The sequence below is a fragment of the Pseudochaenichthys georgianus genome, chromosome 6 (genome assembly GCF_902827115.2).
Source record: "Pseudochaenichthys georgianus chromosome 6, fPseGeo1.2, whole genome shotgun sequence".
Classification (NCBI taxonomy): Eukaryota; Metazoa; Chordata; class Actinopteri; order Perciformes; family Channichthyidae; genus Pseudochaenichthys; species Pseudochaenichthys georgianus.
Genome location: NC_047508.1, coordinates 43,608,634 through 43,680,722, shown reverse-complemented (window position 1 = coordinate 43,680,722; position 72,089 = coordinate 43,608,634). Strand labels below are relative to the sequence as shown.

The 72,089-nt window shown below is 41.5% G+C and overlaps 2 protein-coding genes, 3 non-coding genes and 1 pseudogene across 6 annotated transcripts in view; 2 read left to right on the top strand and 4 right to left on the bottom strand.

Annotated features, from left to right (window-relative positions):
- LOC117448354 (E3 ubiquitin-protein ligase TRIM39-like) overlaps positions 1 to 3,498 on the bottom strand; it is a 7,378-nt gene extending 3,880 nt beyond the window's left edge. Inside the window, exons 1-2 of one of the 2 annotated variants that reach the window (XM_034085630.2) lie at positions 3,069 to 3,498; positions 1,634 to 1,981 (exon numbers count right to left, since the gene is read on the bottom strand). The gene's annotated coding sequence lies outside the window, so the exon portion shown is untranslated. The remainder of the gene's footprint in view (positions 1 to 1,633; positions 1,982 to 3,068) is intronic. The other variant, XM_034085632.2, reaches the window with a different exon arrangement.
- Positions 3,499 to 13,661: 10,163 nt separating this feature from the next.
- Positions 13,662 to 13,732, bottom strand: trnag-ccc (transfer RNA glycine (anticodon CCC)). The gene has a single exon. It is a non-coding gene; the product is annotated as a tRNA-Gly (tRNA).
- Positions 13,733 to 17,604: 3,872 nt separating this feature from the next.
- Positions 17,605 to 17,673, bottom strand: trnag-ccc (transfer RNA glycine (anticodon CCC)). The gene has a single exon. It is a non-coding gene; the product is annotated as a tRNA-Gly (tRNA).
- A 959-nt stretch (positions 17,674 to 18,632) lies between these two features.
- Positions 18,633 to 22,996, top strand: LOC139432844 (E3 ubiquitin-protein ligase TRIM21-like). Its single transcript, XM_034085614.2, has 2 exons — positions 18,633 to 18,725; positions 21,337 to 22,996. Exon 2 carries the CDS (start codon positions 21,344 to 21,346, stop codon positions 22,985 to 22,987), a length of 1,644 nt encoding a protein of 547 aa, XP_033941505.1. The 5' UTR covers positions 18,633 to 18,725; positions 21,337 to 21,343; the 3' UTR covers positions 22,988 to 22,996.
- Positions 22,997 to 39,338: 16,342 nt separating this feature from the next.
- Positions 39,339 to 39,409, bottom strand: trnag-ccc (transfer RNA glycine (anticodon CCC)). Its single transcript has one exon. It is a non-coding gene; the product is annotated as a tRNA-Gly (tRNA).
- A 662-nt stretch (positions 39,410 to 40,071) lies between these two features.
- Positions 40,072 to 45,904, top strand: LOC117448535 (E3 ubiquitin-protein ligase TRIM21-like; annotated as a pseudogene).
- The last annotated feature ends 26,185 nt before the right edge of the window (positions 45,905 to 72,089 follow it).

Genomic DNA, 72,089 nt, shown 5'->3' with positions numbered 1-72,089 from the left:
CATGAACAAAGTAGGCCCACGTTGAAATATCCGTTTCATTAATGAACCACTAAAGAGAGTTTCAGACACATACACATACCAACACATGTCAAGTTTCTCCAAGGCTGAGAACACACTATGCAGCCTGTACTATTTTTAATAAAAACAGATTTGTTTTAAACAGATGTTATGTATTTGTGATCATACTGTGGGACCTGCTTGTATGTTCTTACACAATAGGTGTACTGCTCTCTCTATGTGTTGTACTGTCTCAGTGTGAACATAGATTAAACAGCCAGCCAAACTCTTTGAGAGCCAGGGAATGAGCAGCCATGCTCCTTTATTGGGTTATTTGCAGTCCACTGACATTCAAACAGAGTGAAACTATAAAAAAATAATTTACAAGGCACTTAATGATCTCATACATAGTTGAGGGAGAGTAAAAAGGTGCATGTATTCAGGTACTGTACTTGAGTTTTCTTTTATATGTTTTATTTATACCTCTCCAAAAACACAGCTGGACCAAATTCACTTGTCAATCCAATACATTCATTGTTGATAGTTAGTTTGTTACTTTGCAGATATTACAAAAATAAAATAAAACAACAAAATTATGATTTAAAAAACCTCAGGGTAATTTACCAAGCAGTACAATAACATTTTCAACACATTGATCCATCACTAATTATAATCCAATTATATAATATATTTTACTTTTTAAAAAGGATGTATTTTTAATTGTTGCTGGACATTTCCACATTGTTGTATTTTACTTCAATACATGATCAGAGTACTTCTTACCCTGCTAGTAAATACTGAAGTCTGAGGTATTGATGTATATGTATCTTCATAGTTATCACTATTTCCATCCTCCATACATTGTTGTACTTTAATTTGTAAATAACTTTGATCAAATTCAGTTTATCATCAGTTTGGTGTGCGTCTCTTTTGTTGGAGCCAACGAGCCGTTTGTCACTATGGTAACCAGCATTTAACTGCATCGCCCTATAAAAACATGTTGGGGAACAAGTCCGACTGTTTTGCAGTGTGGCGTGTTAAGGTCTGAAAACGTTTCATTTAGTTCAGCTGGAGACTGGGGCGGATACGGAGAGTCAAGCAGTTCACAAACTTGACTTAGATTATTTTTGGGGTATTTAAGGGTTTTATTGTATTTACATAATTTATCGAGGCTGCCTCTCACTGCCTGCTGCATAATAATACATGAAAACAATGATAAACTAATATGTTATATTGTTGCAGTCTTAAATCTGAAGCCCTGCCTGTGTTCCCTGTCTATATCAGCACTTTAATATGTAAAATCATAATAAAGTAAAATGGAAAACCATTAAAAACCCAACGATCCCTCCATGACTGTCACATTACACATTAATCAATATTATAATACGGCTACCCTGCTCATATGACATAGCTGCTTATATTGCGTGGGAAAACGGTATTTAAAGCAGCCTGAGTACTTTTAATATTGAACTTAAGACATGTATTACTATATAATGTAATGTATTTTGGTTTTAAATTGTCTGAGGGAGGAATATATTCGGTATATGTCTGAATAGACGTACCAGCCTCAGATTCTGATTAAACTAAACCGTGTTCAAATATTTAGTTAGTGAATTTGTCTCTGTAGTTTACTCACCAGTTTTTGGAAGAGATTCTGCTGTGTTGTTGAGAAAAGCTGCTGGATTCAGTCGAGTGTTTCTTTAGAGAGAAGCAGAGACACGTGCAGCTGTTGTGTCGCTCAGACAAGCTTTCACTTTCAATTCTGGGAAGTTGAAGCTCTTCTCTTTCAGTGTAGCTCCACCTCTCAGTGGCCCGTCACCAAGAGGGAGTGGAGGAGGAACTCCAAGAGCAACAAGGCCTTTCTTTCTTCAATGGTTGAGACCCCACCAACACTACAACTCCCATAATCCTTTCTGCTGCAAACACTACAAAGACCATCAATCTTAGAGGGTTTAAATTACTTGTGTGTTTTGGAGCTGAAATACTACAGTTGACAGAAAAAGAGAAAAGCAAACATTATTAACTTGATTTAGATTTTTATTTCAGATATTTTAGGGGCAACAATTTCCTATTCTACTTCCTTCACTTCAACTTCAATTATGTTTCCTATTAAACCAAACAGCAATTCCTTTTCAAGGTAAACTATTTTCTGATTTTATATTTAATTTAATATTCCATTCCCTACACACTTAATGTAAATAATATCCTGCTTTATATTATGTATAAAGCCCTTCAATAGTGTTTTTTTGTCAGAGTTTATAGATGTTTTTATCTTCACAGTCTACTGTATGTTTTCTACTTCTAAATGCTGTTTTAATTTAATTTTGAGATAATTTAGTAGAATTGTTTATTTCTGCTCTTTAATTTCAACTTATGTTTTGTTTTATGCTTCTGCAATGCAAACATTTCCCAAATTGGGATCAATAAAGTACCTCTAGTATCTTATCTTATCTAATTGTTTAGAAAAATCTGGTTTGGCTTTTAATAATCACATTATATAATAAGTTATGGCTGTATGGAAAAGACAACACAGCTTTTGGTTTCCATGGACTGATTAGAAACATTTGTGATGTCAAAAACAAAAAAATATGTTTCCCTCAAATCGTAATTAAACAATGCAGTTTAGGCCATACATTAGTGACATACATAAAAACAACAACATGCTTTTTCACCCCAGTAAACAGAAACAAATGTAACAATAATAATACTTTTTTTTCTTTTTTTTTCATCTTCAAAGGCAAATAATACAAATGTAACTACAGAAAAATCTATAAGGGCAAGAGAGCCTTTGCCCAATTCACAAACCCCCCACCCAACACCGTCTTGCAGTTTCAAATTAGTATAGGGTTTGTTTTACATCATATGTTCATGTGTCACAGACATTTAATCATAACATTTTATAATTTTGCACTAATTTGGCAAAGAATCCCTCCTACTCGTCCTTCCACATATCAAGGTTTTTATATATCGACATTAATATATTACATAAAGGATATCACCAGATCACCAGGTTTGATGTTTCTACATGAGTGTTTTTTACAGATGCACTTAACAGTTGACTTTATACTTACAATGATCATTGATCATCACACAATCCAAGATGGCAGCACGTCTGTACCTGTCCGCTGTGCTCTCATGTCTGTTCTAGTGTTGTCTACGTGATATATGTTATCGTTGTAAAACACCGGTCAATATCTGTGAGCTGTTTTGGACAGTACAACCGGGGCGAGCGTTGTTGATGCCATTACTGCTCCGTTCCTGGGACCACTCTATCCGCTTGGACTGCGGAGCCTGTGCTCACTTCCCGGAGCTAAAACGCCACCTGTGTTGCGCTTGATTTTGGACTTTGGTGGACTGGGATCGTTCATGGATGTATAATAAGAACGGGTTCGTTGAGCTCAAGCATAGCATGACTGGGCTTGTGTTCCTGTTTACATGAGACGTCAAACAACGTCATCTTCGTTCTCGGGAGGACTGAAAGTCCGGACCGGATTCTCACCTCGCTGACCTGGCATTTCTCAACTTCGGCAGGACGGAAAACGCGGACCGTATTCCTGTGCTTATTTCTGGATTTCTTCAGCAGGCCCTCTCTATCTCCTGACACATGTCACCCAGCATGTTTCTCCTAATACCTATTGTTCTCCTACTGACTATTCTCCATCCATATGAGGTGCGTGTAGTGTATGAAGTCCAAAATGTGCCTCATCTTGTCTTCCCTAGTAAAGACACAAACTGGGATTCTACTTTGTTTAAGAGCTCTGTAAATTGGAGCACTCTAATCTCCAAGGATCTCATGTCTCTACCTTGTCTTATTCATCTTTTTAGTCCTTATAACTGGTTGTTTTCGATGAGCTCGTGTTCCTATGGTGGAAAGAGAGTAATAGGCCTATATAATGAATCTATGCAAACAACAACTTGGGTGAAAAGGAAATGTTTCATTGTTATCCTGCTCCTCTTATCAGGAAACGTTCATCCAAACCCTGGACCAGATTTGAATTGTCTGAGTACCCCTGATGATTTTAAAGCAAGGTCGGGTCTTGGTATCATCCACATAAATGTCAGAAGTCTACTTCCTAAAATGGACCACATGAAAATCTGGGCAAAATCCTCTGATTCTGATGTTCTTGTTTTATCTGAAACTTGGCTAAAGAAATCTATCACGGACAAAGACATTGCAATTAAGGGTTACAATGTGTTTCGTTGTGACCGTCCCAGAAAAGGTGGTGGTGTTGCAATTTATGTAAAAACAAAATGTCATGCTACCATCCAATCATCTGTGTCTCTTAGCAGACAATTTGAACTACTTGCGCTGAAATTGGAACTTCTTAAGGGTCAGTTCATCACTGTTGTAGGGTGCTATAGACCCCCTTCAGAAAGCATTGAGGCTTTATCATCATTGAGTCATCAGTTATCTTGCTTGGAATTTAATGAGATTTGAATGGCTGGAGAATTTAATTGGGACTGGTTGTCCTCTGTCTCCGATAGTTTTAAATCAACCTGTGACTCTTTTAATCTTACGCAACTTATCAATAGCCCAACTCGTCCTAATATTAAACACCAAGATAAATCGTCTCTTATCGACTTATTTTTAACAAATGCGCCTCATAAGTTTTTGGATATTGGTATTTTTGTAAATGATATGAGTGACCATTGCGCTATAGCTACAATCAGGCAAGCTAAGCTTCCAAAAACAAGACCACAAATAGTTTTTAAACGTGTTTTTAAACGTGATTTTAAACATTTTTGCGAGCAAGCATTTTTTCATGACCTGTGGGATTTTGATTGGAACAAGATCTCTCTCATTAGTGATGTTGAACTGGCATGGGATTATTTTCATGAGGCTTTTACTAGAATTATAAACAAACATGCTCCTTTCCGCAAATTTAGGGTGAAAGGGCTAACAAATCCCTGGTTTAGTGCTCAACTGGCCAGCATTCTAAAAGAAAGGGATATTGCCTGGTCAAGGGCCAGAAAATCGAAATCCCAAGTGGACTGGATTGTTTTTAGACAGTTCCGAAATCAATTCACCTTCCTAGTTAAAAAGGCTAAATCTGAGTACTACATTTCTAATACTACTAGTAACTTAAATTATCCAAGGAAATGTTGGAAGGTAATAAAAAACTCATTTGGAACAGAAACTAAAAATGAATTACCAGCCTGCATTGTTAAAGACTCGCAAACCCTCACTGACAAATCGGCCATTCTCAACTGCTTTAATGAACATTTTATTTCATCTGGTTCTTTGTTTGAGTCCCAACATTCGGGCCCTGGACAGAACATTGATTCCTCACCACCTTCATCCCATCACATGGCTCAGCCATTCAATTTTACTTTTATCGAGGTGATAGAGGTCCATAAAGCATTGCAGAATCTGGATCCACACAAATCGGCAGGTCCGGACAAACTTCCTCCTCATATTCTTAAATTAGCAGCCGACTTTATAGCTTTACTTATCTTTTTAATTTAACTCTTTCCAAAAATGAGATTCCTAACATATGGAAATCTGCATATGTTCTTCCTTTACTGAAAGGAGGGGATCCCTCATCTGTTAATAATTATAGGCCAATTTCAAAATGATGTGTTGTAGCGAAGGTCCTCGGAAAGCTTCTCAGTGAACAACTTAAATTATACTTGGACACAAATGATATTTTGTCAGAACACCAATCCGGTTTTAGAAAACAAAACAGCACAACAACTGCTGCTATTAAAGTGGTGAACAACATAATTGAGGCATTGGACTGTAAAAAGTATTGTGCAGCTCTATTTATTGATTTGTCAAAGGCATTTGACACAGTTGATCATATCATCCTGACGGAAAGACTTCACAGTATCGGCTTATCTAGGCATACTGTAGGTTGGTTTTTAAATTATTTATCAGCGAGAACCCAATGCGTCCAATTTTCTGGGTCCTTTTCTTCCTTCCTCCCGATAGCAAAGGGTGTGCCACAGGGTTCCATATTAGGACCCATTCTTTTTACCATATATGTAAATAATCTATGTAATAATTTAGCAAATGCTTCTTACCATTTGTATGCAGATGACACTGTTATTTATTGTTCCTCCGCTTCTATAGAGCAAAGTCTAGATTTCCTCCAGTCTGCCTTTGATGTCATACAAACCCATTTATATCAACTAAAGTTGGTATTAAATGCTGAAAAATCCAAAGTAATGATATTTTCGAATGGCAAAAAGTTACCATCTGTTCTACCCAATATTTGTACTGCACAAGGGACTGACATTGAGAGGGTCACTACTTACAAATATCTGGGATTTCATATTGAACAGAACTTGTCTTTCAAGTTACACACGGAAAATGTTGTTTCAAAGCTAAAAATAAAATTAGGTTTCTTTTACAGGAATACATCCTGTTTCTCTTTTCAGACAAGGAAACATCTGATATCTGCAACGTTTTTACCTGTATTAGATTATGGTGACCTGCTATACATGAATGCCTCTGACCAATGCCTAAAGAGCTTGGATACTGTGTACCATTGTGCCTTACGATTTATCACTGGATGTGGATATCGAGTACACCATTGCACTTTATATGCTGCTGCTAATTGGCCATCTTTGTCTGCTCACAGACTTTCCCATTGGTTGGGTTTTATTTATAAATCTCTGCTTGGGTTGGTTCCCTCCTACATTTGCACATATATGTGTCAAAGAGAAAGTCCATATGGCCTGCGCTCCCAAGATTTTATTCAGATGCTGGTTCCTACAGTGAGAACAAAACTGGGAAAAACAGCTTTTAGATATGCTGCCCCCACAGCTTGGAACAATGTACAGAAGGAGCTGAAACTCTCAGATTTAGTCACTATGGGGGAATTCAGGTCCATCTTAAAGGACAGAGAACACGACACCATTGGTCGATGTGAGTGCTTGTATATCCTGAAATCGTTTTAAATGTTGCCAGTTTTTGAATGATTTTAATAGTTTGTTTTACTTCGCATATTGACTGGCTAATGTACCATTTTATTTGTGTTTTACAGCTGTATTTGTCTGCCTTTCATGTCTGTGTTTTATATGTTGTAACTTTGTACATGCTGCCCTTCTTGGCCAGGTCACTCTTGGAAAAGAGATTTTAATCTCAATGAGTTTTTTACCTGGTTAAATAAAGGATATATAAAGGGAAGATATCCTTAGATACAGAGAAGTCATGTTGGAGATGGGTTTATTCTCATCTGTGTTCTCAGTGTGTGCTCGGGCTAAATACAACTTATGCATTTTTAAGACTAGGATTGAGACTCAGCTTTTTGATTAAGCTCAAAGTTGGGCTGCCTAGAATCAGCCCTCAGTTTAGCTGCTACTCAGATATCAAAACTTAGATGCATTGCAAGCAGTGCCCAGGAATCGAACCCGGGTCACAAGAATGGGAATCTTGTATGATATCACTACACTAGCAGCGTTTGTGTTGTGCTTGTGTATATATAATATAACTATCAATATATTGACTATTACAGTGTTTTTGGTTTCCCTAGATGTTGGAGTGCCCTGTGTATCCTTAATATTGTGGCATCACAAATCTGTAGTCATCGTCTTCAAAATTGGAACAATGTCGAAAATGTCTTCCATTGGTAAGATTGAATAGGTGCTAGAACATTAGTGCAAGTTGCCCAGCATATGCTTCGAGAACCATGGCACTGATGTGGAAAGCCATACACTTTTTATTATTTGGCATGTTCGAACTGCTTGGATAGAAATGCAGGGTTTTTCTGCTAACAACTTGCCCATTGATCTTTTTTTTCCAGATCTGAACACATTGTACCAGGCAAGGCATAGAATTGGTCAAATTGTTTTCCAATCACTAATATCTTCCATCCAGATCAAATTGGGCTCGTCCAGGATTTGAACCCTGGACATCTCGCAACCTAAGTGAGAATCATAAACCTACACCAAATAAATACTTATTTGTTTGAAATTGGATTAACACATGCACCCCCCAGGAATTGAACCCAAGTCACAAGAATGGGAATCTTGTATGAGACCACTAGACTAGCGGCACTAATACTCTGTTTGCTTATAGATTATTACTGCTGGGCAACGATTAACTTTTTAAATGTTCTGGGTTATCCGCATTGTTATGCACAACGTTCAATAATTAATCCAAAAGTATTGTATTGCGCACTTTTATTTGAAAAGTACTGCTATATGAACAAAAGGGCATAAACAAACTAGAGAATGCAATTCCTGAAGAAATTGCTAGTGGGAATGCTTTATGCTGAAAATCTGACGCTAAACTGCTATGCTGAAATGTAATGTAAGAATAAAGTGAAGAATTTAGATCGAAAATGATACATGAATACTGGGGGCTTGAATGTGTGATGAGAGAAGAAAATAAAGTAAAAAGGCTTGGAAAAGCAGCAGAATATTCGAACTGCAAACTTCTGAACTAACTTCATGGCGAATGATCTGTCGCCATGGCAACGGCATTTGATGACACCCCATAATACGCTTACATGCGTTGATGGCTGCATCGTTACCAAACCTGTGAAGTTTTGGGGCGTTTGGAGCAGTTTCACTGAAGTTATGAGAAAACCGTGTTTAATGGCGAGCATTGTGTTGCCATGGCAACGGAATTTGAAGAAATCTCAAAACTGTCCCGTAGATGTCTTCACGGCTGGACTGTTGGCACACTGCTATCTGAAGTCTGCTGCTCTGAGCATGTCAGTTGGAGTGATGACATCATCGTGTTCCATGACACAGGTGTGTATATTTGAGCTAACGAGGTGTGCAGAGATCAAAGGTTTCCATTGTTCTGAATGAGAGATAAACCTCTTAAATGTGAACGTTTTGTGGAAGAACCGTAACAGATATCTGTGAAACTTCAAAACGTGAAGCATGTCAAGGAAGTTGAGTATCTGAAGTGTAATTTTTGTGTAGTTTCAGGTTAACAATGTGGCCTTTTTGGCAGTTTAACTAAAGGTGTGTGGCTGCTACCGTGAGGAAATATCAGCCTGAAATTACAATGGGGTTTAATGGAGGAATGTTGAATGTTTTTGTCACTTCATGCCCTCAAGAGGCATTTTGTTTAATTATTTTGCTGAATTATTTGTCATTGTTCAAGCTACGAGATGTTTTCCTACGTTTGTCATGATAAATAATGTCTCAGGAATGTAGGGTTTGGGAATTATGGCAGTTTTAAAAATATATATGAAGGTACATTTCAAGATGTTCTACCCTCTAGCTGTGACATCACGCACTCTCGTTAATGTTAAAATCTGAAGAAAACCTCTAAAACAAGGTCTGAACAATGTTTAATATCTCTAAAAGTAAGAATCAGATTTTACACAAATAATGTCAGAAAGATGTGTAACATTTTAAAGTTGGAATGAGGTTTCTGAGTGAAAGTATGAATGAACAGTTAGCAGTTGAATCGCATGAAGATTTGTTGAAGTGTGAAGAATTTCTCCATTGACTTCAATGTTAAACATTTGATGAATTATGGGATTTATCTCTGGAATTATGAAAGTTATGAATGAGAAAAGTAATAGCCATCGATTCCCGACCGAGCTGAATGTTTTGATGCTCGAACGGAGTTTCTGCGAAGTTCAATGCGGGAGAAGAAGTGCGGCAAAATACCGGCAGAATAATAATAATACACTTTTCGTGTGTAGAATAAAGGCCCTGACACACCAAGCAGACACCAGAGAACTCGCCAAAGCCGACGCCGACTGTTGCGTCGCCGTGTCCTCCTGCGTCTTGGCCATGTGTCGCACGGGAACACACCGCAAAGACTTCAGTGCATGAGTGGCAATAACTCTCCTTACCAGCAGGCGGCGGTAGTGTGTATTCGTCATTCAACAACCGGAAGACAGAGAAGAAGAACAGACTGGATGATATAAACAAACAACAAATAGCGTGTGTACTGTGCGTTCCATTTACCTCTCGTCCATCGAAAACATGTTTTGTGCGGCAATGGAGCTATCATCCATAAGAGGGGTTAGCGATAAGAAACAATAACAATGCCTACATAACTGTCAGTTGCAGCCCTTGCATTAGTATTGGTTATAGTAACAGCTACAACATTAAAATACTTCTAGGCAGATTGAGGAGGATAATGGGAGAATGAACAGAGGGGCAGAAATATCCATCTGAATAATAATAATAACTTTATTTGTATCGCACCTTTCATACAGGGGATTGCAGTTCAAAGTGCTTTACATCAGTAAGAAATAAGATATAAAATCAGTGTAAAATAAGCAGCAAGAGTAAAGCATAAAGTGGGATAAAATAATGCATATATATTAGGGCTGTCAAACGATTACAATTTTTAATCAGATTAATTACAGCTTAAAAATTAATTAATCATGATTAATCACCATTCGAACTATGTCCAAAATATGCCATTTATTTATGTAATTGTTGTGGGAATGGAAAGATAAATGAAAGAAGGCGGATATATCCATTTAACATACAGTATCTATGTTTATTATAACATTTGTCTGCATGTCAAAATGAAAGACAACCCACACACCTATCAATCATCAAACCGTGGGGTCTTAATTCATTACGTGTTGATTTCTATCAACGGGGGAGTACTTCAGGAAAGTCGACAGAGGGGGGGGGGCTAGTGGAGTACTTCGTGACCACAGAGTGTGAACGTTGTGATCAGCTGTTTTAGCGCAGTTCTCCAGTGAAGGGGGGAGTCTCCCTCCGCAGCCGGTTGGCGTAGTTTTGGCACAGTTCCGTTGTACAGACCGACGTTAACAGCAGCCCTGTCTGTGCACACGGAGACCGACTCTGTCGTCTGGTGATCTAACCGCCTTCTGGAAAAGCTTCACAAGTACGTCGGTACGCAAATGCGCTTTGTGACACAAGTGACGGTACGCATTTCAGATTACGCACATAACCTGCGTACCAGTTATGTGCACCCCTGTACCAGAGCCATATTATTACTATTATATGGCTCTGCCCTGTACTACAGCAAAAGTATTCTCCGTCGGGACTTCCTGCAACAACACCACGCCGTTATCAAATATGTTCTATTGAGAAGACGATCACTACGTGACAAATGTTTTCAAAACCGTGGCTACTGAAATCAATCTTACTAACTGCTGTCTGTGCAATTTACTCCGCGCGAGTTGGCAGACTTTATTTTGCTTACTTTAACATCATTTTTCATGGTGGGGCTAAGCCATTTCTTGGTATGGGTGTAGCCTACCCCAGCCATACCCTGGCGCTGCCACTGGTGGCACGTATGGGGCGGGCCATTCTGCACATGCGTTAAATGCGTTAAATATTTTAACGCAATTAATTCAAAAAATTAATTACCGCCGTTAACGCGATCATTTTGACAGCACTAATATATATATATATATATTAATCCCAACAGGCCACCTTGTTTATGGTTTGATTCAGTTTTACATTACATTTATTTGATAACTTCAGTTAACTTTGAAGATTCCTAACACTACAAAATATAATCAAGACATATTGTATCATGTATTATAGTAGAAAGTAGAAATTGTTTGAGTAGTTTTTAGTAGAAATATCCCTTACAATAAAGGCAGTATAGTATGCCCGTGTGTCATCTCCAATAGATGGCTTCAACCATCCTTTAAACTCAGGGTTTGATTCCCACTCCTTTCTGTACTTTTGTGAATACAGTTTAGACTGTGACATGATGACCTACGTGGATGTTTAGCTTGTCACAGAGAGGCAGACACACAGTGGACGAGGTGATTAAGTGACTGAAGCTGTCTCGACGCGGGAGAGTGTGGCTGTGTCCTCTCTGCTCTGACTGCAGCTGAGCTGCTGCGGGAGGCAACTGTGAGTCTGCGCGCCTGTCAGTACTATGGGAGGGCTGAGGGGCTCACGGCAGCTCGTTAACTGCAGAACAATACGTGAGTCTCCAAACACCAGAAAAGTCCCTAATAACACCATTACAAGTCATTAGATCAGTCGTTAGTCGCTTTTGACAAAAATAAGTAGCCGGAGGGTTGGGAAAGCCGCCGAATTTAACGACAAAGTCGTCAAGTTGGCAACACTGGTCTGTGTGTGACTTCTTAAATCGTTTGTTTACGTCCCTCACTTCCGTTTCGCTTCTGATTCGCTAGCTGAACAGCCAATCAGAGTGATTGCTTGGTGAATCGGCCATGCATCGGGACAGGCAGTGCAAATAAGGCGTGTCACGGCAGACGGTGCGGGACACACCAACCTGACTACGGCGCCGCGAATGCCCGACAGCCTCTGACGGCCTCTGACGGCCTCTGACTCCCAAAATCGGGTTGGTGTGTCAGGGCCTTAACAGCTAAGTTAAGGCCCTGACACACCAACCCGATTTTGGGAGTCAGAGGCCGTCAGAGGCTGTCGGGCATTCGCGGCGCCGTAGTCAGGTTGGTGTGTCCCGCACCGTCGACCGTGACACGCCTTATTTGGACTGCCAGACCCGATGCATGGCCGATTCAACATGTTGAATCGGCCATGCATCGGGTCTGGCAGTCGGACCAAATAATCACTCTGATTGGCTGTTCAGCTAGCAAATCAGTGCATGAGAAGCGAAGCGGAAGTGAGGGACGTAAACAAACGATTTAAGAAGGCACACACAGACTGCTATTCATTTTCATCTCATCATGGCGATCTGGAATGATGCAAACGAAGACCTGCTCATCACCTTGATCCAGGAGAGGCCAGATCTGTATGATATTACGGAGAAAAGATACTCTTCTTCTTCTCTGTCTTCCGGTTGTTGCCTCTTTTGAATGACGAATACACACTACCGCCACCTGCTGGTAAGGAGAGTTATTGCCACTCATGCACTGAAGTCGGTGCGGTGTGTTCCCGTGCGACACATGGCCAAAACGCAGGAGAACACGGCCAGGCAACAGCCGACTTCAGCGTCGGCTAGTCCTCTGGTGACTGCTTGGTGTGTCAGGGCCTTTAACAGCATTCCCACTAAATAAGGTGATTTTTAACAGAAGTATTCCCTTTACACGGTAGCAGTTAAAATATTTCTTGTACATTTCAACTTAGACATTAATTCATGTGATTAAATCCAACATAAAACCAAAGCTATTTGCCACTGCTAGGGCATTAGCTTTATTTCATATAGTTAGCTATAGAAGAACAAGTTACCCTTAGAGTCCAGTGATAAGAAAATTCAATGTTGCAGTGGTTACAAATAACTCTGGCTCTCTCAACTCTGCCGCCTGGAAGAGATTTAAAATGTCCATTTCAGAGTTCTGTACCTTTCTCTATTATTCCATTCCCTACTCAACCCATATTCACACCATCTTGCATGCACTGCCCGGGAATCGAACCCGGGTGACAAGAATGGGAATATTGTATGACACCACTATACTAGCAGCGCTTGTATTGTGCTTGTTTATAAATAATATAACTATCAATATATTGACTATTACAGTGTTTTTTGGTTTTCCTAGATGTTGGAGTGCCCTGTGTATCCTTAATATTGTGGCCTCACAAGTCTGTAGTCATCGTCTTCAAAATTGCTAGTGAATTAGCTTTTGGTCATATAGTTAGCTATAGAAGAACAAGTTACCCTTAGAGTCCAGTGATAAGAAAATTCAATGTTGCAGTGGTTACAAATAACTCTGGCTCTCTCAACTCCGCCGACGGAAGAGATTTCAAACATCTATTTCAGAGTTCTGTACCTTTCTCTATTATTCCGTCCCCTACTCAACCCATATTCAGAACGTCTTGCATGCACCGCCCGGGAATTGAACCCGGGTCACAAGAATGGGAATCTTGTATGATACCACTACACTAGCGGCACTTGTATCGTTTTGTATTGATTTGGACCCTGGAACTCTCGCAACCTAAGTGAGAACCATACATCTACACCAAATAAACACTTCTTTGTTTGAAGTTGGATTAATACAAACACTGCACGGGAATCAAACCCGGGTCACAAGAATGGGAATCTTGTATGATACCACTACACTAGCGGCGCTTGTATTATGCTTGTTTATAAATAATATAACTATCAATATATTGACTATTACAGTGTTTTTGGTTTTCCTAGATGTTTGAGTGCCCTGTGTATCCTTAATATTGTGGCCTCACAAATCTTTAGTCATGGTCTTCAAAATTGCTAGGGCATTAGCTTTTTTTCATCTATTAAGCTATAGAAGGTGTGAAGAAGAAGCCTTCATCACAGTTGGCATAGGGGCATGGTAAAAGGCACACTGAGGGTAACACACATTTGATCAAATAAAACCCAAGTCATTGTTTGTTCAAACCTAATTTATTAGAAGTCTTTTTGCAAGTAACCTGCTTACCCTCTCCTTCAAGGTTGTGAAGGCCAAACAGGGCCACAGAAAGAAGCAGCCTTAAGTAGAGGCTCAATCAGTGGGAACACCTGTGCGCAATTGGAGCATACCATGTAGTGCATGGGCGCGGGTGGCACTTTTCTTGCAAGTATAAAAATGTTATTGTTTGGGGCTTCTGTGGTCAAAGAGATAATATGTTGACCTATTTTGATGTGGTGTGTTTGGGTAATTTGTCTTCCATTGTGAATGTGTTTGTAGATTGGAATGACATTGGTTAGGGGTATAAATAGTGGATTATGCTATGGGGAGGGGCTTAACATGTATAAAACTCTGGCCACAAGTGTTTTGGGGGAGTCTGACTGTGGCGGTAGAGCAGAGAGGTACCAGTTATATGTCCTCGACCTGTATGTATATAGGAGGGTTTTGATTTCTTCCTGTACAATCCTTGTTACTTTGTGTTTTTTCAGCACGTTGGTGTTAATAAAAGCACCTAAGGATACATTTTTGTTGACTCTAGCCATCTTATTTAATTCCTAGTTTTTTCATCGAACCTTTTTGTAACATATGGTGGCAGTGGTGGGATGGCCAGTCGCAAAAAGGGACGTGTTGTTAAAACACGAACTGGACTACGCTCTGAGCGAAAACCTTTTTTGAAGAAGGATGAGGAATGGGACACAGCTGTGACATCAGAGGAAGAAGGACTATCAATTAGTGTTGAAACCCAAGGGGCAACACCGAAAATCTAGCAGCGGCAACCTGGGCCATCTCCAGGAGCGGGTCCCTCAACCGGTGACATTGTAAATATTGTCAGGGACTTCATAGCGGCTCAGCAGAGGAGAGATGATATCCTACAGGAGGAGCTCAGGGGCCTGCGGGTCTCAGTTGAGGCCTCCCAGCAGCCTGTACATCGCTACCGGGGGGGTCCACACGTTGACGTTGGGCCTTCATTGATGTCTTCTCCTGACAGATTTGGTAATCCTTCTGGGGGTGTAGCGGCAGTTCATCGTAAGGAGCCAAAGATGCCAGTATATCAAAATGGTGAAGACATTGAAAATTACCTTCTACGCTTCGAACACATGGCAAAGACATGGCAGTGGCCAAGGGAGGAATGGGCCTGTCGACTTGTCCCTTTGCTAACTGGCAAAGCCCTGGAAGCCTACACTGCGATGGATGAAGACATATCCAACTGCTACCCAGATCTGAGGGAGGCGCTGTTGGTCAAATTTGACATCTCTCCAGAGACCTATCGTCAGCGGTTCCGGGCCACCTCATCGCCACCGGGGGAGACACCGACAGAATCATACCACCGGTTGAAAGGGCTCTATCGTCGCTGGATGCGACCGGAGCAGAAGAGTAAAGAACAGATGGGGGAGACTATCATCCTGGAGCAGTTGCTGCAGGTGCTTCCTCCAGATACTCGTACGTGGGTAAAAGAACATGAACCGGAGGATTGGTCGAGCCAACTACATCACTACCTTGGACCTCTGCAAGGGGTATTGGCAGGTCCCCTTGGAAAGCCAGTCCCGGCACCTCACCGCGTTCAGAAGCCCACTAGGCCTCTTCCAGTTTACTGTGATGCCGTTTGGTCTACATGGTGCCCCAGCAACCTTCCAGAGGTTAATGGACAAAGTTCTTCTGGGGTGTGAGGACTGCAGTGCTGCCTACCTGGATGACGTGGTCATTTACAGCAGGACCTGGGAGGAACATCTCGATCACCTTCGTCGGGTCCTAGGTGCAATCCATGCCGCAGGACTCACACTCAATCTACAGAAATGTGAGTGGGCTAAGCAGGAGACTCGTTACCTTGGGTATCAGCTGGGGAACGGTGAAGTCAGGCCACAGGTGGACAAAGTTGAGGCCGTCCTGAACAGTCCGAGACCTCGTACCAAGAAACAAGTACGGTCCTTTCTTGGCCTGGTTGGATGGTATCGACGTTTCATTCCTCAGTTTGCCACTATAGCAGTTCCATTGACCAACCTCACGTGCAAGGCTGCTCGGAATCCTGTGGAATGGAATGAAGAGTGTGAAAGGGCTTTCCAGGAGTTGAAGAAAAAACTGTGCTCGTCTCCGGTACTGCAGAGTCCTGACTTCAAAAGACGCTTCCTGGTTCAGGTGGATGCCTCTGGAGTGGGCATCGGTGCAGTGCTGGCTCAGGGAGAACCAGGAGAGGAACGTCCAGTGTTGTATCTCAGCAGGAAACTTCTGCCCCGTGAAACCCGGTACTCCACCATCGAGAAGGAGTGTCTGGCAATCAAGTGGGCATTGGACAGCCTAAGGTACTACCTACTCGGGAGGGAATTCGACCTACAGACGGACCATAGAGCCTTGACGTGGATTCAGACCATGAAGGACCGGAACGCCAGGGTGACTAGATGGTATCTTGAACTACAACCATTCAAGTTCTGTGTGTGGCACAAAGCAGGCAAGGAAAACGTCACCGCAGACTACCTGTCAAGGCTGCCAAACATCGTTGATGTAGGAGAGGAGGGTGGTAATGTGAAGAAGAAGCCTTCATCACAGTTGGCATAGGGGCATGGTAAAAGGCACACTGAGGGTAACACACATTTGATCAAATAAAACCCAAGTCATTGTTTGTTCAAACCTAATTTATTGGAAGTCTTTTTGCAAGTAACCTGCTTACCCTCTCCTTCAAGGTTGTGAAGGCCAAACAGGGCCACAGAAAGAAGCAGCCTTAAGTAGAGGCTCAATCAGTGGGAACACCTGTGCGCAATTGGAGCATACCATGTAGTGCATGGGCGCGGGTGGCACTTTTCTTGCAAGTATAAAAATGTTATTGTTTGGGGCTTCTGTGGTCAAAGAGATAATATGTTGACCTATTTTGATGTGGTGTGTTTGGGTAATTTGTCTTCCATTGTGAATGTGTTTGTAGATTAGAATGACATTGGTTAGGGGTATAAATAGTGGATTATGCTATGGGGAGGGGCTTAACATGTATAAAACCCTGGCCACAAGTGTTTTGAGGAGGGTCTGACTGTGGCTGTAGAGGAGAGAGGTACCAGTTATATGTCCTCGACCTGTATGTATATAGCAGGGTTTTGATTTCTTCCTGTACAATCCTTGTTACTTTGTGTTTTTTCAGCACGTTGGTGTTAATAAAAGCACCTAAGGATACATTTTTGTTGACTCTAGCCATCTTATTTAATGCCTAGTTTTTTTCATCGAACCTTTTTGTAACAGAAGGACAAGTTATCCTTAGAGTCCAGTGATAAGAAAATTCAATGTTGCAGTGGTTACAAATAACTCTGGCTCTCTCAACTCTGCCGCCTGGAAGAGATTTCAAAGGTCTATTTCAGAGTTCTGTACCTTTCACTATGTATTCCTTCCCCTACTCAACCAATATGCAGACTATCTTGCATGCATCTCCCGGGAATCGAACCCGGGTCACAAGAATGGGAATCTTGTATGATACCACTACACTAGCGGCACTTGTATTATGCTTGTTTATAAATAATATAACTATCAATATATTGACTATTACAGTGTTTTTTGGTTTTCCTAGATGTTGGAGTGCCCTGTGTATCCTTAATATTGTGGCATCACAAGTCTGTAGTCATCGTATTCAAAATTGCTAGTGCATTAGAAATGTTTCATCTAGTTAGCTATAGAAGAACAAGTTACCCTTAGAGTCCAGTGATAAGAAAATTAAATGTTGCAGTTGTTACAAATAACTCTGGCTCTCTCAACTCCGCCACTTGGAAGAGATTTAAAATGTCCTTTTCAGAGTTCTGTACCTTTCTCTATTCTTTTGTCCTCTACTCAACCCATATTCAGACCGTCTTGCATGCACCGCCCGGGAATCGAACCCGGGTCACAAGAATGGGAATCTTGTATGATACAATTACACTAGTGGCACTTGCATTGCACATTCAGTTGAGTCGTTATGCACCCTCATTTCGGTTCAAGTAAGTCAGATACCACAACTGTACCAGAGTACCAACCGCTGTCTCCTGGTACTCATCTGAGTAACTCACTCACTAACAATGAAATACTATATGACATTAAAACAAGAATACAGTTTAAAAGGGGAGTGATTTGTAAAATATCCCTAAAGAAAAAGTAAATTTGTTTACAGTTCTGTTTCATATGGGTGTTGAGATGTATCCATAGATCTCTTCATTTTGCTCTCAAAGTGCACCAGATTGATGCTTTTAACTTCAATATTTGAAAGAATATTCCCTGGGGAGCATGCCCCCGGACCCCCCTATAGGAGGTGAGGTGTTAGGTCCACTCCCCACTTATAAAAATATCACTTTACCCCTGCACCCTCTCTAATCTCAGATGCACCCTGAGTCATTTTGTTCTGGAACCGGGCCTAAGCTACACTGAAATAGAAGAGCTTCAACTTCCCAGAATTAAAAGTGAAAGCTTGTCTGAGCGACACAACAGCTGCACGTCTCTCTGCTTCTCTCTGAAGAGACACTCGACTGAATCCAGCAGCTTTTCTCAACAACACAGCAGAATCTCTGCAAAACACTGGTGAGTAAACTACAGAGACAATCACTAACTACATATTTGAACAAGATTGAGTTTAATAGGAATCTGAGGCTGGTACGTCTGTTCAGACATATACCGAATATATTCCTCCCTCAGACAATTTAAAACCAAAATACATTACATTATATAGTAATTCATGTCTTAAGTTCAATATTAAAAGTACTCAGGCTGCTTTAAATACCGTTTTCCCACGCAATATAAGCAGCTATGTCGAGCAGGGTAGCCGTATTATAATATTGATTCATGTGTAATGTGACAGTCATGGAGGGATCGTTGGGTTTTTAATGGTTTTCCATTTAACTTTATGATTTTACATATTAAAGTGCTGATATAAACAAGGAACACATGCAGGGCTTCAGATTTAAGACTGCAACAATATAAAATATTAGTTTATCATTGTTTTCATGTATTATTATGCAGCAGGCAGTGAGAGGCAGCCTCAATAAATGATGTAATGTACTGTAGTGCTGAGAGATATGGAGTCAGAGGTGGTGCAAGGAAGGTGCAAGAATAGTAATTTATTCACAAACTGCAAAGGACATGTTGTCGGGTCGCAGCCCGGGTCGACAAGAGAGAGAGCCAAGAGGGCACACACTATTTATAGGTAACCCATAACATGTCCGTGTGGGAACAATAACCGCAACTGTAGTTCCAAGTTTGAATTATGTCCCAGTGGTTAAATAGGTGGTCACCACAGTAAATACAATAAAACCCTTAAATACCCCAAAAATAATCTAAGTAAAGTTTGCGAACTCCTTGACTCTCCATATCCGCCCCAGTCTCCAGCTGAACTAAATTAAACGTTTTCAGACCTTAACACGCTACACTGCAGACCAGTCGGGCTTGTTCCCAACATGTTTTCATAGGGCGATGCAGTTAAATGCTGGTTACCATAGTGACAAACGGCATTGGCTCCAACAAAAGAGATGCACACCAAACTGATGATAAACTGAATTTGATTAAAGTTAGTTACAAATTAAAAGTACAACGATGTATGGAGGATGGAAATAGTGATAACTATGAAGATACATGTACATCAATACCTCAGACTTCAGTATTTACTAGCAGGGTAAGAAGTACTCTGATCATGTATTGAAGTAAAATACAACAATGTGGAAATTTACAGCAACAATTAAAAATATATCCTTTTTAAAAAGTAAAATATATTATAAAATTGGATTATAATTAGTGATGGATCAATGTGTTGAACATGTTATTGTACTGCTTGGTAAATTACCCTGAGGTTTATTAAATCATAATTGTGTTGTTTTATTTTATTTTTGTAATATCTGCAAAGTAACAAACTAACTATCAACAATGAATGTATTGGATTGACAAGTGAATTCGGTCCAGCTGTGTTTTTGGAGAAGTATATGTTTTCATATAAAAGAAAACTCAAGTACAGTACCTGAATACATGCACATTTTTATTCTCCCTCAACTATGTATGAGATCATTAAGTGCCTTGTAAATTATTTGTTTATAGTTTCACTCTGTTTGAATGTCAGTGGACTGCAAATAAGTCAATAAAGGAGCATGGCTGCTCATTCCCTGGCTCTCAACGAGTTTGGCTGGCTGTTTAATCTATGTTCACACTGAGACAGTACAACACATAGAGAGAACAGTACACCTATTGTGTAAGAACATACAGGCAGGTCACACAGTATGATCAGAAATACATAAAATCTGTTAAAAACAAATCTGTTTTTATTAAAAATAGTACAGGCTGCATAGTGTGTTCTCAGCCTTGGAGAAACTTGACATATGTTGGTATGTGTATGTGTCTGAACCTCTCTTTAGTGGTTCATTAATGAAACAGATATTTCAACGTGGGCCTACTTTGTTCATGTGCTGTTGAGGTTAATTTCAGTAGTTGTGTGTTATAATGTATTTACAACGTGTGAAGAGGAGGCAACTTTAGAATATGGAACATGTTCAGGTCAATTAGAGTCAAACTAATAGCTTATTGGTAATGAACAATACTTCACTTTAAAATAGGGAACATATTCTTACATAGAAATACCTAATTTTGAGTTATTTAGACACAATTAACACTCATGTCTTGTTACATAAGAAGAGATCATATTTGTTAAGTGTTATTATGGGAGAATTACTATTCTTGTGGTACTACTGCCTTATTAGGCCCATATTGAGCATATTAAGACCACAACGTCCTTACTTGCAATAAATAAGCACTAATCAGAGGATTATTGAGGAAAAACTCTCAACTAATGGCTTATTACTTGTGGAATATGGTCATGCAGAATAAGGCATTAATAAGTGTTTTATAATGACTAATAAAGAGACAATATACTGCTGATATGCATGTTAATTAAGAACTAGTTGATGGTTAATTTGTGTACCTTAATATAAAGTGTTACCATAATTACATTTAGGCTCAACAATATAATATCATATTTTTTCATTTATTATTGTTTTGAAAAAGATCTCTATGTTATCACTTATTTTCTTGGCTGGGTGATTTCCAATAAATAACACTGAACTGCATATCTGGGGTCTTCTTTGCTCAGTTACTATTTGTACGGAATTCAGGACGATTCATATTAAAACTATATTTAATCTTTTGTCTACAGAGTAAACATGTCTGCTGCCAGCTGTCTGCTGACTGAAGATCAGTTTCTGTGCTCCATCTGTCTGGATGTGTTCACTGATCCAGTCACCATACCATGTGGACACAACTTCTGCAAAGCCTGCATCTCTGAATACTGGGATAGAAATGTCCCGAGTCAGTGTCCCAACTGTAAAAGGGTTTTCAACACAAAGCCTGAGCTGCAGGTCAACACTTTCATCTCTGAGATGGCTGCTCAGTTCAGACAGTCAGCTCAACAGAAAGCCAGCAGCAGCAGCTCAGAGCAACACGTTGTCAAACCAGGAGAAGTTCCCTGTGACGTCTGCACTGGAACCAGACTGAAGGCCCTGAAGTCCTGCCTGGTGTGTCTGGAGTCCTACTGTGAGACTCACCTGGAGCCTCACCTGACAAGAGCAGGCCTGAAGAAACATCAGCTGATCGACCCTGAGGAGAACCTGGAATGCAGGATGTGTGTGAAGCACGATAAACTGCTGGAGCTGTTCTGTAAGACCGACCAGGTGTGTGTCTGCATGCTCTGCACTGTTTCAGAGCACAAGACACATGATGTTGTTCCTCTGAAAGAAGGATATGAAGGAAAGAAGGCTGAGCTGGGGAAGACAGAGGCTGAAATTCAGCAGATGATCCAGAAGAGACGACTGAAGATTCAGGAGATGAACCGCTCAGTGGAGCTCAGTAAGGAAGGAGCAGACAGAGAGATAGCAGATGGTGTTCAGGTCTTCACCGCTCTGAAGGAGTCTGTTGAGAGAAGCCAGGCCGAGCTCATGGACACCATCAAAGAGAAGCAGAGAGAGACAGAGGAACAGGCTGAAGGCTTCATCAAAGAGCTGGAACAGGAAGTCTCTGAGCTGAAGAAGAGAAGCTCTGAGGTGGAGCAGCTCTCACGCTCTGAAGACCAGCTCCACCTCCTCCAAAGCTTCACGTCCCTGAACGCTGCTCCACCCACCAAGAACTGGACAGAAGTCAGGGTCCGTCCTCCTTCATATGAGGGGACTGTGAGGAGAGCTGTGACTCAGCTGGAGGAGACGCTCAGTAAACAGATGAAGAAGCTGCTTGAGGTGGAGCTGAAGAGGGTCCAGCAGTCTGAGGTGGAGGTGACTCTTGATCCTGATACAGCACATCCCTATCTCATCCTGTCTGATGATGGAAAACAAGTTAAACTTGGTGATGTGAGGAAGAATCTTCCAGACAAACCAGAGAGATTTGATCGTTGGGTCAATGTCTTAGCAAAGCAGAGTTTCTCTTCAGGAAGATTTTACTACGAGGTTCAGGTTAAAGGGAAGACTCAGTGGGTTCTAGGAGTGGCCAGAGAGTCGATCAACAGGAAGGGAATCATCAGACTGTCTCCTCAGGGTGGTTACTGGATGATAAGGTTGAGGAATGGAAATGAGTACAAAGCTTTTGCTGATCCTCCAGTCGGTCTCTCTCTGAAGTCTCAGCCTCAGAAGGTGGGGGTGTTTGTGGATTATGAGGAGGGTCTGGTCTCCTTTTATGATGTTGATGCTGCAGCTCTGATCTATTCCTTCCCTGGCTGCTACTTCAAAGAGAAACTTTACCCATTCTTTGGTCCCAGTGTTAAGGATGGTGGTAAAAACTCTGCCCCTCTGATCATCTCTCCTGTCAATCACACTGAGTAGAACAACCATTTGATTTTCAACAGAAAGATTCACTCTCACCAAATGTAATATACTGCATGTATATCATTGGGGAAGTGAATTGTATATATTTTTGATGTTTTAACTTCTGATTCTGTAATTTTGAAACAGAATAATTAACTTAGTCCTTGAATGTATGGCCGTTAATCTCCAAACTTTGTAATAGCACCTAATCATATAGGAAGTGTTTCATTTACTGGGAAAACACATGCGCCCTTTACTCATTAAAAACGCCAACAATATGTTTTTTTAAAGGATTATTAGTTTTAAATATTTTAATTTAGGGGAACCTGTAAGAGATTGTTATCTGGTCTATGTCATGGCAAATTTAAGATTATTTGTCTTGATTTATATTGGTACCCTTTTTTTGGAACAATCTGATTGTATAATATTCAGCTGCAGTGGCTTTCTGGTCTCAATCTGTTACTTTCCCGCCGGAGAAGACGCTGGCGTTGACTGTTCGCCGCTTCTCCGCCTCTGTTACCCTCTATCACCCTCAGCTAAGATTCATTCTTGCAAAACTTTCGAATTGGACTACTGCCCTGCATTGCACATCTTTACTGCACTGCACATTGTTTTTAATTTTAACTTATTTTAGACTTCTGCCTCCGTTGCTGGCTGCCGTTGCCGGCTGCCGTTGCCGGTTGCCCTCACTCAGCCATCAAAGTGCCGGGTGACTATTGCTATCTGCTACATCGCCTACTTGTCTATCTCCGTCCCACGCAACAACCGTGGACTCCCTCTGTCTCCTGCCTTCATCTCTGGGGTACATCTGTCCCGTCCCGCTGTTCACATCCTCCTGCCATGTCGTGGATCTTCCTCGTCTCCACAACAATCCTCCACCTCTGTGCACCTAGCCCGCTAGCCGCTATCGCTGCTAACACACTGCTCCCAGCATTCTCACCTGTCATCATGCTGAAATACTCCATCTCACAGCTTCTGTCATTCACCAACTCCTCCACCCCGTCTTCCATCTCAGTCATCAGACATCTTGGACTCCTTCGTCGACCCCGCTACATTCACCGTAGCACCCGCCGCAGTTTTGTTTACTTTCAGCACGGACAATCCATAGCATCCATCTGCTCTACCCAACGCACTGTTGCACACCTGATGTGCCATCAGAACGCAACTCCTACTGCTCCTCTCTCCCCCGCTCACCTACACTCCCAGCTGCATGAAATACCTGGAGCGGATCCCACTCCCCTCCGCCTCCCAACACATATAACAAGCCATTTGTCCCCACCATCAAGCCCCCCTCCTCTGCTCCACTGCCCCCCCTCTCGTGCCCACCCCCGCGCTGCTAACCTGGCCAACCTCATACTTCTCCAGCCTGCCACCACCCCTCCAACCCCCCACTTGACCAATTTTGCCCTGCTCAATATCCGGTCACTTAACAATAAAGCCCACATCCTCCACGAAATAATTCTGGACAAATCCATCGACTTCCTTCTGCTCACTGAAACCTGGCAACAACCCAATGACTTCTTCTCCCTCAACCAAACATCCCCCCCTGGTTTTAATTACATCACTAAACCCCGCCCCTCACGCCATGGTGGTGGGCTGGCTGTCATCTACAACCACAACATCCGGACTACAGAACTCACCCTCCCCTCAGTACCATCCTTCAAATTCCTCGCCTTCAAAGCCCCTCCCTCACTGACAGTTATCCTCATATACCGCCCCCCCCAAACCACACCCCTCCTTCCTCTCTGATCTCACTGAACTCCTCACCATTGCTTCAACCCTCTCCCCACGTCTGTTACTTCTCGGCGACCTCAACATCCATATGGACTCCCCCACCTGCAAACTCGCTTCTGATTTCTCCTCCCTTCTGGACAATTTCTCAATTACCCAATATGTCACCTTCCCCAACAATGATAAAGGACACATCCTTGACCTTGTCTGCTCCACCAACCTCCCAGTACTCGACCTCCACCCCTGCCCCTTTCCCCTCTCTGACCACAAACTCATACAGTTCACCATCGTGTCCCCCGTCCGCCACCATCCAGGAACATCACCTTCCATAATGTATGCTCTGTTGATCCCCAGCACCTCTCCGACCTGCTTTCCTCTACTCTCCCCCTGGACTCAAACCTCAGCTCACCCGATGAACAACTCAACCACCTTAATTCCACCCTACTCGCCTCCCTCAACAGCCTGGTCCCACTCAAAAGCAAAAATGTCACTTTTAAAACCTCCTCACCCTGGTTCACCCCTGCACTCCGTAAGCTGAAGCAACCCGGCCGCCAACTTGAACGCCTAACCAAGAAATCATCCCTCACAGTTCACCATGAATTCTACAAACTCCATCTCACTACCTACAGAGACGCCCTCACTGCCGCAAAAACTGCTTACCTCTCCACCATCTTTACCGACCCCTCCCATAACCCCAGGACCCTCTTCTCCACCATCAACAAGCTCCTCAAACCCCGTGCTGACACCCTCCCTTCCTCCACTTCCACTTTATGCCGTTCATTCCTTTTCCTTTACTGAAGTCCTGTCTCCCCGTCCTCTGCCCCTACCTTGTCAACCTTTTCAACTCCTCCCTGTCCCAAGGAACCGTTCCCTCTGCCTTCAAAACTGCTGCTGTTACTCCCATCCTCAAGAAACCCGGTCTGGATCCTCCTCCCTCAGTAATTACCGTCCCATCTCCAACCTCCCCTTTCTCTCAAAAACAATAGAACGCATTATCTCCAAACAACTCCACCGCCATCTCCAAACCAACTAGCTTTTTGAACCCCTTCAGTCTGGTTTTCGTCCCCACCACAGCACAGAAACGGCCCTCATCAAAGTCCTCAATGACCTCCTCACCTCTGCTGACACCGGTTCCCTCAACATCCTCATCCTCCTCGACCTGAGTGCAGCCTTCGATACCGTAAGCCACACCATCCTGCTTACCCGACTCCAGGACATCGGTATCGAAGGTACTGCACTCAGGTGGCTCCAGTCCTACCTCTCCGACAGATCCCACTTCATCTCCCTCAACAACCACTCCTCTGCCACAGCTTCAGTCACCCAAGGTGTTCCCCAAGGTTCAGTACTCGGCCCCCTCCTCTTCATAATCTACATCCTCCCCCTTGGTCAGATTCTCCGCCAATACAACCTGGACTTTCACTGTTACGCCGACGACACCCAGATTTACCTCAGCACCAAATCCCCCAACAACCCCCCCCTCACCCACATCGAATCCTGTGTGACTGCAATCAAATCCTGGATGCAACACAACTTCCTCAAACTCAACAGCAATAAAACTGAACTCCTCCTCATCGGCTCCAAATCCACCCTCAGCAAAACCCCCAACCTGACAGTCACCATTGATGGCACCCCTGTATCCCCCTCCACCCAGGCACGCAACCTTGGCGTTATATTTGACCCCACCCTCTCCCTCGAGCCCCACATCCGTCAAGTTGTAAAAACCTCATTTTTCCACCTCCGCAATATTGCCAAACTCCGTCCCTCTCTCACCCGCCCTGCAGCTGAGCGACTTATTCACACCTTCATCTCCTCCCGCCTTGACTATTGCAACTCACTCCTCTACGGCATCAGCTCCACCTCCCTCAGTAGACTCCAGCGTGTCCAGAACGCAGCCGCCAGACTCCTCACCCACACCAAATCATGGCATCACATCACCCCGGTCCTCAAAGAACTCCACTGGCTCCCCGTTTCACACCGCATCCACTACAAACTCCTGGTCCTTACTTAGAAAGGCCTCCACCATCTGCCACCCCCCCCCCTACTTCACTGACCTCCTCATCCTCTACCAACCACCCCAGTCCCTCAGATCCACCTCAGCCGGTTTGCTTTCCATCCCCAAGGCCAAACTCCGGAGCTTCGGGGATAGAGCCTTCTCTGTGGCAGCCCCGAAGCTCTGGAACTCCCTCCCCAAATACCTCCGTGAGTCTGAGTCCCTCACCCTGTTCCAGTCCCGCCTCAAAACCCACCTCTTCAACTCTGTATCCATAAGCCCCCCCCCCCCCTCTCAATCAACTTCCTCCTGACTGCTTTTCTGTTTTGTTTTGTTTCTTTTTGGCTTTGTTTTTGTTTTGTTTGTCTACCCTCCCTCCCAAATGTAAAGCGTCTTTGGGTTCAAGAAAAGCGCTATAGAAATAAAATATATTATATATTATTATTATGCCATTTTCATTTCATGTTGTCCAACTCTCTACAGACTATTTGTATAGTTTAAACAAATCCTCAATTAAATAAAAAGCTAATTAAATTCTGTCTTCATTGTTTTGTTTCCCTCAAGTAATTTACAAATACCTCAAATGAATAAAGAAAGGTGAAAACGTGAAGGAACTTTAGTCAATTTAAAATATGGGTAAAGCTAATAACATTCAAAGCTGGGAAAACTTGTAAAGAAGTCTTCAGTGCAGGCAGTTTAACCCTTTAATTACTTTTTTCTAAAGTTTCTAGGTTGAAATGACAAATACATTGCCGATTTATATATTATCAAACCAATATTTCATCTATATCACCCCCATATAACACTGTTATTACACCATTAGTTCACCCACATTACATACATATAACATCAATATTACACAGCCTGTCGAATGACTGTATCCCACAAGATACAGGAACCAACCAAGAGGCCTTATTTTGCTTTTTGGACTTGTCCCTTTCCTGTAGTGTGTTATTTCGTTTTTTGTGCATGTAAATGGTCTGCAAAGTCTAACATCCCTGTGTTCCCTGTGTTCCCTCCAGAGGGAGTTTCTCTCCCACAAACTCCCCCTCATCTGAAACACCTCAATTGGAGTCCTTTGTTTACTTTCAGAACATAGTTACATCACTATGACATCAGGAATGACTCAAATAAAGGTCTTGCCATGATTTATCTCTGAATCCCAGAATCAAAACTGTGTTGTCCTCGGTCAAAGACCACAAAAGAGTTGGGGTTTTCTCACCTCAGACACGCTCTGCCTCGTCCTTCTTCTAGATTAATCACTGGTCCAAACTTTTGATGTCGCATCCATCTTCCTCCGACCAGTGGACGCTGTGGTCGATCTCTGCTGATAACGCCGAATCACAGAAGGTCTTAATAAGCGCAGGCGGTGATGGAGACAGCTGCTGAGTCTTCTATAGATGGACAAGACGGCAGAGAATGAGGGCTGGACACAGTTAGTTATCTGTAATACAGCATTAACAGTGTGTCATTACAGATGATGAAAGTTGCTGTGACAAATGAAGGATGTCCTGTAACTCCTGAACCACCTCATAACCAATCTGTTTGCAGAGGTGGAAAGTTAGGGTTAGGGTTAGTACAATGTTTGAGGTTCCTGTAGTTGACTTCAGATAATACAACATGTAATCAACAAATAGTTTGTCATGTATTATTTTAGGTTAAGACAACATTTTATTGATATCTTTGTGAAATTCACAAGATACATGGTGGTATATTTAACAAAGAAAATGACCATTGGGCTGCTGTTGGTAAGAGCTGCCAGGTAAGAGGGTTTGAATCCCGAGCACAAACACATTTTAGGCAATGCCATCCCCTCTTTCTCCTCTTTTCAACCCTGCATCTCTAATGAAGTCCCTCTCAGGCCCCAAATATATCTTTACAAATAAATTAATAAATCAGCACTACCTTTACCTGCTCCAATTTTAAAGTAATACAAAATATGAATCAATAATTATAATAAATACATATAAGGTGTCTGCCGCCTGCACACACTGAGAACACAGATGAGAATAAACCCAAGTCCAACATGCCTTCTGTGTAACTGAAAAACAATAGTTTTTTATGTAAACATAATTTACGAGAAAGAAAATGATATCCTCCCTTTATAAAGTATAAGTCAACTGTTAAGTGACCTGGTGATATCCTTAAGGTAAATTATGATTGTCGATATATATAACAACCTTGATATGTGGAAGGTTGAGTAGGAGGGATTCATCGCAAAATTATAACATTTGTACAATTATTTAAAAGATGGTCACAAAAAAAAGTATTATTATTGTTACTACTTTTCTGTTTACTGGGATAAAAAAGCATGTTGCTGTTTACTGTACCTCACAGATGTCTTGATCTGGTTCTCCTTAATTGTATGAACTAACTGCATTGTCAATTACGATATAAGGGGGAAATATTTTTTTGATTTTGACATATCACAAATGTTTCTAATCAGTCCGTGGAAACCAAAAGCTTTGTTGTCTTTTCCATACAGCAACAACTTATTATATAATGTGATTATTAAAAGCCATATTGTTTCTAAACATAGCAAGTAGTGTTTCAGTGTTTTCAACAGTTACTTTGTGTTTAAAACTGGAACTGTAATACAGGAGAACATAGTTTACTTTCAAAAGGAATTGCAGTTTAGTTTAATAGGAAACATAATTGTACAATTGTAAGTCATTTAAACTCTCTGAGATTGATGGTATTTGTAGTGTTTGCCGCAGAAAGGATTATGGGAGTTGTAGTGTTGGTGGGGTCTCAACCGTTGAAGAAAGAAAGGCCTTGTTGCTCTTGTAGTTCCTCCTCCACTCCCTCTTGGTGACGGGCCACTGAGAGGTGGAGCTACACTGAAATAGGAGAGCTTCAACTTCCCAGAAATGAAAGTGAAAGCTTGTCTGAGCGACACAACAGCTGCACTTGTCTCTGCTTCTCTCTAAAGAAACACTCGACTGAATCCAGCAGCTTTTCTCAACAACACAGCAGAACCTCTGCCCAAAACTGGTGAGTAAACTACAGAGACAATCACTAACTAAATATTGAACACGGTTTAGTTTAATCAGAATCTGAGGCTGGTACGTCTGTTCAGACATATGAAGAATATATGCCTCCCTCAGACACTATAGTACCAAAATGCATTACATTGTATAGCAAGTAAGTACTTAGGCTGCTTTAAATACAGTTTCTCTTTAATAACAATATAAGCAGTCATATGAGCAGGGTAGCCGTATTATAATATTGATTAATGTGTAATGCGACAGTCATGAAGGGATCATTTTGTTTTTTAATGGTTTTCCATTGAACTTTAGTATGATTTTAAATGTACCAATGTTGATATTAACATTCTGGCTTTGGATGAAATCACTGCAATAATAAAACAAATATTGTTGTTTTCGTTTAGTAATAGGAAATAGTTTGACTTTTATTGAAATAATTGCTACAGCTATAAAAGTGACTGGCAGCAGGCAGGGATCAGGGTGAGGCAGCCTCTAGAAATTATGTAACTATTGTGTTGTCACGAGAGGTTGCATCATCGAGGGCATTCCCTCTCGGTGGATGAAACAGGGACTACAACTCCCAGAATCAGCTGGGCATTAGGGAAGATGGCTGCTGCCCAGCTGATGAGTGTTTACTGATTGCTCCTTTGAGCACAAAGGGGGGAAGGAGCAAGGGGAGAGACAATAGGCTTGTTTGAGACAAGCAAAACCTGCGCAGTTGCGATCAACGTCTTGCTAGTGCGTTGCATGATGGTTAGTCATTTTGTCCGACTTGCTCTGGAGGCTCGCCCACATGAGACTTTGAAATCTCGCGGGACAAAGACGCCCACAGCCTTGAGAGCGAGGCGAGGCGAGTTGGCGCAGTTGCTCTCCACGAGCTGCGGAAGCGAAATGCTTGATGGGAAACGGCTCGCTGGTATCTCGAGCTGAGCGCTCATTGGTGGTTTTTACCACGTGCTGCTGATGAAACTCTCCAATTGGCTGGAAAAAGTTTGTTGTTGTTTTGTGTCAGTTTTACGTCGCCACATCCATTCCCATTTTTCATCATTGTTCCACAATGTTTATCATCATGAAATTAATATCTATATATTTTATACTATACTGCTTACCGTTTTCATACTTTATATATCTTAGCATATTCATACACACTGTTCATACTGCTCACAGGCTGATATCTAGTGTATTCATACACACTGTTTATTCATCATTCAATTCATTCTATATGTTATTCTGTAGAGTGTGTACATTACTTTCCACTTCACTGCTTGTTGCACCTGGTTAGAAGCTAAACTGCATTTCGTTGTCTCAGTACCTGTAATATGTGCAATAACAATAAAGTTTCTCTTTAAGTTAAACCAAATCATTAAAATAAAATCTATTGTAATGTAATGATTTGGTTTAACCTTATTTATTGAATACATCATTTAAAATGGCAAGATTAAATGAAATTACATCCATGTTGTACACATCATAAAGCTTAAAGTGGCAGCTAAATAATTAACACAGCAGCAGGTCTGTTCAGTTCATGCTCATGAAGCTTCATGTGTGCGGATCTGAAGGGACTGATCATTTGTAGCCTGTCCACCTATCAGTTTTGCAAACATTAAGAGGGAGGAGCATTTCTAATTATGGAACCCAGTCACTGGTGTGGTTCCTCATCATGACTGAATTAACAAACCTATATAAAGCAATGGAGATCACCTTTGTCTACAGTGGGTAAAATGGAATTTCCGCCATTGCAAACCCAGCCAGTCAAGCCGACTCCGAGTCCGAGCTGTCCGACTTAAGACGAGCTTTTTGACACCTCCCCCGGCTGCGATCGGCTACTCTCGTCTACTTTCGAGGCGAGCCGCTATGTGTCTCAAACAAGCCTAATGGTTGAGGTTTTATTTACTTTCTATAGAAGCCAGAAAAAGTCCTTTGTAGATGAATCCTTCTGTTTTGTTTATAAGTAATGATTTAAGTGTGTGATGGGTGTAAGAAGACGAAAATACACCTGATTAAGTTGGAAATCGCTGCCTGCTGTCTTTTAGTCTTTGCACCCACACCTCAAGCTGAAGATCCCTGCCTCTTGAGACATTACAATATAATAAAACTCAGTGTTACATGAATGACTAACGTGCTTCACTCATCATATTGATGTTATTTCTCTCAACCTCCCTGTGTCACTGACAGCAGCAGCAGCAGCAGCTGTAAACATAGTGCAGAAGGGATTTACAGGAGCCACATGCAAGGTCGTTTAGGGGCAATACAAATAATAAACAGGCCTATAACTTTATTAACGAGTTTTGGCTGTAATAATAAACACAATGATGATTGTCCATGATTATACATTTACATCAATATTCTCTTGCGGGGTAGAAATACTCTATCATTTATTGAAGTAAAAGTAGTAATACCTAAATATGGACATTTACAAGAAAAATGACAAAATAATAAAAAGAATGTCCTTTTTAACTGTAGAATATATGATATAATTGGATTAAATAAAGGCCGGTCTGCTTTATTTACAGTGCTGTTGTCCAGAAACTCTGCCTGAAGCTGTCATAAAGTGGCTTTTTTATCTAGTTTTAAGCCACACTTTTACCATACACTTTTTAGATCTTAGTGGATTTGAACCGGATGAAAGACTTAAGCCATCAGATGTATGTATTTTACAAGCTGAGCAAACGTAGTCTTTAGCTCGCAGCAGCTCCTCCCTGTGGCAGCCAGTTAATTTAGCTTTGTGTGGTATACCCCAAAAATGGTACAATTATTTGTGTATTTACTTTTATTTATTTTTGCTAAACAGTGAATTTATTGTTTTGAAAAGCTCAATATTATCTGTATTTATTTTGGTGACATTCATATCATTTTATGGTTTATCTGTACTGTTTGAGAAACAGTAATAGTAAGTAGCGCCAAGGTGGAACCTTTGGCAGGAGAGCGGTGACACCTGGGTTATTTTAGGGGGGACACTTCCACCCCCTCCTCAGAAGCAATCCAGACGATCAATCGGATCCTGTGTCTAATTCTAAGTGATGGTGAGATGAAGCCTTATGAAGCTTTGAAGCTTTCCAGCCAATTGGTTCGCAAAAGGGTTCATCTCATGAGGCTTCATCATGGGCTTCATTTGAACACAAACCCCCCTGCTGGTCAAAGTGTGTAAAACAGGCAGATTGGACATCTCAACAGTGTGCTCTATCTCATACCGAGTTCCCAATGAGTAAAGCCTTAGAATAACTCTAAACAATGAACATTAAATCATATTTTCATGTTAACAATATTGTTTTTATTCCAGTTGAATGATTGTGATTGAAAAGCCTAAGGAGGCTGGTAAACATTGCAAAGAGGGATTTGTATCCTTAACAATATTCGTAAACTTAACCATGTTGTCGCCGGAGAAAGGCTAAACCATATCAAAGAATACATTTATTAACTACATCATCTCATTTAGCTGTAGCTTTTATAAACAACAAAAAATACGTATTCAGTCGTTGAACCAGGGACCCTGTGGTCATGAGTCAACTGCTTAGAGGAGGTGAGGTCCCTCCTAGAGGAGGTGAGGTCAACCCCCCACTTGTAAAAATAGCACTTTACACCTATATGCCGTGAGCTGATTATCAAGCCTTCATTGTAACAGTCGCGGGTACACTGTGTGTGCATGTGGGGAGTGTTGCAGTAGAAAATTCAACTGTAGCGCTGGTGCATTAATGGGAAATCCTTAATGTTTGAGCACCCTCTATGAAACGTCAAGCTACCCCACAGCACCCCCTAGAGAACATCTCTGGCGTCGCCACTGCTTATGACATGTTCCGACCTCTATATAAGTGAGGGTCTGAGCTCTCTTGATTCCATCGTGTTACCGGGCCTGCCGGGGACAGGAGGAGTAATATGGTTCTTATTATACATCCATGGGTATTATGAGCGTTGTGGTTCAACTGATCTGAATCGCTTCGTGAAGCAGTCACGTGGTATCGACAGGCAGCGAGGCTTCGTTTGTCATCGATGACGTCACTGGCCCAAAACGATACAAGCCTCGAAACAGGCTTCACAAAAAGCTTCGGGGATTACTCGACACACGCTCCGAAGCCTCGACGCAATACGTAACATTCTTGCTGCTGCACTTTTCTGTTTCCTACAGGTCAGTACATGATGAAAATGATCGATGTTAACTTGTGTAAATGAGATATCATGTTAGAGGTGTTTAAGAGAGTGTGTCAGAAAGTTTTGAGCATGTTTAATATGGTAACGGTATTGTAACGTCCGAGGTGTTAAGGCTTCAAAGATACTTCTGTGTAACAAAAACTCAGGAACGTAATACTTTTTGGAGCGTCCCAGATAGCGCCTCCGTTTATTCTTGTCGAGTCACACCACACTCTCCCTCACCACTCCAGGACAGATCACTGTCACTTTCCACATCGGAAAACCTCAAGCGTCCAGAGCTCTGTGGGGAGACTGCATCTTGCAACGGAAGAGGCTGAGAAAGGTTTAAGAGAGACCTTGATGGTCCCTACCGGCAGGTAGTATCGCCGTAGCCTGTCATAATGGACAGTTTGAAGGGAGGCTTCATCCCCAAACGGGCTACTTAGTTGGTACGTGACCCCCACTCATCACCCCTATCCATTCGCCTCTGCACCAGATAAGGCCCCTTCCAGTGGGGAGCCAGCTTACGGCAGCTCTTAGTGGGATCATTTAACCACACCAAATCCCCGACCTCATATGGGACATGCCTCACTCTGGCGTCATAGTACGACTTCTGTTGTTATCCCTTGTCTGATCAAACGCCGCGTCCAAGTGTCTGAGAAGGGAACCAGCAAAGTCCTCCCGGGGACCCTGCACCAGATCATCCCGCTTTGAACCCAGTAAAACATCCACAGGAGTCCTGGCCTCCCTGCCATGCATGAGAAAATATGGCGTGAAGCCTGTGCTGGAATGTACACTGGTATTGTACGCAAACGCAACCTGTGACAGAAAAGAGTTCCACTCCCCCTCACATGATAGAAGAGATTTCGCCAACTGATCGATAAGTGTCCTATTAAACCTCTCTACCATGCCATCAGACTTCGGATTGTAAGGCGTGGTGTGCGTCTTCTTCACACCTAACATGCCGCACAAATGCTTCACAACATCTGATTCGAACTGTCTGCCCATATCAGTGTGCAGAGTTTCCATTACCCCATGCTCTAAGATGTAGTTCTGGAAGAGACACTCCGCGACCGTGGGGGCTTTTTGATCGGGGATGGCATACAGATGTACACATTTTGTGAAATAGTCCTCAACAACCAACACATACCGGTTGCCTTTTGATGTGACCGGCAACTCCAGTATGTCAACCGCCACACGCTGGAAAGGTCTAACTGCATGCGAAGTTCTCATGGGGGCATGGTGTTTAGGCACCGGGGACTTCTTTCTCTGACAGGCATAACATTGGTCACACCATGATTGAATGTCACTGTGCATGGAGGGCCAATAGCACACACTTCTTGCGCGTGCCAAAACGCGTTCACACGCCAGTTGAGCAGTCAGTGAAGCACCATGCAAGTGTCCCAGGACCTCTGGAACTAAGACAGCAGGAACAACAACCTGAGTAGACTGCCCTGCCTCAGACAGCCAAACAACTCTACATAAAAGTCCCTCCACAAAAGTCAGCCGGGGAAACTCATGCCAAAGTCTCTTCACACAAGCATCTTTTAACCTCCATCTAAGGGGCCGTTGGCCATGCTCCAGCTAGGCCAAAACGTGTCCGATGTCTGCATCCTTTTGCTGAAGCTCCCTAATACCGGAGCCATCATGTGACAGAGTGAAGATTAGGGTCTGGTCCACTGAAGACCCTGAATCAGGAGAAGGAGGGCCTGAAATCGGTCCCTGGGCTTGGGCCCTGGCAGGAGTCCCCACAGCACACACATCACTAGGACCACTGTCCCCAGCGCCAGGGAGAATTGTATACTCAAGGGAGCGGATGTGGCATCGAGACTGCCTGAATTCTCCAAAGCTTTAGGGATGTCAGGCCTGCGTGAAAGGGCATCTGCATGTGTGTGTTTGGCCCCAGTTGTATGGGTCCAGCTCCAGAGCCCAACGGCTACGACGCCCCGTCCTGTCATTGTCAACCTGAAGTCGTCGCAGACCCAACAAAGGTTGGTGATCTGTAATAATTGTGAAGGGGAGAAGACCCAAGTAATGCCTGAAATTACGCACTGCCCACACTATCGCCCACAGCTCCCTGTCGTAGGTAGACCAACGCCGTTCAGCTGCTGTGAGGGAGCGACTAGCGTAGGCCACCACTCTCTCCAGGCCATCCACTTCTTGTGACAGCACAGCCCCCACAACAATCTGCGAAGCATCTGTACACAGCACGAAACTCTTGGTGAAGTCCGGGTGACACATGATAGGTTCGGCACAAAGACCATCCCGCAAAAACTCAAATGCCTCCTGGCAATCCGCCGTCCACTGAAAAGGGACATCCTTTCCCGTCAGATGGTTGAGGGGGGCAGCACACTGGGCAAAACTCCTCACAAACCTCCTATAATAAGAGCAGAGACCCAGAAAAGCACGCACCTCTGTAGCAGACCGTGGAATTGGCTAAGTCCTCACCTTATCTGTGTTACGGGAGTCAGGACGAAGCCCCCCAGCGGAGATGACGTGACCAAGAAATACCACGTGATCACGGGCAAGATGGCACTTCCTTGCGTTCAATCTAAGCCCAGCTGCCCCAATCCGAATGAAGACCTCCTCCAAAGCAGACATGTGGGCCTCAAACGAACTACTGTAAATCAGTATATCGTCAAGATACACCATGCAGATGTGCCATGGCAGCCCACTTAACACCAGCTCCATAACCCTCTGGAACTAGTACTTTTTGGAGCGTCCCAGATAGCGCCTCCGTTTATTCTTGTCGAGTCACACCACACTCTCCCTCACCACTCCAGGACAGACTGCGCATGCTCACAACACATGACCTCTCAACCCAATGCTTACAGTATTTTAAAAATACTAAACTGTCGGCAACTATATATGCCGTTTTCGCGGGCTTCAGCCGCGCCGTGTGTAAATGTGACCTGAGCGAAGGCTCGCACGCAGGTTAGCTGCTCACGAGTAATATGTTTTGTTCACCTGAGTGGAGTCTTGCAGGTACATCGTCTTGTGTTTTTTTGTTTATTAACACTGACAGTGTATTTATGTGAGCTCCATAATATGTTATATTTGGTAAAGATAGATACAGTGGGGCAAAAAAGTATTTAGTCAGCCACCAATTGTGTAAGTTCTCCCACTTAAAAAGATGAAAGAGGCCTGTCATTTTCATCCTAGGTATACCTCAACTATGAGAGACAAAATGAGAAAAAAAAATCCAGAAAATCACATTGTCTGATTTTTAAGGAATTTATTTGCAAATGATGGTGGAAAATAAGTATTTGGTCAATAACAAGAGTTCATCTCAATACTTTGTTATATGCCCTTTGTTGGCAATGACAGAGGTCAAACGTTTTCTGTAAGTCTTCACAAGGTTTTCACACACTGTTGCTGGCATTTTGGTCCATTCCTCCATGCAGATCTCCTCTAGAGCAGTGATGTTTTGGTGCTGTCGCTGGGTAACACAGACTTTCAACTCCCTCCAAAGATTTTCTATGGGGTTGAGATCTGGAGACTGGCTAGGCCACTCCAGGACCTCCTTTGTTGCCCGGGCGGTGTGTTTGGGATCATTGTCATGCTGAAAGACCCAGCCACGTTTCATCTTCAATGCCCTTGCTGATGGAAGGAGGTTGTCACTCAAAATCTCACGATACATGGCCCCATTCATTCTTTCCTTTACACGGATCAGTCGTCCTGGTCCCTTTGCAGAAAAACAGCCCCAAAGCATGATGTTTCCACCCCAATGTTTCACAGTAGGTATGGTGTTCTTTGGATGCAACTCAGCATTCTTTCTCCTCTAAACACGTCTAGTTGAGTTTTTACCAACAAGTTCTTTTTTTGGTTTCATCTGACCATATGACATTCTCCCAATCCTCTTCTGGATCATCTAAATGCTCTCTAGCAAACTTCAGACGGGCCTGGACATGTACTGGCTTAAGCAGGGGGACACGTCTGGCACTGCAGGATTTGAGTCCCTGGCGGCGTAGTGTGTTACTGATGGTAGCCTTTGTTACTTTGGTCCCAGCTCTCTGCAGGTCATGGACTCGGTCCCCCCGTGTGGTTCTGGGATTTTTGCTCACCGTTCTTGTGATCATTTTGACCCCACGGGGTGAGATCTTGCGTGGAGCCCCAGATCGAGGGAGATTATCAGTGGTCTTGTATGTCTTCCATTTTCTAATAATTGCTCCCACAGTTGATTTATTCACACCAAGCTGCTTACCTATTGCAGATTCAGTCTTCCCAGCCTGGTGCAGGTGTACAATTTTGTTTCTGGTGTCCTTTGACAGCTCTTTGGTCTTGGCCATAGTGGAGTTTGGAGTGTGACTGTTTGAGGTTGTGGACAGGTGTCTTTTATACTGATAACGAGTTTAAACAAGTGCCATTAATACAGTTATTTTTTTCCTTTAAACTGTGGATTTTCTGAAGAAGTTTTTCCTTGTACGATGTGAGGGTCTAAGGACAGAGGGTGTCGTATTCCCATACTGATATTCTGTACAAACTGTGAAGTCCACTGAGACAAATGTAACATTTGTGATATTGGGCTATATAAATAAACATTGATTGATTGAGTTAACGACAGAGGAGGCTCTTAAAGAAGAAGTTACAGGTCTGTGAGAGCCAGAAATCTTATTTGTTTGTAGGTGGCCAAATACTTATTTTACCGAGGAATTTACCAATTAATTCATTAAAAATCCTACAATGTGATTTCCTGGATTCTTTCCCCCCATTCTATCTCTCATAGTTGAAGTGTACCTAGGATGAAAATTACAGGCCTCTCATCTTTTTAAGTGGGAGAACTTGCACAATTGGTGGCTGACTAAATACTTTTTTGCCCCACTGTATATTGATAGAAAGTATTATTTGATAGCGTTATGTGTTTTATATTGACTATGTTGAATTTCTCCTTGAGATACAGTAATTGACTGACGTAGATGGATAACTTAAATGGAGAAATGTGATATGTTTGTAAAGTACAGCTATTTGAATGTAACTGTGTACTTTGAATTTTGAATGAGAAGCAATCCAGACGATCAATCGGATCCTGTGTCTAATTCTTGCTGCTGCACTTTTCTGTTTTCTACAGATATCATTTATTGTTGCTGTGGTACCCAAGCTTTTGGGACCCGTAACATTAGCATATAACGATACAACGATCATGGTTGTGTGCAAGAACTGTGAACTTCCATATTCACAAATAAACAACAGTATCCGGTGCTTGCATACTTAATCCCGGGAAAACACCCTGGCGACCGGACATATTCTTCATATAAGTAATCAATTTAAATTGAGGCCACGCTTTATTAACTTGTGCGCATGCTTTATTAACTCGTGCGAACGCTTTATTAACTTGTGCGCATAAGTTTATAAAGCGTTCGCACGAGAAGGTATCTCGTGCGAACAAGAAAGTAAAACATGGCCACGTTTTATTTATTTTTCTCTCTATGGACCCTCCAGGGCTCCGTATCTCTCAAAACTCCGCTGACAGAAGATATTTCTGTACCTTTCTCTATTATTTGGTCCCCTACTTGACCCATATTCAGACCGTCTTGGATGCACCACCCGGGAATCGAACCCAGGTCACAAGAATGGGAATCTTGTATGATACCACTACACTAGCGGCGCTTGTAATGTTTTGTATTGATTTTGTCCGATGAAACTGCACTTACGAAAGTTGTCAATGATCTAGGGCTGCACGATTAATCGAAAAAAGATCGTGATCTCGATTCAGACACCTATGCGATCTCATTTCTAAATTACGGCGATCCTATGATGTCAAGCTGATTTTTTATGTGGGGATTTTTTACATTTTTTTATTATTTTGCTTCTGAATAATACCAACTTGCAATGTAAATCATACTTAAACGATGTAAAGCAAATATACTCTATATATTTAACATTAAAGTACCATGATCGCATCCAAATGGTAGTGTTCTGTCTGTCTCTCCTCCTCTCATGCAGTGTTAACGCTGCAGCCACTAGTGTTGCCAGTTTTTGCGGAAGGAATAAGCAACCAGGTCTATGAAAACAAGCGCAACAGAACATGAGCACTTTAAACCTATATATGTCGGGTCTACAAGCTCACAACCGCAACAACCATTATTACTTACTACCAAGCAACTTCACAGAAAGATAAGCCCAATGTGGCTGATAATAAGTATACCTGGCAACACTCACTGACTGCAGCACGTGAGGGCAGGAGCCGGCAGTATGTTTACAGAAGCATTAGCATTAGCACTGATTAGCAAAGAGTGACGAGAGCGACTAGTAGTACAGGAAAAACAGAAATGAGTGACACAGACATGAGTGACGAGGAGGTCGAGGACAATGACAACAACACCGATGAAAATCCCGGTGGCGACACTGGCGAAAGTGAGAGGGAAGTTGTGCTTGTGCCGAAAAAAGTAGATGGACTGTGCTAGTAGCTAGGCAGCTAGGCTTTATTTACATTTATTCTGAAGCTGTAACTTTATGTTCTGTTCCGTTTTTATATTCAGTACTGACTGCAGTATTTAAGTTAATCCTTTTGATTCAGTGACATTACTACTCAGTGGAGTCTAGCACTTTGTTTAAGTTTATGTTTTTTTCAGTACAAGAACCTTTAAGTGCAGTAGTTGAACTGGGTGCTAGCCGGCTAGGCTTTTTTATATATTATTATTCTAAAGCTGTGACTGTTTTGTTTTTATATTCAGCACTGTGGTGAGCAGAGATGGGGTCGTTACTAAAAAAAAGTAATATATTACATATTACATATTACTTTAAAAAAAAGTAATATATTACACTACTTCGTTACTATCTACATAAAGTAATTCGTTACTTTACTCGTTACTTTACTCGTTACTTTACTCGCAGGGCCGGCCCGCCCCTCCCTACAGGCAGATCACGCAGACTGCTAAAGTTTCAAATGTTCTCTTTAGTTCAGTTTCCATTGTCGCATAAGACTGATCCAGATAGCTCCTGAATGTTTTCCTATCTGACCATGGCTGTCCTCTGTCTCCTGCTATCTGACCGTGGCTGTCCTCTGTCTCCTGCTATCTGTATATTTTGCGCAGTCTATCTCTGCTCACGCTGTTGCGTCAGCGTGTTCTCCTGCGTGTTGGCCATGTGTTGCACTGGAGCCAGACTTCAGCCGAGCACGTACGAACTGCGCATGCGTGAGTGGCAATAACTCTCCTTACCAGCAGGCAGCGGTAGTGTGTATTCGTCATTCAAAACAAGCAATAACCGGAAAACAGAGAAGAAGAACTACGTGTGTGTGATATAAATAAACAACAGCTATGTGCGTTAGCTTCACCTAGCATGTGTTCTTTGCAGGTATTTGTTGAGGTTTGATTATGACCGATTTTAGAAAGTAACGAAGTAACGCGTGTCGGGGCAATGTTAGTAACTGTAGTGTGATTACTGGATTATAAAAGTAGCGCGTTACACTACTCCGTTACCGACAAAGTAATATTATTACAGTAACGCGTTACACCCAACTCTGGTGGTGAGGTATTTTGAGTAACTTAAGTGCATTCCTCCCTGTAACAAACAGGTTGGTGTTGTTGTACAGTAGTTGGGTGTCCTGTCACTGTGGACAGGTGCTACTGCAAAGTTTACATGTTGTTATTATAAAGCTGCAAAAATTCTATTTTTTATGTTCAGCACTCGGGCAGCAGCAATATCTTTATTTTAGTTACTGTATGTTTTGTTACCAGAGAGACTTGAGTTTAAGTCGAGCACTTTGTTTAAAGCCACAGTAGTTGGCTGTCAAATTCATTTTAGTTACTCTATGTTTTTGCTACGAGAAACTGAGACTTGGATTTAAGTCCAGCACTTTGATGTTGATGGTGTCTGTTTAAAGCCACAATAGTTGGCTCCAGGTTCCACATTTTGAATGTAGTAATGTTTGTTCAGTATTCAGCAACTACAGACTAAAGACAAAGTTATGTTTTTGTTACAAGAGAGACAAATGTTGTCTGTTTAAATTCATTGTACTCACGTGACGTCTAAGAGTAAGAGTGCAATAAATATTTTCATTGAAATGATGAGAATCGTGTGAGAATCGTGATCTCAATTCTTATGGAGGAAAATCGTGATTCACATTTGAGCAAGAATCGTGCAGCCCTACAATGATCTACTCCTTGCATCAGACTATGGCTCTGCGTCCATATTGGTGCTGCTTGACCTTAGTGCAGCGGTCGACACCGTTGATCACAACATTCTACTCCATCGCTTGGAAAAAACATGTAGGACTCACTGGCCCTGCTCTTTTCCTGGTTGAAATCTTAATTAACTCTGCTCTTCAGAACAAAAAAAATGTGAACGATGGTGTCCCCCAAGGTTATGTGCTTGGCCCCATCCTTTTTTCAATCTACAAGCCTCCCCTTGGTTTACTAATTAATCATTATCAATTAGTTTCCCATTTTTATGCAGATGACACTCAGCTCCACATTTCCATTACGCCGGAAAACTCTCAACTGACAACTCAAAAATGTCATGAACGAAATCAAACTATGGATGTCATCAAATTTCCTCCAATTAAACATAGAAAAAACTGAAAAGTTGCTTCTTGGACCAAAACATATTACGGGCACATTGTGCGACCTCAGCCTAAACATAGATGGTTCAACCATCCACCAAAGTCCATTCACCAAAAATCTTGGAGTTATACTCCATCCAGATCTGTTGTTGAAAAATCACATCAATGACATAACAAAAACAGCTTTTTCCACCTTCGGAATATTTCCAAGATTCGTCCCATGCTTTCCCTTGCCGATGCTGAAACTCTAGTTCATGCTTTTGTTTAATCTCGGTTGAACTTCTGCAATTCACTTATTTCTGGCCTACCCTAATCAACAACCAACAAACTACAACTGGTTCAAAACACAGCTGACAGGATATTAACCAGGACCAGAACCAGAATATCTGATCATTGTTCTCATTTCATTGCATTGGTTCCCGATTCACTATAGGTCAGACTTCAAGATTTTACTGTTAACCTTTAAAATCTTACATGGACTAGCATCTCCCTATTTATCATCATTAATTACCCCACACATATCTACCAGGCTCCCACGATCCCATAATGCCAGTCTCCTTTTGTTCCCCAGAATTCACAAATCCTCAGTAGGTGGCCGAGCCTTTACCTTCCGAGCACCTCTCCTTTGGAATCATCCTCCCATTCAGATCCTAGAAGCGGATTCCATCGATTCCTTCAAAAGCAAACTCAAAACCCATCTCTTCGCATCTGTCTTCCTTGTCAACTAGTTTCCATCACCATTGTTTCCATCTACATTATCATCACTTCTGTCTGGTTTTACATACACATGCCTTTATCATATGGCACTACTTATGTTGTTGTTCATAATGTTTCAATAATGTTTGTGCTATGATATTTGTATTTTCTTTTTGATTTAGTTTTCTTTGTAAAGCCCTTTGAGGTAGTTTGCGTGATTTGGGGCTATAGGAAATGTTGATTTGATTTGATAATAATTATTGATGCATCAATGTGTAGAACATGTTATTGTAGTGATTGGTAAATTACCCTGAGGTTTATTAAATCATAATTTAGTTGATTATTTTATTTCGTAATATCTGCAAAGTAACAAACTAACTGTCAACAATTAATTTATTTGAATGAAGAGTGCATTAGGTCCCGCTGACTTTGTTGTGGAGAGTTATAAATAAAAATATATAAAAGATAACTCAAGTACAGTACCTGAATACATCCTGTTTGTGTGTTTTATTTCAATAAATATTTTTGAATTATTTTGTGTAAGTTCATCTTTATTGATTCAATAGTAATTATATTAAGGCTCAACAATATAATATCATATTGTTTTCATTTATTATTATTGTGAAAAAGATCTCTATGTTATCACTTAATTTCTTGGCTTGGTGATTTCTAATAAATAACACTGAACTGCACATCGGGCTCTTCTTCACTCAGTTTCTATTTGTACGGAATTCAGGACGATTCATAGTTTGATTATTTTTAAACAAACAATTGAAACTTTATTTAATGTTTTTTCCAACATTTGTGTCCCCAGAGAGACATGTCTGCTGCCAGCTGTCTGCGCTGTGCTCCATCTGTCTGGATGTGTTCACTGATCCAGTCAGCACACCATGTGGACACAACTTCTGTAAAGCCTGCATCTCTGAACACTGGGATAGAAATGTCCTGAGTCAGTGTCCCAACTGTAAAAAGGTTTTCAATATAAAGCCTGAGCTGCAGGTCAACACTTTCATCTCTGAGATGGCTGCTCAGTTCAGACAGTCAGCTCAACAGAAAGCCAGCAGCAGCAGCTCAGAGCAACAAGTTGTCAAACCAGTAGAAGTTCCCTGTGACGCCTGCACTGGAACCAGACTGAAGGCCCTGAAGTCCTGCCTGGTGTGTCTGGTCTCCTACTGTGAGACTCACCTGGAGCCTCATCTGAAAAATGCAGGCTTCAAAAGACATCAGCTGATCGACCCTGAGGAGAACCTGGAAAGCAGGATGTGTGTGAAGCACGATAAACTGCTGGAGCTGTTCTGTAAGACCGACCAGGTGTGTGTCTGCATGCTCTGCACTGTTTTAGACCACAAGACACATGATGTTGTTCCTCTGAAAGAAGGATATGAAGGAATGAAGGCTGAGCTGGGGAAGACAGAGGCTGAAATTCAGCTGATGATCCAGAAGAGACGACTGAAGATTCAGGAGATGAATCGCTCAGTGGAGCTCAGTAAGGAAGGAGCAGACAGAGAGATAGCAGATGGTGTTCAGGTCTTCACCGCTCTGAAGGAGTCTGTTGAGAGAAGCCAGGCCGAGCTCATGGACACCATCAAAGAGAAGCAGAGAGAGACAGAGGAACAGGCTGAAGGCTTCATCAAAGAGCTGGAACAGGAAATCTCTGAGCTGAAGAAGAGAAGCTCTGAGGTGGAGCAGCTCTCACGCTCTGAAGACCAGCTCCACCTCCTCCAAAGCTTCACGTCCCTGAACGCTGCTCCCCCCACCAAGAACTGGACAGAAGTCAGGGTCCGTCCTCCTTCATATGAGGGGACTGTGGGGAGAGCTGTGACTCAGCTGGAGGAGACGCTCAGTAAACAGATGAAGAAGCTGCTTGAGGTGGAGCAGAAGAGGGTCCAGCAGGATGAGGTGGAGGTGACTCTTGATCCTGATACAGCACATCCTGAACTCATCCTGTCTGATGATGGAAAACAAGTGAAAGTTGGTGATGTGAAGAAGAATCTTCCAGACAAACCAGAGAGATTTGATCATTCGGACAATGTCTTACCAATGCAGAGTTTCTCTTCAGGAGAATTGTTTTACGATCACACTGACTCCTCAGAATGGTTACTGGACGATAGTTTTGATGAATGGAAATGAGTACAATGCTCTTGCTGATCCTCCAGTCCGTCTCACTCTGAAGTCTCAACCTGAGAAGGTGGGGGTGTTTGTGGATTATGAGGAGGGTCTGGTCTCCTTTTATGATGTTGATGCTGCAGCTCTGATCTACTCCTTCACTGGCTGCTGCTTCAAAGAGAAACTTTACCCATACTTTAGTCCCGGTGTTAAGGATGGTGGTAAAAACTCTGCCCCTCTGATCATCTCTCCTGTCAATCACACTGAGTAGAACAACCATTTGATTTTCTACAGAAAGATTCACCCTCACTAAATGTAATATACTCTTTGTATATGATTGGGTGGGTGCAGTGTACATATATTTGATGTTTCTAAACAAAGCAATATTGTTTTCTGCTTTTTCTATCAAAGATAATTACTCCTGATTAAGAAATATTTGCACGGACCTGACATTTCTGGGTGTTAAATTCATAACATTTTATTTCCTTATCATTGTATATATACGAAGTGTTTAATACAGGCAAAGACAACTGTGAGAAGAAATGCACCCCTTATTTTATTTTTTAATAGTTAAAGTACAGGTTTCTTTTAGGGTTATAGTTTTAAATGTTTGTATTAAATGTATCTGGTGAGTTTTCGGTGGTACATTAAGGGTCAATGCTTTATTCATATTAGACGAATACATTATGTCTCAATCCTTTGAGTTATTTTGATTTAATTTCTGTCCAACTCTCTGGAGAATGTTTGTATAGCTTAAAAAAGTCCTCAACAAATAAAAAAAACAAGTTTCAACTGTTTTTCATTCTATATATTTTCTCAACATTTACCTAAATCTTTTGTTCAAGTAGAAAAACAAATAACACACAATAACTTGAGTATTTCAATATTACACAAATGTATTGTTCTTGATTTTTGAGATCTACATTCGTTTATTGTCTATAATAAATGTTCAAGTTAGATTTTAGAAACAATATATGAGTTCCAGTTATGAAATACAATACATATTTACAGATGAAACCACAAAAGCAGATGCAGTTAAATGTCTCTAAAATCCCAGATGACAATATCAAAGTACAGTTTACATATTAAAATGATAGATATTAGTTATTCAAAATAAAGTAGTACAACAATGGCAGTATATACTCTACATTATCAATACCTTTACTTTTTTTAATACAAGTAAATTGTGTTTAAAAACATGCACAGCCCTGACTCATACCACGACTCAGGACCACAATGACAGGCACAGCCACAAGTCCTGACCCAGGTGAAGCCTTTAATGCTGACAACCTGCCAGGTGACAGACACACAACACTCTAGGTAGTCTAAGCCTATAGCAGCAACACTAAGGGCTGATTCTAGGCAGCCCTTACTTTGAGCTTTATCAAAAAGCAAAGTCTTAATCCTAGTCTTAATAAGGTGTCTGCCGCCCGAACACACACTGAGCAAACAGATGAGAATGAACCCAAGTCAAACACGCCTTCTGTGTATCTTCAAAAACAACAGTTGTTTATGTATACATAATTGACGAGAAAGAAAAGGCAACACAGTCTCACTCCCTGATCGTCCAATAGCGACGCTTGGTCAGGGTCCCTTGGCGTGCAGTTGTGACGCGCCGAGTCTCCTTCAGCTTCATAAAGGGACGCAAAGTGCTTTCAACTGATTGCAATGCATTCCCATCGGCGGCGGTATTTGACGCTCAGGGAAGCACGGCGTCCGTCCATGTCGGCGGCAGTTAAAGGCAATGTGAGCGTCCATTCCCATTGGATAACGGAGGATTTTACACCCGGAAGTAAGTATTCCCCTTACTGTCGATTGATTTGACAGTGATATCTGCACTACTCATCGACTCAAAAACACCAGAGTATCCTTGTTAATTACACAACATTGATTGGTTTAAATGGTGTACAATGCTTTTGTGTTCCACTGGATCACTCTCTTCATTGTTTTATTTTGCTTTCAAGGAACATACCAATACCTTAAATGAAAGGTGAAAACGGGAGAAAGCTATAGAACAAAATAAATGCTGGTAAAGCAAATCAAATGCAAAGCTGTATAATATAATACATGAGTATTGCCATGATGTATCTCTGAACCATAGAATCAAAACCGCTTTGTGCTCGGTCAAACTTCTGAGCGACTCTTGAACGGAGTTGGGTTTTCTCACCTCAGATGATGCAGATGAATCACTGGTCCACACTTTTGATGTCGCATCCATCTTCCTCCGGCCAGTGGACGCTGTGGTCGATCTCTGCTGATAACGCCAAATCACAGAAGGTCTTAATAAGCGCAGGCGGTGATGGAGACAGCTGCTGAGTCTTCTATAGATGGACAAGATGGCAGAGAATGAGGGCTGGACACAGTTAGTTATCTTTAATACAGCATTAACAGTTTGTCATTATTACAGATAATGAAAGTTGCTGTGACAAATGAAGGATACTGTATCCTGTAACTCCTGAACCACCTCATAACCAATCAGTTGTTTGCATGGCCACGTAGCACCCCCACGCAGGCTCCGATCCAGAGCCAGTTTTGTGCAGACAGTCCTGCCCCTCCAGACAACCAAACAAGCAGCAAGGACCAACATCTAGGAAGATGAATGGCAAATAATTGACAAACGAGCTCTTGAATGGCTGGACAGAGGAATCACACCAACGGAAAGCCTCGCTAGTGGCCACGACCTTGGCTGGACAACCCGGAAGTCACTTAATAGACTGCGTGTGGAACAGGGGAGGTGCAAAGCACTGATGAAAGTGTGGAACTACACCACAGAAGACACGTGGATCAGCGCAGACAATGTCCCACCTACTGGAATGTGCCAAAGCCCCCCGGTGCAGTCCAGAAGACCTGGCAGAACCTACCCCATCAGCTGTGGCCTGTGCCCGATACTGGCAGAACGACATGTGAGATTGCTACAGACTCGAAGAAGATGTATTATTTGAAGTTAAGACAACATTTTATTGATCTTTTTTGTGAAATTCACAAGATACATGGGGGTATATTTAACAACAAATCTACCATCGGGCTGCTGTTGGTAAGAGCTGCCAGGTAAGAGGGTTTGAATCCCGAGCACAAAAACAATTTTAGGCAAAGCCTAAAACCCTCTTTCTCCTCTTTTCAACCTGCATCTCTAATGAAGTCGCTCTCTGGCACAAAACATATCTTTACAAATAAATAAATCAGCACTAAGTAATACAAAATATGAATCAATAATTATAATCCAACATGATTTGTAAATGGGTGAAAGGGTACTTCTAGTTTAAATTAAAAAGTAGAAAGACATAGAAATACTCTATGTTTGAGATCTGAATACTTAGCTGTAAATAAATGGTAAATCGACTACATGTAAACAGCGCCTTTTAAGTCTTTGCAGCTGAACACTTTGAAAACATTGATCGCAGCAAACTGCAACCTATCTGATTGCCTTATCAATACAGCGTCAAGCTTCAGGGCAAAGTTCGCTTTCTCGTCAAAACACACATTTTGTGTAAGCATGGTTTGGAATCAGCATCCCTTGGAAAAGGCAATCTAATCACATGGAGAAACATGACTTCCAAGAGTGGCTTGGCCGTCGTTTTACCCTGATATGTATGGGCTGCTTAGTTTTTGAAAATACCTCGGGTGTAACCAAAACCAAATCTGTTTTTTAAATAAACTCAAATATGCAATGTTATAAAGAGAATAACGAGAAGTCACATGAGGAGGGATAATAACTTGAGCCATGTTTCCATAAAGCACATTTTAAAAAGGGTAGACACAACTTACATCTCCTTTTATCTATACATGTGGACGACCCACTTCTCAATGGTTTACTGCGGCATTATCTGATCTGAGTTGGTATGGTTTGAACCTTGATCCCTAACAGTTTTATAATCTTGTAGCCTCACACACCCTACGTCTTTTAACAAACAGATAAAGCTCACGCCCAACCGCTTTAAACTAGTTTACCAACAGTATTATAGCAGTTTATATACATGTGTTGTGCAACCTTCTGATTCTAATTCAAGATTAAACATTTTGAGACTTTCATTGCATGTCTTCTCTCTCTCGCTTCATTTTCTGTCATCTCTTGACTGGCAAACTTAATTAAAAAGTGAAAAGACCTTCATCCCCCCCCCCCCGTTTTACTCAAAGTTAGTACTTTTCTCATTGAATCAGCAGCTTTGCATGTTACCTGCTAAGACTGCAGTTTAAAATACACAGCCTGTAACCTTGTACAAAGATTTATTTTTGCAAGCTCAGTAGCAGATTGTGTCAGAGCTAATTGCAGGCGTGAAATATGCTAATGATTGTGTGCAGGCTGACAGATATTCAATGTTCATTCCATCACGCAAACGTGGAACAGCTGAATATTTGCCTGCTGTGTTTATGAATCAGCTGATCGATAAGTCATCTCACTGTGTGTGTGTTTGATTGACAGCTGTGTTAACAGATGACTTTGGCTTTGACACAAACTGACCTAACCTGTACAGGTAGAGACACTGAAACCTGATTGGATCATCTTTTTGGAAGGTTAATTTAAGTCTTTACTACCTGTACACTGAAAAGACATTTGTTAAAGGGGCCCTATTCTGCTCTTCTTCAGGTGTATATCAGTATGTAGTGTCTCTACTTTAAAGAGTCCTCTCCTGCTGATGTTCAGGTGTATATCAGTGTCTCTACTTTAAAGAGTCCTCTCCTGCTGATGTTCAGCTGTATATCAGTATGTAGTGTCTCTACTTTAAAGAGTCCTCTCCTGCTGATGTTCAGGTGTATATCAGTATGTAGTGTCTCTACTTTAAAGAGTCCTCTCCTGCTGATGTTCAGGTGTATATCAGTATGTAGTGTCTCTACTTTAAAGAGTCCGCTCCTGCTGATGTTCAGGTGTATATCAGTATGTAGTGTCTCTACTTTAAAGAGTCCTCTCCTGCTGATGTTCAGGTGTATATCAGTATGTAGTGTCTCTACTTTAAAGAGTCCTCTCCTGCTGATGTTCAGGTGTATATCAGTATGTAGTGTCTCTACTTTAAAGAGTCCTCTCCTGCTGATGTTCAGGTGTATATCAGTATGTATTGTCTCTACTTTAAAGAGTCCTCTCCTGCTGATGTTCAGGTGTATATCAGTATGTAGTGTCTCTACTTTAAAGAGTCCTCTCCTGCTGATGTTCAGGTGCATATCAGTATGTAGTGTATCTACTTTAAAGAGTCCTCTCCAGCTGATGCTCAGGTGTATATCAGTATGTAGTGTCTCTACTTTAAAGAGTCCTCTCCTGCTGATGTTCAGGTGTATATCAGTATGTAGCGTCTCTACTTTAAAGAGTCCTCTCCTGCTGATGCTCAGGTGTATATCAGTATGTAGTGTCTCTACTTTAAAGAGTCATCTCCTGCTGATGTTCAGGTGTATATCAGTATGTAGTGTCTCTACTTTAAAGAGTCCTCTCCTGCTGATACTCAGGTGTATATCAGTATGTAGTGTCTCCATGCTTTAATGTTCAGAAAGCTCTTTATTGTTCTCATACTGCCTGTGCTGCAGCACCTCTTTTCACCCTCTGTCTGAAACCAGAGCCCAGTCTGCTCTGATTGGTTAGCTGGCCGGCTCTGTTGTGATTAGTCATCCGCTTAGAGATGTCCCGCTCAACGTACAATGTGTTGGAGCACTAGCCAATGGAAGCGTGAGTGTTGAATAGTGATGTCACTATGTTCAGGAAGTTAACAACGCTCTCTGGAGGGAACACAGGGAATTGATCCTTTGCAGACCATTTGCACAGAAGCCTAACCCGCTACAGGGTAGAAAACCCCAAAAAGCATAATGTGGCTTCTTTAAGGCTTGTGATTGTTCCTCAATGAAAAGTTGATAATGCATCATTTTAAGTTTTTTTTCCTTTAAAGCCTTTGAAGAACAAAAGTTAACCTCCATTTGTCTTCGAGGTCAGAACACAATCTCCCGGCGAGGCCGTCAGCCGTCACTGAAACGATTGCTTGCCGCTGTCATCTCATTCAATATTCAATCTGTGACCTGCTCACTTCATGTGCTTTCATATTTTTCCTCCTCTGTAATGAAATGAAGAGCAAACAGTCCGCCTGTCCTCAATAATCAAACTGTTCATTTTCAATTTGTCTGTTATTTCATTATTCAAAAAGGCGCCGCTGCTCGGCCTCAGACTGACCTTCACTGATCATTATTTGTGCACCACTTTCTCTGTCGATTCTCCATCTTCCTCCTCCTCCTCCACCCTTCATCATCTCCTTTCAGCCACCTGTCAAACCTTAATATGGCCTCCATAAACTGAAGAGTAAATAACCACAACTCCATAAATCTGTTCATCACTTCACACATCATGTTGTAATATAAGTTGGCAGAGGGATTCATATTGTCATCGCAACAACACTATCTGAAATAGAGGACTAGAACTTTGTTTATTATGAGTAACGCAGCCACTTAATAAAAAGTCTGCAACCAAATAATCTTTGTTTTTCAATCTCTGCTGAAACTCCTGTATAAGGAAGCTACAGTAAGTACAGCTGAATCTTCTGGTTCTGAAAGTCTGTAGGTGTTTGGAATAACCTGCAAGTCTTACAATGTATAGGTTTGTTACATTCCAGAACGAAAAACGATTACAATTGGGAGAGGAGGGAGTTGATTGCCAATTTCAATCGATTGTCAACAACCAAGCGTACATAAGCAACAAACCTTTCTCGAAGACGCACATGTACCCAAACAACCGAACGTAACCCAGATACCAAACGTACTGAAACAAGTTGTCCCCAAACAACCAAACCTTTTGCATCTCATCATCCAAATGAACCCAGAAGATGTACCAAACCACCTAAACATACCTCAGAAACCCAAAATGCACCAAATGTAGCCCAACAACAAAACCTATGCGCAAAGAAGAAAGAAACACTGTTTATTTATCCTGAAATCAGGCTTACAGAGGTGGTTTCTATTAGTGATCTGTTCCAGTGATGAAGGGAAGGGAGGGAGTTCCCAATTTAAATCGAATGTCAACAACCCCAAAAAACAAATATACCCAAATGTAATCCAGATACGAAACATACCTAAACAGCTTCAACCCAATCAACCCAACTCAAAAAGTTTTTTTAGATCTCATCATCCAAAAGAACCCAGAAAATGTACCAAACCAACCAAATGCACCTAAACATACCGCAGTAAACCAACATTGCCCAAATCAACGCAACACCCAAACACACCGACAGAACAAAATGCCCCCAAAAATTCACCCAAACGACCAAAAGTAACCCAAAAACCAAACACATGGTTTATTTGCATAAATAACTTCTGAAATTAATCTTACAGCGGTGGTTTGTATTAGTTATCTTTTCCATTGATGAACTGGGTTAAAAGGTCCCTTTAATCTGCTCTCATCCTGCCTAAAGTCTGGCGTTGTGTAGCTCTGCTGTCAGTGATGTTTCAGGAGGAATCATTCACATTGTATTTCAGATGTTGAAGCTGCAGGACAGTCGGAGTCTGCAGCCCCGAGCACTGACTGACAGATACATGCTTTTATAACCTCCACCTATTCCACACACGACAAGTGGTGATTGAGTGGGGCGGCTAAAGAGATCAGAGGTCAAGTGATGGAGGGATACAGTCCATCACCTCCAACAGTCTGAGAAAGAGGCATCAGAGTCAAACACACCACGGAGACACATCTACTAAAAGTAGGAGGAGATACTTCCACTGTGGAAGCAAAGAAAGACCATTGGAAATGTCATTGCAATAACAAAACAATACAAACTGATTTTATGTACAAGTTGAGACGGATAATTTAAATGTCCAATAAATAGGCTATTAATATAAATACACCCAACAACTTAACATTCCCCAACAACCAAACATACACTAAAAAACAAACATACCCCAAAAAAAACTAAATTACCCAACAACCAAAGGTATTCCAACACAACCAAACACACTCAAATAAAACGCACCTAAACGAACCTCAATAAAACAAAATGGACCCCATCAACCAAACAACCAACAACACCCCAACAAGCAAACGGACACTAAAACACCAAATGTACCTCATCAACTAAAGGAACCCAAACCTTACCCCAAACCACCAAACGTTCTCCAAGTACCAAACGTACCCAAACAAACGGACACACAAACATATAAAGGGCCAACCAGATTTACCAAAACAATCAAATGCACCCCAACAACAAAACGCACCCCAACAACTTAACATTTTCTAACAATATCATGCAACACAACAACCAACATACACAAAAAAACATAATCCCAAAAACCAAAAGTACCCAACAAGAGGTGCATAGCAATACAATAAAATGTACCTAAACGTACCCCAATAACCAAAATGGACCCCATCAACCAATCAATCAAACACACCCTAACAGCAAGAACATACCCAAACAACCAACAACACCCCAACAACCAAACGTACACTAAAAACCAAATGTACCTCATAAACCGAAAGAACCCAAACCACCCAATGTACTCAAACATGACCAAACGTTCCCCAAATACCAAACGTACCCAAACAACCTGACACCCAAACAAATAAAAGCCCATAATTAACCAGATTTACCAAAGTAAACCAAATGCACCCTAATAACCAAACGCACCCCAACAATTTAACATTTCCCAACAACATCATGCACCACAACAACCAAACATACCCCAAAAAAACATAATCCCAAAAACCAAAAGTACCCAACAAGAGGTGCATAGCAATAAAATAAAATGCACCTAAACGTACCCCAATAACCAAAATGGACCCCATCAACCAATCAACCAACAACACCCCGACAACCAAACGTACAATAAAAAACACATGTGCCTCATAAACCAAAATAACCCAAACTGTACCCCAACATGACCAAACGTACCCAAAATACCTGACACCTCAATAAAATCAAAGCCCATAGTTAACGAGATTTACCAAAGCAATCAAATGCACTCCAACAACCAAACATACACTAAAAACCAAAAGTACCCAACGACCAAAGGTAATCCAACACAACCAAAAATAGCACTAAAATAAAACGCAGCTACACGAACCCCAATAACCAAAATGGACACCATCAACCAATCATCCAAACACACCCCAAAAGCAAGGACATACCCCAACAACCAAACGAACACTAAAAACCAAATGTACCTCATCAACCGAAAGAACCCAAACCACCAAATGTACTCAAACATGATCACACGTTCTCCAAATATCAAACGTATCCAAAAATCCATCAGAAAGCTGCAGCTGATTCAGAACGCTGCTGCTCGAGTCCTCACTAGCATTAAAAGAGTGGATCACATCAGTCCGGTTCGTTACACTGGCTTCCAGTCGGCCAAATAACTGATTTTAAAGTATTATTGCTAGTTTTTAAATCACAAAATGGTTTAGGACCAAAGTATATTAACGATCTCCTGCATAAATATGAACCATCAAGGTGTCTTCTGGGACGGGTCTGCTCTCGGTTCCGAGAGTAAGAACAAAACATGGAAAAGCAGCGTTTAGCTATTATGCCCCGACAATCTGGAACAAACTGCCCGAATCAGACGCTTAGTATTTTCAAATCGAGACTGAAAACATTTATTTTTTCCGCTGCTTTCAATTGAGCTGCTCATATGCGCACTGCAGTATGCATTTTATTAATGTATTGTATAACTGTTGTGTTTAATTTATTACATTATTATTACTTTACATGTCATTTGTTGCTTTTATCCATTATCTTTGCTTTTGAAATGCCTGTTGTAAGATGCCATTATATTCTGCTGTATTTATTCTTAAATGTCTTTTATTTTATTTTGTAAAGCACTTTGAATTGTCGCGTGCTGAAAGGTTGCCCAAACAACCGGACACGCCAACAAATAACACCTCATAATTAACCAGATTTACCAAAACAACCGGTTCGGGTACCTAGTTAGGATGCCACCTGGGCGCCTCCCTAGGGAGGTGTTCCAGGCACGTCCAGCTGGGAAGAGACCAAGGGGTAGACCTAGGACCAGGTGGAGGGATTATATCTCTCCGCTGGCCTGGGAGCGCCTTGGGATCCCCCAGTCAGAGCTGGTTGATGTCGCCAGGGAAAAGAAAGTTTGGGGCTCTCTGCTGGAACTGCTACCCCCGAGACCCGACCATGGATAAGCGGGAGAAGATGGATGGATGGATGGACCAAAACAACCAAACGTAACCTAATAACATATTCCACACTGTGATTTCAGGACTTTGACTTGTATGTATATGTTTAGGTTTTTATACTTTTACTTAATTAATGGATCTAAGTACTTCTTGCACGACTGTTGTCCTGTACTCACAACACCTGAACACACCTGAGTTAGCCAAGATGGTTTACCACCTGCTTCATGACACTGATTATCAGGATAAGTGAAGCCAGACGACCCAAGAAACAGACTCAGTTCTTCCCCGATCTCTTCATATCCTCATGCCCACGTTTTTGAATTCTCCTCCATGCTTCCCTTCTCTGCTCTCTGACAAATATATGAATCAAAGGATTATAAATTAATATCCAGCAGGCTTGTCTGAAACAGTTTGTGCAGTCATTTATCTTCTGAGCTCATGGTCTGGTTATGTAAGTAAATATGGGAGCAATCCATAACTGCGACCTTGATAGTCGCCCCTCAGAGGTCAGCACTAATTGGCGGTGGGAACGAGCGATTAAACGAGTCGTACGTCTGCGGGAGTCAATAAAAAGATTTCCTGCTCCCACACAGTGCAGAGTTTACATTGCATAGAGGAAACCAGTCACAGGGGTCAAAGGTTAAGATGTATGGATACAACCCTTACAATATTAACTTTTCTCTTGTTCTTTAGCTAGTTTTCCTTGAGTTGCATTGAGTCAGTAATGAGCAAATTAGTTAGTATTTATGTATTTACTTAATGCAGGAACTTAACATGGGGGATGCTCTAAAAATGTGAATTAAATGTTGGTTTTAAAATTATACATTATGTGTGATACATAAGACATAGTTATCTCTGCAAAATAAATACTTTACCAGATATTTCTATCCAAAACAACCTTAGAGTTCATTTTGAGTTCATAATATTCATAATCAATCAATCAATGTTTATTTATAGCCCAATATCACAAATGTTACACTTGTCTCAGTGGTCTTCACAGTTTGTACAGAATATCAGTATGACAATACGACACCCTCTGTCCTTAGACCCTCTGTCCTTAGACCCTCACATCGTACAAGGAAAACATTTTAAGTGCAAGTTATTATTTGTTTCATTGATTTATTGCCTTGACGATTGGCCAAGATCTAAATTGAAAAACCCCTACATGCATTATATTTTACAATTTGCATGTCTACAGTAACTTTTAGAAGGATTTTCAATTTGTTATGGCCACCTGTATAATTTCTCTTGGATTTGATGATACTCTCAGCTTTATAATTTATTAAAATTAAGCTCAAGCTAAGTTTCGTATATGCCAACATAAGGACACCATGCATGCATGTGTTAAAAAGGTGTTCAAGGCGTCCCATTACGCTCATTTTCAGTTTCATGTTGTGTTTTTGTGCTTAAAGTTTGACTGACTGATGCATTGAGCTGAATTTAAAATAGCAAACAAAAAGAAATACAAAATATGAATATATTTTAGTTTGAAATGCAGTTAACCAGAAATTAAGCTTAATTAATTCACACTGTTGACAGTTTATCTTCCTGCATTTGTGACACGCTACTGTTACATTCAAATATACACTTTGCAATTATAGGTAACCACTCACTCACACACACACACACACACACACACACACACACACACACACACACACACACACACACACACACACACACACACACACACACACACACACACACACACACACACACACACACACCATGTATACATCACTTCAGGGGACATTACATTGACTTACATGCATTTCCTGGAGACTTATCCTAACCTTAACCATAACCAACACATGCCTAACCCTAACCAAGTCTTCACCCTAAAATTAATGATCCCCCTCATGGGGACCTCCAATGTGTCCCCATAAGGGAAGCCAGTCCCCACACGTGACTATGTAAACAGATGTAGGTCCCCACAAGTATAGTAATACTAGGTCACACACACGCACACACACACACACACACATGCACACACACACACACACACACACACACACACACACACACACACACACACACACACACACACACACACACACACACACACACACACACCACTGCAGGAAAGTAATGGTTTATTCAATCACTCTCAGAAACAGTCTGCCGTGTTATGACAACCCATTAAACACTAAATTAAATGTGTTGCCCCCCCTCCTCCCCTTGAGGACGTTTTATTTTTTTTGCTGGATGTTTGATGTTTGATTTTAAGAAGCTGTTTGTTCACCTCCTCTTCCTGCCGTCAGAGCGCCGAAGAGGCTTGACACATTTTTTCTAAAAGGGAGATAAATGACCCGTCAGCGCGGATGTCCACAGTGCGACTCGGACATCCCAGAATGTGAAGGGGCCGGCTGATTGGCTGTGAAAAATGAGATCTCACTTAAAGTGTAAAACCACGCTCCGGCTGTCAGCCACAGACACTTTCATAGCACTCCATGACAGGGAGGAGAGTTCTGAATAATAATATCATGAACGTGGAATCATAACACTTTCATTGTGATTAAAGCAACTGCAGGCCTCCTGAATGTGAATCAAACAAATACTTTAAAATAAAACCAATGGTTGAGACATTTCTTGGGAGTAAAGATATTACGGTGGCAGATCAGTGCAAACGTGCTACAACATATGTGCTGCAGTTTTCGAAAGGTATTTAAATATAAAAAGACAAATGTGCCAAAACGCGTACAGATAACATCTTCACCATCTTTAAAGGAAAATGCGCTGTGTTTAATAAAAGCGCCGCGAATAGTTAATGCAGCAAGAAGCTCGGTGACATTCAGGATTATAAAGCTGGCCATTTGTCTCTGTTGGCTAAATTAGTCTGTCTCATAACTGTAAGTGTTTGTCAGTATATTTGAAATGACTAGGTTAGCCACGTTAGCTAGCTAGCTAGCTTGCAGCAGATCTGCATACAACGCAAGGAATCATCACATTGTTAAAATAAGACTATGAAACTTATATTTTAGTTTCCAAAGGCGGTTGGACAATTTTATAATCCTGAACGTCAACAAGCGCTCCGGCCCCAGCTGTGTGCGGCACTTTTAAAGTGTCCCCGTTTCTGTTGTGTTTTCAGCTTCTTGAAGCAGACATATTATTATTATTTTTTAATTAGGACTGTTTGGTCAAGAGGGATTGTTTCCGGAAAGTGTTGTCACTCTCTGAAGTCGAAGATAATTGGTTTGAACAACACACTCTCACTCCCTAAGCGTCCAATAGCGACGTTTGGTCAGTGTCCGTGGCGTCCAATTGTGACGCTCCTAGGCTCCTTCAGCGTCATAAAGGGACGCAAATAGCTTTCAACTGATTGCAATGTATTCCCATCTGCGTCGGGATTTGACGCTCATGGAAGCACGGCATTCGTTTATGCCGGCTGCCCTTAAAGGCAATGTGAGCATACATTCCCATTGGATAACGGAGAATTTTACACCCGGAAGTAAGTACTCCTCTTACTGTCGATTGATTTTACAGTGATATCTGCACTACTCATCGACTAAAAAACACCAGATTATCCTTGTTAATTACACAACATTGATTGGTTTAAATTGTGTACAATGCTTTTGTATTTTTCCCCTTCGATTCGGAGAAACAAATATGTTTTCTGAGTAAAGGATGGCAGAAGACACTACACTACCCAGAATCCCCAGCTATCGTTTGGCCTACACCATGTGCTCTGTTTGACAAACCCCGTTTTTTTCACCATTCATTCCGATGGCTGGCGTCTATGTCACGTGATCTTCAAATGTCTCCCTGCAGAAAAAGAAAACATGGCCGAACTTCGTTTTATTCTAGGTGTAAAATGCCTATTTTAAAGTTAGTTTGGCCATTAAAATGCGTTTTGATGTCATTTGATGCGAGAAATATGAGTTGTTATTTCAGATTATGTGTGCAGTGGATGTACATGATCTTTAGTTTGCTAGTTATTACGAAGATTACTTCAGGAAATCGCGACGTTTTCATTGTTACCAAGGTGGTTGCTAGGGACGCTGCTATCGATATTATTTCTGTTATGTTGTGTAACTGTTTAATGGTGTTATCTTTATTGCTACCCCCTTCCCCGTCAATGTATAGTGTTGGTCCACAGCCTAAACATATTAGTTTAACAAAATCCGCATCTAAAGATAGCCTACGTTATTTCCCCCCTGTGCAATTCCAGTCTCACATCTCACAGCACATCGTCATTAACAAATACCGGAAACAGACCGAAATAATAATAATACCTTATTCCGAGTGTGCTTGCTTTTCTCTTTGAAAGTCATCACATAACGGCATTGTAATACACGGTTCGGCTGCATTACATATTACATATCTGCCGTAGTTCTGTATTTATAGAGCCCTGATGAGAAGACAAACATGAGGAACTGAAAATGTGACGTGGATCATAAATATATCAGCAATTAAACAACATCTTACATTTCTTTTCACACAATGCGTCTCCTTGCAGTATCAACACTAATTCGGCTCACTTTTATATTTGATCCAATTGGTAGATAGGCTGTATTTACACCATAAAGGTGCACAGCAGATATAAAGGGACACCTGGTGGTTAAAGCATGTTATTGAATTTCAATATTTTTATTATTAGATATTAATACGATCCCTATAAAGTATATTCATTACTCGTTATTCTCTACTAATTGTTAATTAAAGACTGTATGTAATGACTATTTTGCAGATCCCTTTCAAGATTTCAAGATTTTCTAAGGTTTATTGACATATCATATAGGCCTACACAACTGTGGTGTAGTTCTGCACTGAATGAAAAACTTGGGTTGCAGGTTCCTCAACAGTGCATTACAAGACATCTATCAATATGTGTGCATACCTCCAGCAATGTTAACTATGTTGAAGCACTTATTTTAACTGATATTATACATAATGTATTATACTCTTATAGATGTATGTAGATATTTCATCTCCGGCCTTGTCAGGTATTGAACAATCAATAAATAAAGAACACAGAATTGTTGAATATAAAACACAGAATCTATGTGATTATACTAAATGATTTTCAAATAAACACAACTGCATATTTAACTGTTACACATGCTGATGTAACGCAAATGTTCCAACTTGGGATCAATAAAGTATATCTTATCTTAAGCTGATCGCGGTGGACCCGTTCAAATCCAGTTTTGGACAGTCTGCCGTGGTTCCATCCCATTTCAAGTGCTGTTCGGCTTAACCCTCGGAGCACACTCTCCAATCACAGAGCTTGAGGACTATCACGGGGTTTGTCAAGAGCACATGGTGTAGTCCAAACGATAGCTGGGGATTCTGGGTAGTGTAGTGTCTTCTGCCATCCTTTACTCCTGGGAATGAACGCTCACATTACCTTTAAGGGCAGCCGACATAAACGAATGCCGTGCTTCCATGAGCGTCAAATCCCGACGCAGATGGGAATACATTGCAATCAGTTGAAAGCTATTTGCGTCTCTTTATGACGCTGAAGGAGCCTAGGAGCGTCACAATTGGACGCCACGGACACTGACCAAACGTCGCTATTGGACGCTTAGGGAGTGAGAGTGTGTTGGTTTGAAGGGCTTTTTGCATGCTTAAATTTGTTTTCCAAAGTAGGGACATTGTGATTGGTAAAGACCAGTGGCGAGTTGTCACAGCGTATACTTCAGCGGAATATCAAAACAACGGTACGGGGTGCAAAACGCATCAATGAACGCGACCCTCTACCACACAAAACAACACCTGTAAAAAACCCAATTTGTGTTCTTTGAAATTGAAAAGGACATTGCTTTGTGTCGTTCCCGCTGTATATATGATCTTAAGTGTAATTTGGCTTGGCTTTGTATGGACATGCTTGTATTTTGAAGTCGAGTTTACGCTGTTGACAGGAAGTTGTTGTTGCTATGGAAACAAGAACAGCTTGACAACGGGCGGAACTTGTCATAAAGTCCGGGATAATAAAACCCACCCATTTAGAGGGAAGATATGATTGGTCAATTGTACTGTCATTTGAGATTACTCTCTCGTTCAGTTACTATAGCGGGCCCTCTGTGAAATCAGCTCCTGTCTTCACCTCGCAGAGACGAGCTTCTTTCATTTAACCCTTCATATTCAAACAGAAACTGAAGAGGCAGATTCGAAGGATTTATTTCTCTAGAAATGTTATTTTAAGTACAATTAAATCAAGTTATTTTGGTAAAACTGATGAAAAATATAATAATAATAATATAATATATATTTTTTTAAATGTTTTTAAATATTATTTTATGTTTTTAAATATTATTTTTTAGAATATCTCTGAGGGCCTAGAGGGCCCTGGCGGCTTGCCAAAGCGAAGGTCAGCATCTCTGGAATGCAGTATGTCCACGAGTGTCCAAGTACAGTGTGCAGTTGTGTGAAGCATCTGTTCTCAGCTAGCGTCCCTTTGCTCTTTCTTATTATTCACAGATTAGTGACCTTTCCCTCTGGTTTCGTACATTGTCCCGGGATTGTCCTGTGTGTAGGAGGTATGGGCCAGGAGGAGGAGGACAAAGGGAGTTTCATGTCAGCATACCTGGACAGAGTACCAACCGATGTCCACCGTGACCCCCAACCCCCCTACACCCTCGCTCTGCTGCTCCGTGACACCAACATCCATCACCTCTGGATGCAGGTCGACATCCATCAGAGGCGGAGACTCAGCATCACGGAAAGAAGTCGCCCCCCGTGGGTTTTGGAAAGTGTGTGTGTATGTGTTTCTTAATACAGAAATGTATTAAGTGTGTGTGTGTGTGTGTGTGTGTGTGTGTGTGTGTGTGTGTGTGTGTGTGTGTGTGTGTGTGTGTGTGTGTGTGTGTGTGTGTGTGTGTGTGTGTGTGTGTGTGTGTGTGTGTGTGTGTGTGTGTGTGTGTGTGTGTGTGTGTGTGTGTGTGTGTGTGTGTGTGTGTGTGTGTGTGTGTGTGTGTGTGTGTGTGATATTGACCTGTCATCTGAATATCTAATAGGGACCGTGACAGCGTGTTTCCATTACAGATTAAGTTGACATTTTAACTGGACAGAAAATGTGACCACTAAAGAAATAATGGATTTCTTTTACGACATTTTGAAAAGGCAGGAAACGTTGCGGACATTTTTTAGTGTTAGGACAGTTTGTAAAAGTGAGGACATTATTTTAAGTCAAGGTCATTTATATGCATTTTTGTTTAGTGGAGTTTAGAAAAATAAGAAAGGTACTAACAGGTGTCCTTGGCTGACTTCCACTGGACCTCCATATTTTAGAAAAAGGCGAGACAGCCGTCCCTTTGCTCCAGAACAACTTTCAAGCGTTAAATCAAAAGTGGGAAATTAATGACAGTGAACAAGCATACCTGAGCTCCCCCTTCTGCCACCTGCTCCATGTAATACAGAACAAAGAAAGAGAAGTGTATTGAGGTCAGAGCGTCCCCTCTGGTTACAGAGATCTTCTGGCTGCTGTTTCTGTAACAGAGTGTGTGGGGATTTCAAACGGGACGCCTCCACAGCAATAGAGATTAGGCAATTAACCTCCATGTCACTGTAATTATTGAGACACTTAAGCAAAAAATGAATTAATTTCCCAAAAGGTGCCAGTAGAAAAAAATGAAAACAGGATGAACTGCTGCCCGGCCACAGAGGAACAGAGAGCGATACAATGCCGGCGGCTAATTAGAGGAGATTAAAAGCGGAAGATAAAACTAAAGAATCATCTCGTGAAGTAATATGTGAAGTCTGAGGCCAAACAGAGCCAGGCTGCGTTCACAAGCCACACACTATCAGTCATGTTGGCGAAGGATGATTTAAAGAGGACGTATTATTGTTTTTGGGGGTTTCCCTTTTCATGTAGTGTTATATGGACTGCAAAGGCAAACATCCCTGTTTTCCCTCCTGATTACGCCTCCATTGGACTCCTTTGTTTACTTCTTGAACATAGTGACATCACTCTTGAACACTCATGCTGCTATTGGCTAGCACTCCAACACATTGTACGTGATAGCAGAGCTAGACCTTTTGCTGGTGCGAGGGTACTGAATGGGGCTAGGGCTGAGCTGCTTAGCTAAACGTTATGCGGGTTGGATCGTTTAACTGTCGCGGGCTGCGCCTGGGCAACAGCGCTGCAGATAGGATCCGATGTGTAGTGGTGGACAACTTGCTACAAAAATTTGACATTTTATGCTTGCAAGAAACTTTCTTACCAAAGCAGGACTTGGGAAAGTTGAACTCTCTTAATGACAATGTTCACGGGGCTGGTGAGTCCACTACGGACCTATCTCTGGGAAGAGTGAGAGGAAGGAGAGCAGGGGGCGTGGCTATCCTGTGGCTCAAAAAGCTGGACGCTGTCATTAATGTCATCAGGCTTGAAGCATGGTGTATTGCTGTTCAGATCAAAATGAATAACAAGGAGTTTAGCATTCTCAATGTATACACCATATGAGTCACAGCGTAATGAAGATGGATACCTGAACAGACTTGCTTTTATACATTATTTTATTGTTGATAATCATTCCTCCAGTGGTTATGTAGTGGGTGATATGAATGCTGACATAGCAGACAAAAGGTCCTTGTTTGCTAAGCATATGCTACAGTTCTGTGATGATAACAATCTTATATTATCAAGCCAAATACTTCTGCCTACAGATAGCTATATAAGCGAGGCCTGGCATACAACGTCATGGCTTGAGCACTGATGCCTATGACATTGTAAGATCAATTGAGATTGTGTATGAGGCATCGATGTCAGATCACATTCCTTTTGTAATGGTAAATGGTAAATGGACTGTACTTATATGCGCTTTATCCAGTCTTTAAGACCCCTCAAAGCGCTTTACATACTACATGTCGTTCACCCATTCACACCCATTCATACAGAGCAGTGTATATTACTCTAGGAACTAACACGCACACACATTCACACACCGTTGGCCATCGGCAGCAACTCAGGGTTAAGTATCTTGCCCAAGGATACATCGACATGTTGACTGCATGGGCTGGGATCGAACCCACTACCTTCTGGTGGAAAGACGACCGCACCCCCTCACAGCCACAGTCGCCCTACAGTCGTAATGTCACTAGATGATGATAGTCTCCCTGAGATGTCTCAGGAGGTTAAAAATGCCTGTACCACTAAAGTGGACTTGTCCAAGCTCACAAATGAGGATAGGCTACTATGGGAGAACTGATGTCCTATTGAGTGATGTATATCTACCCAAAGTGGCACCTCTGTGTGTTGATGTGGGTTGTAATGAAAGCTCTCACCGTGAAGACCTCTGTGTGATTGTATTGTGGGAGCTGTATGGGAGGCCAGTAGACCGGGCTGTACCTACTTTAGGAAGAGACACAACGTCAAGCCAGGGTGGAATAAACATGTGGCTGATCAATACGCTGAAGCCAAGAATGCTTTTGGGGCCTGGGTCCGGGCAGGAAGGCCCAGAGAGGGGCCTGTCCTGGATCTCAAAAAGCGTGCAAAGGCTAGATATAAATATGCAGTTCGTTATGTCACAAACATACAGAAGCATTGAGAGCGGACTCTACGGCTGAAAAGCTCCTTCATAAGGATGTGACTGGCTTCTGGAAGGAGGTGAGAGCTCTGAACAGGGCCAGTACGTCGTTACCGTGTACCACAGAGGGCGTATCTGGAGCCGATCACATAGCTGAGGCGTGGAGGCAACATTACTCTACTAGACTTAATGGTGTTAAAAGTGACGCCTACCAAGTTGGTGGTGTTGTGAAAAGTGACACAGTGGGAATCTCAGCTAAAGAGGTTTATCGAGCAATTGCACAGCTAGCTGATAACAAAGCATGCGGCTCTGACCGAATCACTGCAGAGCAGCTTAAACTGGCAAGCCCGAAGGTTGCAGTTCTTCTTGCCATTTGTTTTACCGGCCTCATGACTCATGGTGTGTCGCGAGACTCCATGTTGACTGTTACCTTGGTCCCTGTCATTAAGGACAGAGCGGGCGAGGTAGGGAGCGTGGATAACTAGAGACCAATTGTTCTAGCCCAGGGGTGTCAAACTCAATTTCATCGCGGGCCATATTAGAAATATGGTTGCACTCAAAGGGCCGGTGGTAACTTTAAGACTATATAAATATACATAGATACATATACAATAATGTATTATTTTACACTATTGCCTCTTCATTGGATTATTATCAGATAGGGTAATAACTTCATAATTAACTACGTCTGAAAGCAGAAGTCTAGGGAAAATAATTGCAAGTCTCTTCATTGCGCATTTCACAAAATGAGATGCATTGTGGGACATGTAGTTTATGGGCAACGTTCTCCTGTAAAGCGGCACATAACATTATAATAAACTCATTATATTCTTTGTAAGCTCTTGTGGGGCCACACAAAATGAAGTGATGGGCCGGATTTGGCCCCCGGGCCTTGAGTTTGACACCCCTGCTCTAGCCAGTGTGTTATCCAAAGTCCTGGAAAGAATGTTGTTGGACAGACTATGTTCTTATTTATGTACCTCAGATAATCAGCTTGGCTTCAAGGCTATGGTGCTGAGCTATGCATCTATGCTTTGAAGGAAACGGTAGAAACATAGAAGACAGAGTTCCACTGTTCTGATTGGGTTCATTGATTCCTCGAAGGCTTTTGACCGAGTTAACTATCATAAACTGTTTTTAAAATTGAGACAAAGAGGTGTGCCCAACAGTATAATTAGGATCCTGGCTTATTGGTATGCCAACCAGAGCATGCGGATCAAATGGGGGAAGGCAGTCTCGGCGCCATTTGGTGTTGGTACTGGAGTCCGCCAGGGGGGGCTCCTCTCACCGAGCCTTTTTAATATCTATATGAATGATCTATCAGATGATTTAAGTGTCTGTAAAACAGGATGTGTGATTGTAAGCCATCTTATGTATGCCGATGATCTGGCTTTTGTTTCTCCTAGCAGTGCTGGATTTCAACAGTTGCTAAATGTTTGTTCTGATTACGGAGTCAAATTTGACGATAAATACGATGCTAAGACGAGCGCTGTAATGACCTGCAGAGCAACAGGGGATAAGAACCTTGGTTTTCCAACATGCTGCCTGTCAGCGCAGGTGCCGTCTGTTTGCTGTAACACAACATGTTGGCTAGAAAATGCTCTTGGTGTTCAGATGAGGTTAAGGTGAACCTCTTGAGAGCTTATTGCACTCCTCTCTCTACTGCCCCCTTGTGGGTCGAGTATAAGAAGGCGAGCCTCCGGAAGCTCCAGGTTTCATATAATGACTGTTTGCGTATACTGCTCAGAAAACCAAGGTGGTGTAGTGCAAAAGAAATGTTCTGTAATGCACGAGTCAACACGAGAGGACTCTTTAAAGTAGAGACACTACATACTGATATACACCTGAACATCAGCAGGAGAGCACTCTTTAAAGTAGAGACACGACATACTGATATACACCTGAACATCAGCAGGAGAGGACTCTTTAAAGTAGAGACACTACATACTGATATACACCTGAACATCAGCAGGAGAGGACTCTTTAAAGTAGAGACACTACATACTGATATACACCTGAACATCAGCAGGAGAGGACTCTTTAAAGTAGAGACACAACATACTGATATACACCTGAACATCAGCAGGAGAGGACTCTTTAAAGTAGAGACACTACATACTGATATACACCTGAACATCATCAGGAGAGGACTCTTTAAAGTAGAGACACCACATACTGATATACACCTGAACATCATCAGGAGAGGACTCTTTAAAGTAGAGACACCACATACTGATATACACCTGAACATCAGCAGGAGAGGACTCTTTAAAGTAGAGACACCACATACTGATATACACCTGAACATCAGCAGGAGAGGACTCTTTAAAGTAGAGACACTACATACTGATATACACCTGAACATCAGCAGGAGAGGACTCTTTAAAGTAGAGACACTACATACTGATATACACCTGAACATCAGCAGGAGAGGACTCTTTAAAGTAGAGACACTACATACTGATATACACCTGAACATCAGCAGGAGAGGACTCTTTAAAGTAGAGACACTAAATACTGATATACACCTGAACATCAGCAGGAGAAGGACTCTTTAAAGTAGAGACACTAAATACTGATATACACCTGAACATCAGCAGGAGAGGACTCTTTAAAGTAGAGACACTAAATACTGATATACACCTGAACATCCACAGGAGAGGACTCTTTAAAGTAGAGACACTACATACTGATATACACCTGAACATCATCAGGAGAGGACTCTTTAAAGTAGAGACACCACATACTGATATACACCTGAACATCATCAGGAGAGGACTCTTTAAAGTAGAGACACCACATACTGATATACACCTGAACATCAGCAGGAGAGGACTCTTTAAAGTAGAGACACTACATACTGATATACACCTGAACATCAGCAGGAGAGGACTCTTTAAAGTAGAGACACTACATACTGATATACACCTGAACATCAGCAGGAGAGGACTCTTTAAAGTAGAGACACTACATACTGATATACACCTGAACATCAGCAGGAGAGGACTCTTTAAAGTAGAGACACTAAATACTGATATACACCTGAACATCAGCAGGAGAGGACTCTTTAAAGTAGAGACACTAAATACTGATATACACCTGAACATCAGCAGGAGAGGACTCTTTAAAGTAGAGACACTAAATACTGATATACACCTGAACATCAGCAGGAGAGGACTCTTTAAAGTAGAGACACTACATACTGATATACACCTGAACATCAGCAGGAGAGGACTCTTTAAAGTAGAGACACAACATACTGATATACACCTGAACATCAGCAGGAGAGGACTCTTTAAAGTAGAGACACTACATACTGATATACACCTGAACATCATCAGGAGATGACTCTTTAAAGTAGAGACACCACATACTGATATACACCTGAACATCATCAGGAGAGGACTCTTTAAAGTAGAGACACCACATACTGATATACACCTGAACATCAGCAGGAGAGGACTCTTTAAAGTAGAGACACCACATACTGATATACACCTGAACATCAGCAGGAGAGGACTCTTTAAAGTAGAGACACTACATACTGATATACACCTGAACATCAGCAGGAGAGGACTCTTTAAAGTAGAGACACTACATACTGATATACACCTGAACATCAGCAGGAGAGGACTCTTTAAAGTAGAGACACTACATACTGATATACACCTGAACATCAGCAGGAGAGGACTCTTTAAAGTAGAGACACTAAATACTGATATACACCTGAACATCAGCAGGAAAGGACTCTTTAAAGTAGAGACACTAAATACTGATATACACCTGAACATCAGCAGGAGAGGACTCTTTAAAGTAGAGACACTAAATACTGATATACACCTGAACATCCGCAGGAGAGGACTCTTTAAAGTAGAGACACTACATACTGATATACACCTGAACATCATCAGGAGAGGACTCTTTAAAGTAGAGACACCACATACTGATATACACCTGAACATCATCAGGAGAGGACTCTTTAAAGTAGAGACACCACATACTGATATACACCTGAACATCAGCAGGAGAGGACTCTTTAAAGTAGAGACACCACATACTGATATACACCTGAACATCAGCAGGAGAGGACTCTTTAAAGTAGAGACACTACATACTGATATACACCTGAACATCAGCAGGAGAGGACTCTTTAAAGTAGAGACACTACATACTGATATACACCTGAACATCAGCAGGAGAGGACTCTTTAAAGTAGAGACACTACATACTGATATACACCTGAACATCAGCAGGAGAGGACTCTTTAAAGTAGAGACACTAAATACTGATATACACCTGAACATCAGCAGGAGAGGACTCTTTAAAGTAGAGACACTAAATACTGATATACACCTGAACATCAGCAGGAGAGGACTCTTTAAAGTAGAGACACTAAATACTGATATACACCTGAACATCCGCAGGAGAGGACTCTTTAAAGTAGACACTACATACTGATATCCACCTGAACATCAACAGGAGAGGACTCTTTAAAGTAGAGACACTACATACTGATATACACCTGAACATCCACAGGAGAGGACTCTTTAAAGTAGAGACACTACATACTGATATACAGCTGAACATCAGCAGGAGAGGACTCTTTAAAGTAGAGACACTACATACTGATATGAAGCTGAAAATGATCTTAATGTGTCCTCTTTAACAGAAACACTGTGAGTTGAAAGCATTCACACTGTAATACATTTGCATACTAATTAAAATACCATCATATCACGCAGCATACGATCCTCACAAACACGGCTCCCTGTGACCTTTGACCCCTGATGACACTGATTTCATTAATCCTCGCTGCACTCGATGTAATTAAAGAGCCTGAATATCAATTGCTGGAGTTGTGGCGCCTCCGTCCTCCCACGTGTTCAGAGGGTCCGTCAAGTGGAGCACGGGATGTAATATTAACGCCACCGCAGACTCTCCTGTCAGCGCAGAACTTTAATTATTCGTGAGAATCCTCTTCCATTTATGATGAGACAAAAAGGTGAAGGTGATTTTAATATTGCATGTTTTCTTTTAAGTAACTTGTGCTTTTTTCCTGACAGGTGTGGAATAAATAGACTTTTAGTTTCATATCTGCTGGGAATAATAACGTTAGACTGAAGGATCAAATGTGTTGCTTTGGTCAACAATATCACGACACAAAATGTAATTTAATCGTCAAAAACATAAATACAACATTTTAAAACATTAATTTGCTTTCGAGTTACTCAAATGATTGAATAATTAAGTTAAATTCAGATTATTTAGAAACTATCGATCAATTTCAGCCTCCAAGGGGGAAACTGTGGCCGCTAAAAGGTTAGGGGCATTTTAAAATATCAAACAAACATATAACGCTACTGTTTCCAACTACAGTAAGAGAGAAATATTTTTAGTTAATGGTGTTGAGAAGCTGCCGAAGGAGAATGATGGAGGAGTTATTGTTCATTATTGTTCCCAAAGCTTGATTGAGCTCAAAGCATCAGTGTCTTTTTTTTAAGCTCTTCCAAAACCAAAAGCTTAAAGTTGCTTAACTTAATTTAAAAAAAGAAATGACCATCCATTATTGAAAGGTGATCCAGCAGAGTATTTAAAAAGATTGATTTTAAATCACACACACACAATTAAAGCTATATACACATAGAGAATCACACACCCACACACACACACACACACACACACACACACACACACACACACACACACACACACACACACACACACACACACAAATCAACCTTGCAGCCTTATTTAAATATAATACAAATCCCTCAAGCTTTTACTAAGTTTAATTGGGTATAATCTTGGATGTTATCAGGTACAAACAATTATTACATCACCTCACAGCAGATCTCTCAGTGGTGCTTGTTTTGATAACACTTTAATGATGAAAAAGAAGACATTTAAAAGTGTAATTAATGGTACGAGATGTATTTCCCCATCTCTTTGAGCAGCGGCTCTAATTCTATGTTGTCAGTAAGAACTAAAAGAACAATATGAGAAGACAGATAAAGAATAAGGAGACCATAAGGAAGGGAAGCAGTGAGTCAGCGTTTGTGTTTCTCCCTCTCATGCATCAGTGAACCCATCTGTCAGCAGAGAGATGTTTTAATTCAGCAGGTATTGATTTCCCCTCCTCTTTTTTCCCTTAGCTCTGCGCTCATTAAATGCTGCTATGCTAATAAGGAGGCGCCTGCATTGGTCTTAACACCCACTGATTACAGCTGCTCATTAAGCGCCGACTCTCGGTGACATTAACATTCGGAGCTCGGACCCTGAAACAGAGGAGCAGCTGATCCACAGACAGACGTCGCTACAAACAGCTTTGTGGGAAGGCTTTTTTATATTTTGGGTTTGTGAACAGAGTAAAACATTTGAAACAAGTGGACATTAGAGCTTGTGGGGTTAAGTCTTTAAAAAAATATTATAACAAACTTGGGACCAGATACTGCCTTTTTCTAAGCGCCATCTTTTTTGTTTGAAAAGCAACAGAATGTTCTAGTAAAGCAACAAAACAAAATGTCCATGAAAAGCAACAACATGTCCTCGAAAAGCAACAACATGTCCTCGAAAAAGCTCTGACATGTCCTCGTAGAGCTACAAAATGTCCCTGAAAAACAACAACATGTTCCAGTAAAGCTTCCAAAAAACATTTCCTCAAAAAAGCAACAAAACAAAATGTCCTGGAAAAGCAAAAATATGTCTCCGAAAAGCTACAAAATGTCCTCATAAAGCTACAGCATGTCCCCGAAAGGCAACAAAATGTCCTCATGAAGCTACAGCATGTCCCCGAAAGGCAACAAAATGTCCTCATAAAGCTACAGCAGGTCTCCGAAAAGCTACAAAATGTCCTCATAAAGCTACAGCATGTCCCCGAAAGGCAACAAAATGTCCTGGAAAAGCAAAAACATGTCTCCGAAAAGCTACAAAATGTCCTCATAACGCTACAGCATGTCTCCGAAAAGCTACAAAATGACCTCATAAAGCTACAGCATGTCCCCGAAAGGCAACAAAATGTCCTCATAAAGCTACAGCATGTTCCCGAAAGGCAACACTATGTTGTAGTAACGCTTCCAAAACAAATGTCCTCAAAAAAACAAAATGTCCCCGAAAAGCAACAAAGTGTCCACAAAAAAAAATCAACAAAACAAAATGTCCTAGAAAAGAAACAAAATGTACTCGTAAAGCTACAAAATGCCCTGAAAAAGCTACAAAATGTCTTGACAAACATGTTCTTATGATATTGGTCTGGCTTTTATGTAATATTTTATGAACATTTGCTTATATTATAGATATTCATTACAGAATCATCCTTATTATTTATTGTAGTTTACATTTCACTGTTGATTTAAATGCCTTTTAAAGCACTTTGCAGAGCATTTGATTTGTTTTAAAGGTGCTGAATAAACAAACGGATCG

Bases quoted from the DNA above. Each gene is read 5' to 3' on its own strand.
- LOC139432844 (XM_034085614.2), top strand. From the start codon at position 21,344: ATGTCTGCTGCCAGCTGTCTGCTGACTGAAGATCAGTTTCTGTGCTCC.